The 66,214-nt window shown below is 28.8% G+C and overlaps 2 protein-coding genes across 6 annotated transcripts in view; both read right to left on the bottom strand.

The window, feature by feature from the left end:
* Nucleotides 1-6,504: 6,504 nt before the first annotated feature.
* Nucleotides 6,505-34,430, bottom strand: LOC100163314 (low density lipoprotein receptor adapter protein 1-like). Its single transcript, NM_001162446.1, is given in 8 exon segments — nucleotides 6,505-7,000; nucleotides 9,089-9,138; nucleotides 9,536-9,624; nucleotides 13,451-13,580; nucleotides 13,684-13,795; nucleotides 14,743-14,858; nucleotides 23,767-23,933; nucleotides 34,126-34,430. Coding segments are annotated over 8 exon segments (774 nt in total). The 5' UTR covers nucleotides 34,175-34,430; the 3' UTR covers nucleotides 6,505-6,939.
* A 12,852-nt stretch (nucleotides 34,431-47,282) lies between these two features.
* Nucleotides 47,283-66,214, bottom strand: part of LOC100162869 (dual 3',5'-cyclic-AMP and -GMP phosphodiesterase 11) — an 85,787-nt gene continuing 66,855 nt past the window's right edge. For 2 of the 5 annotated variants that reach the window (XM_029488137.1, XM_029488139.1), the window contains 20 exons: nucleotides 59,604-59,811; nucleotides 58,039-58,444; nucleotides 54,410-55,249; nucleotides 52,969-53,076; nucleotides 52,757-52,894; nucleotides 52,530-52,640; nucleotides 51,845-51,939; nucleotides 51,641-51,704; nucleotides 50,687-50,821; nucleotides 50,269-50,369; nucleotides 50,069-50,180; nucleotides 49,917-50,003; nucleotides 49,680-49,847; nucleotides 49,502-49,611; nucleotides 49,327-49,414; nucleotides 49,162-49,262; nucleotides 48,771-48,912; nucleotides 48,561-48,635; nucleotides 48,395-48,478; nucleotides 47,283-48,188 (listed from right to left, as the gene is read on the bottom strand). In XM_029488137.1, the coding sequence (XP_029343997.1) occupies nucleotides 48,075-48,188; nucleotides 48,395-48,478; nucleotides 48,561-48,635; nucleotides 48,771-48,912; nucleotides 49,162-49,262; nucleotides 49,327-49,414; nucleotides 49,502-49,611; nucleotides 49,680-49,847; nucleotides 49,917-50,003; nucleotides 50,069-50,180; nucleotides 50,269-50,369; nucleotides 50,687-50,821; nucleotides 51,641-51,704; nucleotides 51,845-51,939; nucleotides 52,530-52,640; nucleotides 52,757-52,894; nucleotides 52,969-53,076; nucleotides 54,410-55,249; nucleotides 58,039-58,444; nucleotides 59,604-59,811 (3,287 nt within the window). In that variant the 3' untranslated portion in view covers nucleotides 47,283-48,074. Of the gene's footprint in view, nucleotides 48,189-48,394; nucleotides 48,479-48,560; nucleotides 48,636-48,770; nucleotides 48,913-49,161; nucleotides 49,263-49,326; nucleotides 49,415-49,501; nucleotides 49,612-49,679; nucleotides 49,848-49,916; nucleotides 50,004-50,068; nucleotides 50,181-50,268; nucleotides 50,370-50,686; nucleotides 50,822-51,640; nucleotides 51,705-51,844; nucleotides 51,940-52,529; nucleotides 52,641-52,756; nucleotides 52,895-52,968; nucleotides 53,077-54,409; nucleotides 55,250-58,038; nucleotides 58,445-59,603; nucleotides 59,812-60,928; nucleotides 61,069-61,124; nucleotides 61,363-66,214 lie in introns of those variants that run through there. The other 3 variants (XM_029488138.1, XM_029488140.1, XM_003247251.4) reach the window with 3 other exon arrangements.

Here is a 66,214-nt window from a genome sequence, read left to right as displayed (position 1 = left end):
ACTCGATTTCTTACGTAACGATTTTATTATTTTGTTGTAATTAAAACAGTGACTGTAGAAAATTGAAAATTTCACTGAATGTTTATATTAGCATTCTCTATATACGATACAATTTTGAAAATAATTTGACTCTTTTTGAGCTGTGTACAGACATGGTCAGTTTTCAATTATTTTAGTTTTTTTTTCTATAAATATCAATAAAGTTTTATCTATTGGGCCAAAATGTGTAAAAATTTAATTCAGGGCTCCTAATATATTGTTACATATCAGTGAAAAATATAAAAATACATAGGCACAATTTTTTTTATAAGCATTTAAAGATCAAATTTTTGACAAAATTTATCAAATTTTAATTTGAAAAATTATTTTGTAGTTAAAAATTTATAAAATGTTCAATTTTTGTATCTAAGAATTGAAAATTTAAAACAAGATTCCACGTAAGTAATTAATTCTGTTACCAAAAAATCTAAAAAATATGTTTACACAGTTTATTTTTATAGTCATTTTAAGTACAAATTTGGACGAAATTACATATTAAAAACCTAGGATAACTATTTTAGTTAATTTGTTGTGATTGTATAATATTATTCGTGGGTACTTGAAACTTCTAAAGTATACTATTATATATCTATGATAGTACCACGGTTTGTTGTTGATGTATAACGCGTTATAAGTACCTAATAGATATTATGATATGATTAATTTGGAATTTATTATAGGTACCTATTATAGGTCAATTTTTTTTAAATACTATAGACTATAATATAATATTATGTCTTATACCTAGACTGACATACCGTCTCCGCTCAGAATCGTTTTTCTTATACAATGATATTATATCATTGAATTCAAATTTAATACCATCCATTATACAGTGACCCACTTGTAACTTACTGTACAGCAGAGCGAAATCCACTTACTCAACTTTTTTTTTTTAATTAGTATGTAAATCACATAAAGAGTGAATGTGTCTTTTTAGTTTCTAATTTATAAATTATAAAAAACAATTTTATTGAACTTTTATCATAATACAGACTTATATTATACAGTGTATACCCTTTTACTTTTACTTTACTATTATTTACTAATTTAAACTATAAACTCATCTCAAATTAATAATTTAACAAATATATTGTTTTACATAATATAGCAATTGAATAATAGAAGGTACCTATATAACATTAAAACATAACAATTGTCAATTTTTAATTTAAAATGATACATTTTTTAAAAACATTTATGATTGCAACTCGCATAATAGATAATTTACAACTTAATAAAATATATGAATATACACAAAATTATGTTATATCAAGAAAAAGAACAGAAATGTTTATGTTTTTATATTGGATTATTTTTATTTTATACTGACATAGTAATATTTACGTATAAACGAAAAATTCAAAATGTTTTTAACTTGATGGATTTTTTTAAAATCAACTGAGAAAAGCTAAGTTATTTCAACTGTAAATTAAACTAGTTAAGTTCATAAGTTGATTAGAATATAAACTAACTAGTTAAGTTGAAAAGTTTAAAAAAAAATTAACTTTTGAACTAGTTAATGCCCACCTTTGATGATTTGTTAAAAGATTATCCTCATTAATAAAAAATGAGAACAATAATACATTATATGTATGGTATAGAGCACAATTAGCTTCAGCCCTACTTTTTTTTTGGTAAGAAAATTAAGTGTGAGGGCTCCACCCCCACACCACCCAAACACGTTACATTAATTGTTTCTAAATTTACAATAAAAAAATATTTTATTTTATTATTATTGTGTGTGTATAATACGAATATGGTAAATTGAGGCGGCTGAACGATGGGTTACCCAAAGGGCTCGCTTCAATCTTGTTCATGCAGTCTATATTATAGTCTGGGTCACGAAAACTGGCGGCTGATTTTAGCATTCCCAGTGGTGTATTTTTGTTAGGGCTATCTCCTACTAAAACCGAACACAATATCGCTGAAATGTATTTACGCTGATGATGTTACACTGACTGTGTCAAACAATAAATTCGAAATCACTGAGGAAGTACTAACCAAAAACCTAGGTGGCTCTATAAGCTGGTATAATCTCAGCGTATCTAAATAGATGGCTACTCAAACCCAACGTATACATAAAATTGTAGTTACAACCTTCCATTTAAACAATCATCTGGCCAAAATTGTGTTTTGTGGTATGACTCTCAAATATGACCATACCCTCAAATATCTAGGAGTGACGCAAGAGGCTAGACAGACAGCTTACGTACAGTGGTGTAATTATGAGGGGGGGGGGTGTCGTATCCCCCCATGACTATTTTTTTTAAATAGAAAACCATATTTATGTACCTACTAATTATTTATTGGTACTAATATAGTATATTTTATAGAAACAACAAATAAAAACCCAAATACCCTATGGTAGCTGTAACTAAGATAATATTACTTTGTATTTTGTAATAAACTTTAATCACTATTGAAAATTGCACAAATATATTGAAATAATATAGTTTAGCACGATTTTTATGAATTTTTTTCGAAAACCTATAGCCCGTATAGGTAAAAGCCTACTTCAATGAGTTAAGTACAAATGGTGCAATCAGAATTTAATGGTCGGACTTAGTTCCAATGTTATAACCGTTTTAAGATTGCAATTTTGAGTATTTTACGTTTACGCAAATTATTCCACGAATCTATTCTAAAAAGTACATTTAAAACTTTATTAAATAGTATGTAATTATTTATTTTCATGTATGCAAGCATTTATACATGTACGATGTACCCAACTTACATTATACAGATTACAGATCACAATAGTTGGACTGAGAGGTTTGTATGATATAAACCAAATTTTTTTTTTGGTTAGGTTTTGGTGGGGAGTTTAGGGGTAAATGTACATGACCAAATTACGCCACTGCTTACGTACTAAAGACAACTAGAAAATACTGCAGCTAAGGTTAAAACTAGAAATAATATAATACACTAACTAGCAGGCTCATCCTGAGGAGCATCTACTTTCCTACTAAGAACGTCTGCTCTAGTCTTAGTGTACAATGCAGGAACTTCATGATGAAATTAATTGGATTAAATCACTAGACATTAAAATTTAAAGAAAAACGCACCACTATTTTTTATAAATTTTACTGTTACCAAAAATCTAATTATTTTTAACTTTTTTTATCATATTAATTGTATTTGCTTGCTTATACTTTAATTTAATCTATACGATAATAATAATAACAATAATAAGTTAATATAGTTCAAATTTAAATATAATTCAGTACCAAATATTCACTTATCAGTGGCGGAGTCAGGGAGGCTAAAGAGGCAGCATCCTTCCCTGAAATATCCCCGTGTATATACTACTAGCTAGCTGATCCAGTGCACTTCGTTGCCCGTTAAATGTACCAAATCTTTATGACTCAAACTTTGTTCAATTCGTTATTTAATATTCGGTGTATGGTGTTCAAAACTTATCTTAACTTTTCCGTTGCCCGAAATAAAAATTCTGATTCGCAGCAGTATTTTATCAGGTAGGCAATCTCCCTGCGGTAGATCGCGGACCCTGTGCTGTTTGCCTGTTTATACGTAAGTGTATGATTTAAAGTATCAAAGACCAAAGTTATACCAAGTTTATCGTTTTTACTTAATTCCACCTTCTGCGGATTAATATAATCAATTAATACAAAATCCTAACCCAACCGTACTAAAATCTGATAAATAAAAAAAAAACAAATTTAACCCTTTTTAAATTAGCCTATCTTCTACCCAGAGATCTAATCTACACACAAACATTCATTTTTATATATAAAAAGAAGAATGGGCTGAGACAATGGTCAAACGACTGATATTAGCCACGTCTATTTCGGTAACGATGGCGTTACGCAAGTGGATGTACTCGTCTGATCGTAATTTCGACTGATTGAAACGAATGAGATTGAGACGCTCTATTAATATTCAATTTAAAAAAAAAAAATAATAAATAAATATTATTCTCAACTCCTATAACTCATAGCAACCATTAATAAACAAAAATTTCTATCGTAAATCTCAAAATTCCTGTTTTAGCACCAACCGGGGGTGATCAATTCTCTTTTTAAATTACCCTATGACACTCGCAAAAAACGTGGCTTTTTATTGGGGAAAGAATTTTCGAAATCGGTTCAGTAGTTCCAGAGATTACTTTCGACAACGGTAACTAACGAGTCCTCTGTATATAGTATATATAAATATTAAATAATAAATATAATATATTCTCTTATTTTTTTTGTAATAAAATAATATTTATAAATTTTTAACATTTCGCCGTACCTACCAAAAATCTTAATACAACGAATAACAATAATACTCATCTGTAATCCATTCTACATTTCTACGTGGTTTTAATATATAACACCATGTTTAAAAAATATTATTAATTTTTAGTTAGATTTATTTTTTTTATAAAACTATTATAAATATACAGAAAAAATACTTATGACCGACTACTTTTATGACCAAAATAATTAATTTATAGAAGTGGTTATATTACTATTTACTAGTGTTGGGCAACGATATTATTTTCTGTATCGATATCGTATCATAAATATAATTTTATGTTTACCTAAACAATTAAAAAAAAACTTTTCGTATTCATTTAACTAAATATATATCACACTAAGGAATTTACTTTATTAAGCTAATTAATATTTATTATTTATTATTGGTACACCGACATCGTATACTTATACACCGACACCGACATACTTATTAGTTATTTTTATTTATAATAAATTTGTTATACATTTTGTTACATTTGTTTTACATTTTTATATTTTATGTTAACCCTTTTTGACTTCTCCTTAAATGTGTTCAACCCCGATAGCTGTTTCCTAGAAAATAAATTCATAATTATTTTAATATTGTCTTGAATTCAAATTTGAAAAATTAAAATGTTTATTCTTACCAAAGTGTGGTCTGACGTCCTATAGTGGATTTATAATAAGAGTTCAAAAAGAGAAGATTGTTAACTCGATCTGGAGATAGTTTACTTCTTTTCTTTGAAGTTATATTGCCAGCCTCACAGACGTTCACATGGGACACTAGTTGCGACTATCGACAAGTATTTTTTTGCCAATTTTGAGACTTCTGGATATAAATTTGAATTTTCTTTCCACCATTTAAGTGGATCTTCATCACGATGGCTATTATTATTTATTAATTTATTATAGCTTAAAACCTACAAATGTCAATACCATGTATTTTTCTTAAAAATTTCTTTTTCGATATCACGATATATCATACAATACAAAACGATATCGATGTCGGAAATTTGTCACGATATCGATATCGTATCGAATTATCGATATCGTTGCCCATCACTACTATTTACTACTAGGTATATTTAGTATAATATTTAAATTTAATATTTCTTTTAAATCTTAATAAAAAATTGTTTAAGAAATTTAACATCTATAACTAAACTTGTAACCGAAACCATAATTTGTCACAGTTAATAAGAATTAAAATATCGTAATGCATTTCAACTATACAATAGTCAATTATAATAACACGGCGTTGTGGATAGACTTTTTATGTACATTTCTATGTTGTGGTTGTATACCGGTATTACAGAATAGATTAAATGGTGGTGTATTCTATGTAGTATAATATTAATGTACTAAAATACACTATACACTTCTTATGTCGGTTTATATTATTTATATATATAAAACAACTAAGTACAATGTTAGGTAATTAAGAATATAATAATTAACAACACCTTTAGATTTCGAATGATAAAATTGTAATCCAAATTATAATTTATGAATAAATAAACATTAATAAAAGGTTTTTATTAAAATGTTTTCTGTATCTAATTAATATATTTTGCTATGCAATAATTAGCAATAACTATAGATAAATAAATTATAATAAATTATAAGCAGCAAAATATTTCAAAATAAAAATAAAAATTTTAAATACGATTTAAGAATTAACAAAGTAACTTCAAAATTAATGAATTACGTCAGGTTATCAATTTAGGTTATCGTTAAGACCAGATTCATATACGCACAAAAAATCCACAAAATATGCTTCTAAAAATGCTGTAATATGCTACAAAATATGCACTTAAAATTGAATCGAAAATATTTTATTTAAAACGATGTAAACAAATATGTATTAATGAATAAAGGTGAGGAAAGGTTTTAGAAGTATCAAAGTATTTCGTCGTCTTCACTAAGTTCTTTGATATTTTTAATATTCTTTATCTTCAATCCATAAAATATTAGCCCACATTAATAAAAAGTGAAAACTAAGATTTTACCTTATTTCACTGGATGATCAGAAGTTGCAAACGAATTTATCTATATATATATATATACCATGCTGCATATGAGCATTTCATCTCATTTTTGACAATGAATACTGGTCGTAATTTTATCGATATTATGCGGCTGTGAACGTGAAAATACGACGAAAAACAAATATATGCACTATAAAACTACAAATATTCATTTAATAGGTAAAAAGTTTAAATGTGCAAAATACAATCAGCTTTATTTTAATAAGAACGATCTAAATCGGAGACAATTCCCATCAGATTACAAAAAGCTTATTTCAATACATATATGCAATACTGTCCCTAGTTATCATTATGACTACCATATATTTTTTTTTGTATTTTATAGTTATTTTTGTACCAAAAACAAAATAAAATAGACATAAAATAACAAAAAGTACTTTATACTCAGGGCCACTGGCTGAATATGAATATATATTTTATTAAATTACATGTAAACTATATATAACAAAATAATCATAATATAATAAAATTTATAAAGTAAAATTGAAAGTTGATTGAAGCTACAGGACAACCACGAGTATAGATATATGTATATTTTTATTAGTAATAATATAATAGATATATATCAATATATGTATAAATTTATAGAATCACAAGATAGGATATTTTTAGCAACACATCTGGCGATCTTGTTTGAAATGATTTGAGAAATTTGCAAATCCTTCAGGTCTGTAAAAAAAAGTAAAAATCATCATAATTTACAAACGATGAAATATAGCATGTAAGTATATAAACATTATACAAGATACACAAGTAACCAGAAATATTTTAGTATAATATTTATTATTTAGTTTCAACAATAAGCAAAAAGATAGTACCTACCTAACTGTGACTAACATGCAAGTGTCTATAAATAATATACTAATTTATAAATTATATTTCATTTGGACTATACAATTTTACACAAAAAAAGACAAATAATTTATAATTTTTTTAATTTTTAAAGGACTGTTTTGATTATAAATTGTAATCATTTCTTTTATTATTTTTTTTTTTTATTGAACTTAATTAGGTGTTTTTTGTTGTTTTGTATAGGGGGGACGGTTGGAACGGTTGGTTGGAACACGTGTGTTTTTTTAGGTTTGGCAGAATTTCAATTGGGCACCCGTATGTTTCTGCCATGCCCGGTCGAGGGATGGCGGCCTCACTCTTTAGACAGTTGCTTGCCCAGAGAGAGGACCCGAAACCGAAACCGTAGTCAGCTTGGCCACTCCGTCCGCCAAATTGTAATTACTTAGATACTATGATGTAGAATATTAATTTCCGAAGACGTATGAAGATGTCATAAATAACAAACATGAACCTAGGGATAACTTTATTTATAATATTTTTTATTTATTTTTACCGTTGTTTTAAGTTATAATATTATTTTAGTCAATGAAGTTCAGTGATTTAAGTACTGATTACCGAATTTGGCTTAAGCAATTAGTTATAAGTAATAACTAATAACTAGTACAATTTATACTGAAATGGTATTTACTTATTTATATTTGAATAAGAGACTAGTAGATATAATAAAACTTTTACGTAATTACCTAGGTACTTTTAATTTAACAGTGAACTAGGTAATATTTTAGATTTTGAGCGAAGCGATGAATGTATTGATTTTTCAATTATGTGTTTTTTTATTTATTTTTTCGTTTTTTATTTGTGTCTGTCATTACCTTTTACTACAGTAAAAATTCTTAGATTTTCTTCAACGGTATCTTTTCTGATTGGAAGTTGGTACTTTGGGGGGGGGGGGGGGAGTCAAAAGTAAGAAATTCCTAATAGTTTTCAAAAGCGCAGAGAAAAACAAAATAAAAATTAAGGAAAAATGATAATTTTTACGCAAAGTCGGATTCGACAAAATTGATTTTGGTTTTTAGTGTAACTCAACAAATGACCGTAGATATATGAAATTTCCACTGGTTGTGTATATAAGCATTTTATATACACGATAAAATTTTCAAAATATTCTGATTAATTTTTAACTGTATAATATGGACATTTGCAGTTTCCAATTTTTTTCATTTTTTGTTTTCTATGAATGTCAATAAAATTTTAATTGTTGGGTAAAAAAGCCTGAAAATTTAATACAAGGCTTTTTATATATTGCTACAATGAAATTTGAAAAATATTAAAAATCCATACACACAATTTTTATAAGCATTCAAAGTTCGATTTTTGACAAAATTAAAAAATTATTTTGTAGTTAAAAATGTATAAAATGTTCAACTTTTATAGCTAAAGATTGAAAATTTAAAACATATCATTGAATTCAAATGTGGGCGACACTCACTTGCTCACATTTTATTTTATTAATTATAGTATAAAATTCTCTATAGTTTATAACTTTTCTTGTTCTTTCATTTAGAAACATTCAAAACTAACTAGACTAAATAGGAACCATTTTTCCAATGCAATTTTTAAAAAATTAATAATTTGAATTAAATATATAAAATTATTAAAGTAAAAATGTTTTTAACAAACTATATATAATATATTTCAAATGTGGTATTTACATATTAAGCAAGTTCACTATTAATTGAATAATTTATTAAAATGGATAGATCATTTTTCAAATAACAAACGTGCAACGATAAGTTTTTGATTTATAATTTATAAGAAAAATAACACTGTTTAAATATAATTATTTTTATTTAAATGAACGCACAGTTGATAATGTATACCTTTATGGCTTTATCTAAAGGTATACGATTAAAAAAAAACGTGATCAATAATGAAAAATTATTATTATTTTTCAAATCTGTTTACCTTTGGTGTAATAATTCCACATCCAACTTAGAATCGTCTTCGAACAACACCTGTAAAAAATAAGTTATAGATCTAGTTATAATTGGTATTGAATATAATATATTTATTTATGTTATAATAAATGGAATATATTATTAGCAAAAAATAAATACATTTATGGATACAAATTAGTACAGGTAAATAAATAAAGGAAAAATTAAATTGTCCATAATGTGTTTTTATTCAAACAACATTTCATTAAATTTAAAATATTATAATAGTTGTACTGTTACATAGAAATTATAAGAATAATCAACAATTTGATTAGGATAATTATATAACATTATATAGTAAATTATCATCTTTTCTACAGAAACAACAGATAAAACAAATTTCTAAAATATTTCGTGGAAGTATAATAATAGTCAATAGAGTAATTCAATAAATAATAATGAACGACACGCTTACCCATCTGGATGTATCGTATTGCTGTCTGGGCAGAGGTTCTCCTGACAAGTCGATTAATTTCGCTTCTCTGACCTCTTGAGTCACATCATCTGCAAAAATTATCATCGTTATACCTACTTGAATTACTATAAAACTTGTGCTGTACCTATCTGCCTTTAGAATAATCTCTTATTAGTTATTATTATTATTACTATTTTATTATTATTCAATGAGCATCGGACGTGTGTGAAAAGTGAAATTTTGTAGTTCATACACAATGGCTGCAAGACAACGCTTTTGTACGTTATATTATGTATGCTTTCGCTTTTCATCTGTTACTTATATAAAATTACCGCAACATGTCCCGAAATTGTGACTTGTATTACATATTATCATAATATATCATAAATTCATAAATGATGGGCTACATCTACACTTATATTGCTTACATGCTTATTTATTTTTTCTCTCGTATTTGAATAGAGAAAAATGGGATTCGTACACAATACTGGGTGTAGGAACATTCTAAATATTCTTCAATGTAACTATACTCTTTTTTTTAGAAAATACGAATTGAGATAGATAATATAGGTAGTATAATTTAGTACGTATACATTATAATAGTATGCAGTTATCGACTACCTAATAATTGTCAAACATAACTTTATACTTTGACGATTTCAATGTTTTGTCTATAGTTTATTGTTCAAGATTAAAATTAACGATTATCACATGTATAACTTCTCAAACACTAAAACTGTGTACTTTATTTCGGTTCGTCACACAGTAAAATAGTAAACAAAATTAAAAAATAACAAGAAGTTATCATATAAAAAGTCTCATATAGTACCCATCACAGACATTGTCTTTGAAAACATAAACACGGTTTTATTTTAATTTTGTAGTCTTTGTGTAGACCAGACTTAATGTAGTAAATGGACGGTTTAGTTCCTATTGAGTGCAAATCATCGAAACTATATAACCATAGACTGTACTCTAAAGTCTAAATACAATAAAGTTATTACATATTATTATGTATAGTACCCAGACCCTATGTAAGTATATTCAAACTAGCCACCAGCCACCGTGGACATTTTATAAGCTTATGGGTATTGGCCATTACAAATAATCTATCAAATTAAAGCATAATTTAGAGGTAATATAACTATTTTGAAAAAGACAAAATACAACACGTTAACATATTATTATGTTTGTAGCATGAAATTCACTTCATACCCGGTTAATACCAAATAACCGTTTAACAGAGTAATATAAAGTTTTTAATAACGAACTGGCGATAGTGTTAGGTCAAATGGATGTTGCACATAATTACATAATATTATATTGTTATAGTATTTTTAAGCACGGATGTTTGTCTTTTAATTTTTTTTTTGAAAAACAATTTCCATCGGGTCAACCATCCACAATAATACAATTTTCTAAAACGAGTCATAAAACATTTTAATTTGTTTTTAATGAACATATTTACATTTGTATGATATGAATAGTAAATTTTTTTTAGATTGTGAAGCCAGAAATATTGCATTTTACTGGCCCAATTAACTTCGACCACTACAACAATAACAATAATAATAGTTAAATAGCCGATAGGTATAGTCTTTAACGTACGCATTAAAAAACTAAGCACCGAACACTGACAGTTATGTAAACATTGCGAGTAATAAGTAAGCTAATATTTGGATTTTGGGTAGTAAAATAATTTAATTATGGTTCTCAATATCCTCACATTCGTCCAGATGGCAGAAGACTGTTTTGAATAAATAACGTTCATTATACCTATTATGTACGAAACCAAAGCTGCATACCTATTTGGATTGAACGGGTGGGTATGTGCGATAGGAGTATGGCCGTATAGGACTATAATATTATAGCTTTTGTCTATTATCTACTAAAAGGTAAAAATAAAATTATATTGCTACATAATATGTTACATGGTATCATCGCTTTACGCAGTTCCTACCACCGAGAACGAATAATCTGTACCAACTTAATACCTTTATAATAATACCAAATAATATTAGAGGTGAGTATGAATTGTTGTTTACAATTTGTATCGTGTAAGTAGTAATTAATGCAACCTTATTCATTTTCTCAATTTACACTATAAGATATTCAACTAGGTATTATATAAAAATAATTTAAAAGTGCTTTGAAACAATGTTTTTGATTTATGTGTTTGAAAATACCTAGCTACCTAAGTACCAAATTATCAAGAAATTAAATAAAGTTATTCGCATTATGATTAAACAAACTACTTATATTTAAATTATAGTGTAAGAAAATGTGCAATTGAGTGTTAATAATTGTATTATACTAATATATATATTATGGGTATCTGGTATATATAGATTTACTTCAACGCTTAACTTTTTAAGTTGATAAATAACGTTGTGCAAGTATTACAAGTCGAGCATAGAAATTAACTGCTTTAAAGTGTCTATAGAAAAATATGTATGAACCTATCAAGAATCTATCATATATAATATATATAATACCATAATCATGATTTATTCTTTTCTTTTGTTCAAATTACAATAAGCAAAATAATTTAGTTTCACAAAAGCTTTATTTTTTTTTTTTAATCAGAATATGGTTGACAAATATAGACATTTTATCATAATATATATAGTATTATGCAGTATTTATGTGGAGATACGTCGGTTATATTGTCAAGGTTCCGCAAACATTTAATCATTGTAAAATTATTGTATCTTTATTTACATGTCCAAGATTTTTATTACGCAAAAAAATGGAATACATTTTTTTAAATATAATAATAACAAAATCATTATATAAAATTAACCTTAATCTAACAGTCACGTAACTATATTGTTTTTAATTTTCTCTTTGAAAATGCATGACCGAGTAGGTAATTTTAATTTATTTGATATGATCAAGTCTATAAATACATCACATGCATAAACATATTAATTTTCCAAAGAACTACGTCATCCAAACGGTGCCTGCTGAATTACCAGAGGCAAAATGAAATCAAATTCGATGATTGAAGATCGAAAATAAGCTTTCACTCTTCGATAAAATGTGAAAAATATTTGATAATATTATCTTCACTAATTTAAATACTATTTAAAATATACAAACATAGGTCTTGTATACATTCAAATTTAAAATGAACGTAAATTATTTTTTTCCGAACTTAAAAACAGTTATAATTATTAGGTATAGGTACATAAACATTCATAATAAGTATATTCAAGACTAATTTTAGTATAAATGATTAATATAGCCAATATAGGTACTAACTACTTATTTTAAGATAACACTTCACTCACGTGTCTTGTCTCTGTCTTACACATATAAATATATAGATACGTAATGTTTATTTATAGTTAAAACTAGATCAAATTTACACAATTTACATAATCGAATTTGTGGAGGAGAATATAAACAAGGTCCGTGCAGCTTTTTTTCATATTTTTATTTATAATGAGTTAAAAGTACTTAAATAGGTAGTTATTATTTTTAAATTCATGTTACTTGTTTTAAAAGAAATAAATGAAAAAACCGGCTTCAGCCCAGTTAAAAATATTCTCTACAAATTCAATAATATGTTAATTTCCTGTAATATTAATTATAATTAGCTATATAAAGATAACATAGTATGAATACGGTACTTAGGTTTCGCATGTTGCGTGTGTGAAAGACAGAGACAACATATTTGAGTGTAGCGTCCTCAAATATACTGATCTCCAATTAAAACGTTTTATAATATGGATATGCTTCTCCTAGGAGTAAGACGTAGGTACTCATTATTTTGACTGATTTTTTCCAACCAATTATTCTTATCGATTTAGATTTTATGTTAAAATGTAATACCTTAGATTTCCTTGACTATCGTTCGTGCAAAAGATAAAACGGAATATAGGTAAGTAACACATAATATGTATTATTTACCTGGGACGGCGTCTGCAGGAATAACGTCTGGTGTTTTCAAGTCAGCGTCTGGTTTCGGTTTGTTAATCTCCTTCCAGACGTCCGGCACAGAGCTGATCGATTGGCCGATAGTGACGGACATGTTTTGTGCCTATATAAACGGTAGATGACAGATAACAGGTATCAAAACAAAAACGGTGACGAGGTCGCATACGGACTGCGATATACCGGCGAACGGATAAACTTGACCTTACCATTTTCCGTTTGGCGCACATGAAAGCGTGACATTCCGACATGGTTAGGCCGCTGGCTGTGACGAAGGCGAACACATTGCTGTGGGCCGAGTCGGTAAAACAATGAGACACCCTGTGGCCGACGAAAAAAAAATAAAACAAAACAAAATTTAGCATTGTGTTTGAGATCAGAAAATGCGTTTAGACATTGCATGGAGGGAGGGTGGGTCGTGCATAATTTATTTATCAATGTACCTAGTAATATTAGTAATGTACCTAGTATATATTATACAACTATAATAACTACAAGATATCTATCTGTTTTTATTTTTTCATCGTCCGTGGTTAATGAAATTAGATTTTTCAACCGTACAAATATTATACTTCGACAGGTTTTTCGGTCTGCTGCAGTTTGCGGAAAAACAAATAATCAGCAAATACGATGTTACTATGTACTATATTTTCCAGACGCGTGCAATTGAATTAATATTATAATAATTATCAAGCATAAAGTATAAGAGTATATAATAGGTATAAGAGTTTCAAGTATAAAACGAGTATAACTCTTCTTAGGGAATAAACAAATTATAACTTGTGTTCAAAATATTATACATTTATAATAAAGATGATTTTCGACGTATTTGATCCAATTTTATTTATTGATTACCCACAGCTGTTTCGTTAAGATGAAAAATTGATAAAAGAAACATCGCGACGTGTAAATATACATTTTTTAAATTTAATCTGTGCTCATATGACATATACCTACTGGCTCTTACTATTATAAATTATAATATAACATATTATGAAGCTTATAGCAATAACTAATAATAAGTAATAACAGCCCGTTGTTGTGGGCTCATACTCATCCGTACCGACAGATTTAAAACGGGTTCAAAATATGAATTTCGTACACAGTCAAAACCTGACTAAACGTCTCTATATTGACAATAGTGATAAGACTCAGCTTATAGGATTCAAAATTACGTTCACGTCAAACGATAGGGACAATATATAATGTTAGATAATTAAAGTATTAAACATTCTACGGGTGTATTATATTATTACGATTACAATCACCTTTCTATCGGTGTTTCCAGCACTGTCTTCTTTTCGTCACTGGTCTCTATCACTTTGATACCTTGTCCATTTAACGTAACCGTTACGTTCTGTGGTTTTCTTTTGCTAGCTTTAGCCTGGAATATATAAAAAACAAATAAATAAATAAACATACTTTTATTTGGAAATAATTTAGGTTTGATTCAAAAGGAAAAAATATGAAATTGGTCTATGTATAAACGAGTAACTGCGCAAAGTGCAGGTTAAATAAAATACTTATATATATATTAATACAATAATTAAATAAAATCTTCTAAATAATATCTTTAGCCAAAATATCTTATACCAAAATTATATTTGAAAAAAAGATCTTGTAACCCGATTTTTATACTAGGTAATAGTATTATTGTTAAATTAACCTAATCACGAATTATTATTGAATAGATACTGAATAGTGAATGTTGTATGATAAATCTCTCAAACATTGAACTATTGGTATTTCAGAGCGATTTTCTACAAGTTTCGTGTGTTTGGACTTGATTTTTCTTTAAAAAAGTGTTTTTGTACTGACTTAAAATTATGCAAATTGAATATTTTCAAAGTTAATACATTTATAAATAAATACCTATATTATATTCGGAATAATGCATTGTTGGGCAGATGAGGTAAAATCCGACGCCGTACCTTAAAACTTTTTATAGATGAGTATCCAGAAACAAATACTTTTAATAAATCAAGGTGATCTAATAAATAATAATTATTATATTAATAATGATAGTGATTTAAAGGCAATCTTTACCTGTGATTAAAAAAAAAAAGTTAAAACACAAAAAAACTGCACAACGCGAAGTTGAGTTATTCAGCTAAATAGTCTAATATCAATAAAAAAAAAAAATATTTTAATTTACTTTTAACGTTAAGCATTAAATGTGTTTGCTAACACCTATGATGAAGTAATATCACTTCAAAAAAAATTGCATATATCAAAACTTTTTACTTTTTAGCGCATATTAATATATGGTATGATTACCTATAATATTATATAATATATTAATAATTAGGTATGTTTTTACATGTTTCATTTTTAAAATCAAAAAGTCGTGTTTATAATTCTGTATTTTGTATTATGTATTTTTTTTGAAATTTGTTTTACTAATGCCTATTATGGAGTACATATAAATATGAATATAAATTATTAAATATTATATTATACGTTAAGTATATAGTATACATTTATATAAGATCATAATATTTTATAAAATTTTTTAATAATGTGTAATACACATAAGCACAACTATGGGGGCTTAGCCCTCCTAAAACTTGTAATAGCTCCCTCAAAATAAATTATTCAATTCTTTCCTAAAATATTAACAAATCTTTAAAAATTAAACTGTATTTCTTATTTTTTTTTTTTGGAAAAAAATGTAATTATTTAATTTTTTTTAATTTTTATTTAAACTTTTTTTTTATATTGGACAACTTATATATGGGCTATGATAAATATGGTAAATACCATAAGCTGAATGCTTGTATTCGTTTTAAGGAAACACGTTATGTCGGTATGATATAAATTATTTTGTAGTTACTAGTTAGTAAGATTATTACACATAATTTTACAGTATACCTATGCACTGAACTATTACATAGAGATAGGTAATAGCGGAATAAAAATCTCCTGAAAAAAATCCCTGACCCTAGGAAAAATAACCCCCGGACTACAATATTACTGACAACCACATGGCAATTTAAAATTAGTGTAATTATTACATTATTAATATTTAATTACAAATATATTATTATTTATTATACTTAGGTATATAATATAGGTATACTTTTCATTAAAAAAAATTAATATATAATAAGTAATATTCAAAAATTAACAATAATATTGTTTTGTTTTATATCACGATGTGAAACAACATATTATGTTAATAGCTCTTTTAAAAGATTACTGATTAGGTACCTACATTCATTAACTATTTGTTTAATAACTATTTATTTTATTTGATGTAGGTATCGATCATTCGAAATATTTTTATTTTATAATATTTTAAATATTGTACCTATCTACCTATATTAAGTAAAACTTGTAAAATTTACTTCTAATAATAATTATTATTATTTATATATCGTTAAAATATTATTAGGAAAGGTAATATTTTATTTCGAGGATATATTATAATATATAATATAAAGATATTAAGCAAAAAATATTATTTTTGATGTTTGAAAATTATAATATAAGTATTTAAAAAAAGGTATAATTAAATACCTGAGTAAATAAATAATTGATTTTGTCTGTATGATTTTTTTATATTTTTAAGTGAACAAAAATGGGGGTGTGGGGGCATCACCCCACGGGTTACTTTTCATATAATGTCAGGTGGGGGCTACAGCCCCCCCAACATTTCAGCCCTAGTTGCGCCACTGGTAATACAATTTAATTTTAATGCATTTAAACTTAACACAAGTAGGTAGTTTTTGAAATTATAATTAGGTATACCTAAAAACAAAACTAATGAACTGGAATAAATATTGTACCAACATGAAAAACTTATCGATATCCAGTTAAATTTTTAAATCGCAGAGTTGTATAATATCGTATATTATCGTAAATCGTTGTTTGCCATTACAACGTGTAAAGCATGTTAAGTATATCTAATAGGTATAAAAGAACATCGATTTATTTATCTTAGTGTACATTAACTCTTCTCTGTAATTATTTTAAGTCGCTGACATTTTATTCACAACTAAGATTGTATGGTGGAGGAGATATTTTATATGGTGGGTTATTGATTTAGTTTGTTTTAAATAAAATACCAGATTTATGGCAATAGTTTTAAATCTCTAGACCCATCATTTTTAATAGTCTATTAAAAAGGTTTTCTAGGAAATATGTTCGTCTTTTTCAACTTTTAATATTTTGTCTGTAATTCAATATAATATACAACATTTAGTATTGAGTATCCTATAAATTACAAGTTAATTAAACATATTACGATTTATAAAAAAATCTAGTAATAAAAAAACATAATGTACCTAACCTACGTCTTACTGCAGAATACAGATTTAAATTAATTATTTAAACATCCTTTTCTGTAGCTTTTTGTAAGCTTAAGCGATTTATCATTTTATCTAATAAATAATCAATGGTATTAAGAGGAAATTCTGTAATGGAGAAATTCGGAAAGTCCGTTTGCTCAACTATAAGCTGTAAACGTTTGCAAACATTTCAAACACCTTGATCCAGCGTTTGGTCTGTTTAGTTCTAGTAACCAGAACTGTGGTTGACTTTGTTTATACTTTTGTCGATCGTTATCACTATTTATTGTGTTACTATCACGGATATAGTTACTTATGGTTGCACGACGGCCCACATTGGATCACAGTGCTGAGCGGCGCCGAATGTTCTTATCAATCCTGACAAAAAGTCGCGTTTTACTAGCACCCTCTACAACTACTACTAAGTTACGGTAACCAAATCGGGTTACCTAGCCACGGTGGAGCGCTAGTATGTCGCGACTTTTTTTCTATGGATACTGTGTATGTATTTATGTAACTTGATAAGAACATTTGGCACCGTCATATTATTGCAATTGCTCGTTGTTCAACCATAGTATCTATATATTATGGGTATGCTATACCACCATTTTGCGACTCATTTATCAATGATAAAATAATAAAATAAAGGGGGAGAAATTCATAATCACATAACATTATTAGTCGCAAAATGGCGGAGTAGCATACCTGTATCTATAGTGCCCTACTATTACGACTTATCACAATTTACTTTTTATGTCATACACCACGACCACGGTTAAACAAAATACCGCACTAAGCCAAGCGCTCTCGAATTTCTACCTTTCAACCACGATTAAAGATATACAGGTTACTCAACGAAAATTATTTTTTGGTGCGCTTAAAGTTAACGATCTTGTCATAGCAAGAATAACAGTTAGCGCTTTTGCATTATAGTGATTTCTCTTGGTACTACAAAATATATCAATATAGATATTATACAATATTATGTATTGGAGTGCTAGTAGTTATTCTCACATAGTTCATCAGCTGTTAAAAATCAACGTGAAAATATCAAATTTTCCAACATTAAGCGCACCACTTTTGTTGTGTATGTACATAGGGTTGTTGAGAAACCTGTATATCTTTAATCGTGCTTTCAACGTTTCAAACGTTGGCGTTAGTTCTGCAAAACGTTTCCGCTATAGAATTGCCTCTAAGTAATCCATTCGCCATTGCTAATAATTTAAAGGCATTCAACCATCCCTCTAACATGACGAATCGTATTTAATTTTATTACCTATAATCAGTAGGTATAAATAAATTAAATTTATGTATTATAAATTATGAATAATTGTATATGATAAATTATATCTGATAATTGATAACCACGATATACTATAATATACCTTATTACCTTCTATTTAAATTTTAAACCATATTTACATAGCTATATGAATATGTTAATATTATTATTTATAATAAGAAAAAAAGTCACTTCCATTACCTAGCCTTTGAAACGTATCTGACTTTAATTTAGAGCCGCAGGGCTAAGAACGATCGACTCAATTGTCAGTTATAAGTTATAACAAAGAAACTGTGGGTTTGGATAAGCAAAAACTTTCCTATACCGACCGCAATAGTCAAGGGTTTTGCATTTGGATGTCAGATTCCATCTGCTTTTGACAAAGTCAAACACAACAAAATATTATGATGCACACAACTATACCTACTAGCTAGTCTAAAACCAACGGAAAAACCCTTTATGATGACTTAACGCTGCAGGATGAGTCCGATAAGGCCACACACTCACACCAAAAGAGTTAATTATAATTTACTATTTTATTATTTAACGTTCAAATCGTGAACCTAAGTACGAACATGTAAGTATAACATTTATAATATAAGCTTTATGGTTGAGGCCGTTGTATGATGGGTTGTGAATACTGTTGTGCATATATAAAATTAGTTAAGATACATATGTATTATGTAGGTACTAGGTGGGTATGCATAGATAAATTATAAGAAATCGAAAGTATAGTTTCGCTCCGATTGCAATGATAATTTACAAAAAGATTATCCTAAATAGTAAATTGCATTATGTTCGATATGCGTTTCTTATCCGATTATTCAAAGAAAATACTTCGTCCACAACGTGCATTAACGGAAAAATAGTATATATTTACATACCTAGGCCAGTCCGTAACACTAATTCGATAGACTGCAGATTTAATTTTCACAACCGACAAAACATTTTCTGATTCGACTTCTATAAGCGCTTGCCATAATCGTTGCGCACCGATGCTAATCAATAATCATGCTGGTCTCTATTGCGACATTTATTACAGATAATATATTCGAGCAGTAGGTACTCCGTGATTGCTTGCTTTGGCTAAAATGTTGGACAAATATTTTAAACGGAGTTCGATGTTTGATGTAATGCAATATGACATTGGAGAAAATTTGCTTTTGTGTTCACACAATATATTATACATTATACATCGATACACTTGGTTTAATTTATCGCGTAAACATCGCGTCGAATATTCCAGGATAACTCGAACAAAACTATTTAATATTATGCATATATATAAAATAATAACAATATAATATTTATAGTTAAGTAAAACTACTTAGTTAAAGACAGAATTAAGTCTAGGTACCTTAAAAGTTAACTCGTAACGGGAAAGTTTCGATCAGCCGCTCCACTTTATATCCTACCCAGCAAAAAAAATATTTTGAAAGATCATAATATTATGTAAAATATCATAGGCTAATAGGTATACGACACCCAAAGTTTTCAAATATTTTCAAACCTAAATACAAAATTTAGAAAAATGTATTAACATTTAGCTCTTACACCGCGAGTACACTACAAATGAAATAGGTACATAGTGAAACATGCAAATTAATGTTTTATCTCGGAGGCTTGGAATACTTTTAAGGCAGTACGAACTTATTTTAATTAGTGCTTTTAAATCGAAATCTATATTAAATGTATACAAAATACCCACATTTGAGTATAAAATCTAAACAATAAAACATTCATCATTTTATATACACTTTGATTTCACTTCAATACTAATACATAATATGACATTTTATTTTCTCAATACAACTTAAACATACCTATTTATTTGGTTGTATATTATTATGAAAACTGATCATGTCATTATAAAATATATACTAAGTATAGGATCAAGGTTATAAAATCTAGAATTGAAAAATTAACTTATACGCATTTAAAACTTGTTTAACAATAATTACCATACTGAGTACCTACATTGGGTCATTAAATATTTAAATAATATCGGGAAATATTGTACTATCAATGAGTATATGATTTCTAATTTTTCATTACCCGTATTATACAATATTATTCATGTTTTGAACAATGTATTTACATTACAAACAGTATCATTAAATTAAATATTAATTAAATGTTATCCTGTTTATTTGACACCAATATTAAATATTTCAAACTAGAAATATTGATTAATTATTATTAGATGAATTGTTCAATTATTAATTAATAATTATAGTATTGTACGATAATATGAGTACCTATGTGACAGAGTATAGATGACAGTATATAATTTATTTTATAAAATAAATTGAAGATAGGTACATAGAATATAGTACCTAATATTAGTAATATTATACACTGATTGATATTTTCTCTTGACTAGTTTTATCAACTGTAATTTTATATTTTCCTTTTATACCAAAACTACTAAAAAAAATAACTATCAATATTAGAATGATACCAATATTTTTACTTTGTCAAGCCTATTCTTTTTATTGTAAACTCAAATATTTTCCATACAATGATTTTCTTTATAATGTAATGAATACATCTATGCCTTTAATTTAAATGCAGCATTTATCCTACATAATATATTAAATGCTTATCAAATTCTATGATAAAACAACGTATTTGACATGTGCTTAGAGCAATTGATTGACAGTATAATATACATAGTACCTATCTATCTACGTCATAGTATCAATCGCCTGAATAGAAAGAAAAAATGAATACCACATTTATTTTATTTTGTCATAGTATTGTCATAATAGAGTAGTTACTACACTCTATGGTTCAATGTCAATGTCAGTTAATATTTTATTAATTCGTCCATAGATTATAGAATATGACAAATCAAAACTGATTGTAAATTTAAACTACCGATTTAGTGAAACTATAATAATTAAATATTATAATAATGAACCAAACCAAAAATAAAATTAACATTAATAGGTAAATTAAAATACAATTAAAAATAAAACATAAATGAAATAATTGTTATAGTTTATTTGTTGGTAAACTAGTATATCTATGGTTAACAATATAACAAAACGAAAAAAACAACTAAAATAAATTATACCTACCATGAAGATAGAGTAATAGACTCAGTGGCGCCCAAGATATATTTTTCAGGTGTAGCAAGAAATAATTTTACTCGCCCACCCACCCCCTCACAAACTCAAAATTATATTATTTTATACATTTTATCATATTTTAGTTGATAATATTAGTAAATATTAAAGTATAAACCAATATAATCTGTGATTAATAATGAACATATTTCAAATTAACTATTTTATGTTATTATACCCAACAACCGCTTATTTTCAAGGTGTAGCGACCGCTACACCAAGTAATAAGGTTGGGCGCCACTGAATAGACTGTTACCAATTTACCAACGTTACTCTAAAAATTTTGGTATAAAAATATTGAATAATTATTATTTATTACTCAATATCGTAAAAAATTAACTTCACCGATTTACAACATATCGTGGTTTGCATAACCATATTTTGTATAATACATGTATATATAGTAACACATTTTTCGCATACTTATTTAGGCATATGTTTATTCAGCTGTATTAAGTCGACCGAGTGTAGTACGTTTACAACAAAATAAGCAAAAAACAATAACGGCAGAACTACCTACGTGTTACGTATAAACTTATATTCATAAGCACAAATTGTGGTGTTAGAGGGACTATTACCCCACGAGATGACTAACAAATAAAATATTTTACTGTCACATAATAATATTATATTATTATTTATAGTTCATGACATTTTTAAAACGGATAAGAGTTTTATCATCACTGCTATAACCTAACAAATTGCAACCATAGGCCACAGCTGCTGAAAACTGAATTTATTGATACGAGTATAACGATCTGATTTTGTGAAATATTATATACGTCAGTATAGTTTACCTATGCTTTATACTATAATATACCATACATAGTCAGTGTCAGCCTGGAATCTAAAGGGCTAAATTCTCGAATTATTACAAAAGCACAATAAATACAATTTCTGCATTTATTACATTCAGATTTATTTGTTACATCATCTTCACACTCAGCATCATTAGATGATTCAGTTAAATAATTTGTGTCATTTTTGTAATTAATATCACTAAAAGATAAATTTGGTAGGACATTTTTGAATTGAGAAGCAAATTGTTTTAGCTTCAAGCATATTGCTTGTCTGTCTACTCCTGCCAATTCACAAACAGTTTTTAATGCATCACTATGCTTCATTGACTCAATGTTGAACAATTATTTTGGATCTAACCAGTTACAGTCTATGAGTAAATTTTCATTTGAAACAAATCTGTTTTCAATACTATTAAGTATTTAAAGTATGGTAATCAAAATGTTAAAAGAATTTAGTTTGAATTTTTCAAGATCGCCTCCTAGCCGTCTGGGCCAAGCCGACACTGTCTATAGTCATCACGTATCAGTCATCATCCACAAGTCGCCGTTGTACTTTGATCACCTATGAATTCGTAGACATATGTTAAATTAATATTATTATTATAATTCGATTCCCAGCTATCCCAAACATAACTCCAAGGACAGAACCTATATATACTGCAGCAGACTGCACTGCCCTTAAATCAAGTTCAACAGTGCATTAATTGTACATAAATACATAAGTACCAGACATAAGGATCTATGTGAATAATATTTATTAAGTATACCAAACGAAAATTAATTTACTAACCATAACCAAAATGGTTTTAACCGCTTCGACGATGGCGCCAGCCGTAGAATCCACGGGAGTGTTACCTAGATATTTAACTTCAAACGTTGTCTGGTCGTCTTCAACAGCGATTGCGGTCCCGTCTTCCGCGTTTTGTCCAATCGCCAACGATTTGTCTTCTGACAGTTCTAAATAACATTTGAAGCAAATCATAAATTAATGGGTTATTACTTATTAATAAATAATTAGTTTTAATACAAATGTATATTTAACTGGGTATTGAAATTTTTGTTTTTCGTGTAAAATCATATTAAATATAAAAACAATTTAAAATTCGCAGTAGGTAGAAAAGTCGACATGACAGACCAATAATTATAAAATAAGTCAAATTTAGATTTTTTATCCGGTTCTTTCATTAAGACAATTAAATACAAGACGGTAACCTACCGCAGCAATTTCGTATAGTTAAAAATTATACCAATTAGCTTCAATAACAATTCTTCTGAAATAATAAACGTTAAATGTGTACTTGTAGGGCATAGACGCCTGATCTCATTTAATCATATTACAAATAATGACTTACAATGAGTCAAAACCATTATACCTATTCGATGTTGGTAAACTCAAACGTGTCAATAAACCGTTAAATAAGCGTAACAAAACATTATAATAATGATTGTATCTTTTATTCATGAATCACAAATATAATTTTGTTAATATAGCACCATAAATTATTATACCCACGAATAGGGAAGAACATTACAGTTATGACAAATATGTAAACACAAATTAACAAGCGTTTCTACATTTGCATGTTGAATTTTTGGTCACAAATAGTTTTGAATAAGTAACCCACAATTAATAAGAATAATATTATCGTTTTGAAACGAGTTTTTGAGTGATATGAATATATTTAAAGCTTAATGTTAAAATTGTTATGTTTAATTTATAAAAACCGTAAGTTATTGGTTATAACTTATAACTAATAATTACAGTTTATTCGAATAACCTTAACACTTTACCTATACATTATGAAGACACACATTGATTTCATATAGGTAGGTATAATAGATAGGTCGTACTATTCAAATAAAAACTGTTTGCATTTGTTATATCATTATGTAACTTGTAACTTGTAAGACCCAAGTGCAAACAAATTTTACATTCAGTGTTTGGTAATAATTTGCACAATGCAGGTGAAATATTTGAACAAAACCACGAACGAATAAGCTACTCACGTCTTAATTATATAGGTAGCCAAGTAGGTACGAGTACATGCCGACACCTAGCCTAATTTAAATTCTGTTCATTGTCTACTACTTTACTGAAATAATGTGGTGTATGGATATAATATAACAAATATATTAAGACTAATTAAAAAATTTAAAACATGGAAATATTTTATTTTACCAATAAAATTACTTAATATAACAAGTATTATCATAATTTCTATGTGCTCGTCTATAATATTTTTGTATAATATGTAAAACAAATTGTTTATTATTATTTAAAAATGCATTGAAGTAGGTACGCAGTAAAAAATAATTAGTGTAAAGTACACAATTTTACAGTTTTATTTTATTCAACAATTAGAGAAACGAATTTGAATCGTTCATTTAAGGTTTGTAACCACTAAACCAGAAAGTTAAAAATTGTGCTAAAAAAATCTCAACTGATTCATTGGCATTCATATCTACAGATCTAGAATTCATCAAATTATTTAAGATATTAATTGTTTTTTCTAGAAAAACATTTAGTTAAATTAAACGGATTTCTAAGAAACTATACGCTGTTTTATGTTGATAAGTTGCAACTATTTAATTTATAACATTATATTTACAAGTCCAGATAAGTTTTAATAGTAATAAAACTCATAACCATAATAAGCCATGCTAATAAAATGTGAATTAATATCAAACACAATATTATTATACTTTTGTGCACACGCATAATTTATCGAATTAAACTAATGGTGGTTTTAAAAGTTAGAGATAAGTACTATAGTACTATTTACTATCAATATCGCGATTAAAATAATCAGGAATTACCGATATTCATGTACAATCAATTATGCGCATTTGTATAAATAAAATGACATAAATTAATTTGTTTAATACTTAATTAAAGAAAAATAAAACATTAATTTTTTTTTTTTAAGTTAATTTTTATTTTTGGGACTTCAAACATTTGTTATAGCTTCATTGACAACAATGAAAAACTTGTTTTAGATTCTGAGCTGATTTTTCATAATTTCTATAAAAAAAATTTAATATACCTAAAATATTATGATAAAAATAATTACATTATAAGCTATAATTCAGTTTTCCTTATCCAGAAATTTAATTTCTTAATTGTAGTGCGTAACTAAAGTTACTGAAAATTTAAGAAATATTATCATAATAAACAATAATAATTTATTGCATTAAATAAAAGCATCTATAACTACTAGCAAACAATATGTAATAACTCTGATGTCAGTAAAATTTTAGTTTAAAGTATTTTAACTCAATTTCACCTATACCTATGTCACTATTTTGAGTTTTAATAACAATTAAATGTAATGTTTATGTTGTCGTACGTCTATTGGGCTTAACCAAACATTTTAAATATGAATATGTATATTTTTTTATATTACGTTATACTATGTACCTATTGTTGTTCATTAAAAATCCATTTACATTCTCCAAGGATTATATTTATAAATAATTTATATACATATTATATAATACTACAAGTATATACAACAAATATTAAAAAGATAAATTATGAATTTACACAGCCAATTAAATGGCTTGTTTCGTATATTTTATAAGTATGTATAAAGTCCAAAACAATAAACTTACTAAACGTGGCACAATGCATATTAGTACAATATATTATACAAATATATATGTATTATCATAATGGTGCCAATACCTATATCGTAGCTGTTTGTTATTTAATATTTATAATTGGTATATTTCATTTTTTGTGAAATAATTTTGTATCCATAAATTAAAATCTAAATATACCAGATACCTACTTACATTATTTACATTGCAAATTTATTTTACTTAAAAAGATATTGTCAGAAATTGAATTAGGCAGTTACTGAATACGAGTTTGAGTGTTTTTATATTCAATAATTATATTTATGATAGTCTAACAGTAAATTTAATTATTTGTCTAATGTTTAATGACTTATCTTGTATAAAATATTTTTTCAAACAAATCTTATCAGAAAAACATACAATTTGGTATATCGTATAAGATATTAATATTGTATAACATTTAATACAAATTTAAACCTTATAATAAAAATATCAAACATAATATTCGAAACAAACGGACATCCTACCATAGTTTGTTTGTGAAAATATAATGTTGTGTTATAATCTATTCACTATTGTCGTACTTTAGTCTTGCTGTGTATTATTTAAATACACGGAATAAATATAGGTTTTCTTTTATTTCATAAATGTATTAAAAAAAAAATATTTGTTTGGAATACGAATGAACAAAAATATAATTCTCATTGAACAACAATATTTAGAATTATTTCAATTATACCATATGACTATATATATATTTATATACTATATAGCACAATATATATACCTATAATCAATGATTATATTTATTGTTATAATTTTATAAATATAAGACGAACATATTTTATGCAAGTAAAAACATTGTAAATTTTAAACTATTCAATTATTAATTATTTTGTTTTAATTACTTTAATACGTATACTTCCTATACATTATATTATTTGAAAAAAAAAATATATTTTTCTTAAAATATAGTTGTATCTTATGTAATATTGTCAAATGTAAGTTTTTTCCTACGTTAAAAAGATAACAATATAATATACGTCAATACATCATATATAATATTATATCTTTAAGAATATTGCATTATTGCAATTTCATGTTTTGTACCTACCGAACATAACCTGTATGGACAAAATATAATTTATACTCATTTATTATACATTTAATAACTCTGGAACTACTGCTTCGAATTTTGATTTAGATCCATTAACTGTTAATGATTAACATTTTCAAAAAAAATCTTCTGCTTAATAATTATTTACCTATAGTGAAAAAGTTTGTTTTTTATTTAAAAAAAATAATTTCTATCGTCACAGGACATTTATTAAAATTGTATAAAATACGTTATTCTAAATAATTGAAAATATGGATGGTCCTTAATATACTTAACAATTGAAAATAACAGAATTTGAATAAATTCATTATTAAAAAAAAAATTATTGGTTGTGAGCATACTTGGTGAATCACTCTGTATAATTATCATCGGTGTTTTCAATTTTAAAGTTTAACAAACATAATACTTTGATTAGTCGATATTATGATTGTCAAATATAACAAAAATACAGGCTAGTTATATATTTATATCTATTAATTTTCGTGGGATACATTTATTTTCATTGATATTAAATAATCATAAACCATAATAATGTCATAAAACATATCGATCATTTATTTTACATTGCTTAAACAATTCAGTTGTATTCAGTTAAGATCCTTAAAAATTCTGACCAGTGACCAATATAAACAAAAAAGTATTGAACCAAAAAATTTCTTTACTAGTATAGTAGTATTTACACAAGAAATAAAACGAAATAATTCACGACGCCATAGTTCCGCACTCATTATAATATTATAAATTTGAACTTCATGTTTTCTACAAAATGCATTCAAGGTAATCTAGTGATTTAATTTGCATAGGTATTATATTAAACATTTTAAAGATGCTGCTAACGCATCATAAAAATTTTTCTAACATTACTGATACAGGCCAAAGTGAGTTGATGCATAATTTATAAAAAAAATGAATTATTTTAATGATTATTAGATACATTTATCTAAAATAAATGTTGTTTATTTTTGAAATCAAACTTATTACCTACTGTAGAGGTGGGTTCAATCTATAGGTAACCTATGATCAATCCACACAATATTTAGATGAAAGCGAAAACCCTTATGAGAAATTATAAATTATGCATAAATAGCATTGAATATTCACATATTTAGTGATAGTCTATACTACGTACACCAAGGCGATACCTATGTATTGAAATATTATGAAAAATATATCCTATTTATATTAATAGTAATATGTAAGTACCTAATGCTTTGCTTATCACGTTTGAAAACAAAATATCACAGTGTTTATTACTCGAATTGTAACTAGCTAAACAAAAAAGTTTTTTTTAATGAATACTAACTAAAATAAAACTAACTTCAGGAAAATTAAATTATGGTTTATTTCCTCACCTTCTAATAAATAATAAATAATCAACAAACTCGTTTAATATCAATGACTTTTTCTAAAATAAATGCAATTCGTAAGTATTTTAGGTAAATAATTAATAAATCGTTTGAAAATACAAATTTATATCATAATATATAAGTACCTAATAAGTGGGTACTATACAGTATAAATATAAGTATATAACAGTAGAAAAATTATTCTTTATACATTTAATTTCATAAACCAGTGCGGATAAAATAAATTATATTTATATTAATTGTATACTTTATATACTATATAGTATATATAGGTACATAAACATATTATATAAGTATAAATAGTACTATGTATACATTATATATGAACTACTGAAGGATTTCACTGAGTTAGCTCATCATGGATTGTTTCTGAACCATAGCCAGTGATATTTTTTATAAAATAAAAAAATGTTTGGGTGTACCTATAATTTTGTATAATTTTTTTTTAAACTTATAGGAAAAAATTATTCTGTTGACGTCGTACCACTCGAAAAACCGGTTTTGAGTCACATGAGTAGTACCTACTATCATAAAAAACGTCTCATCTGACCCATACGCCTTTATTTCAACTATATCACGCAGTTTTTTCCAGTAATGGGTATAATAAACATATACCTAATAATATTATTAAGTCGTATATAACACTGACCCAGATAACATTTCCTCTTTCGTACAAACATATTATACATTATAGTATAATATAATTTATAGTTATTAATTTATTCACCCGTAATTGAAAAGTCGTTTGTGCATTCTTTTTTCTCAAAACAGACAATTTCCTCCGATATTAAACTTACTTTTATGATATATCCATTACCCACTTAAATCTTTTTTTTACTCAAACACTAAATCCAACAGGCTATTTTAATGATTAAAAAATTTATACTCATACATAACTAATATAATATGTATAGTGTAGTTCAAAAAATAAAGTTTATTATCGTTGAATGCAGGACAAAAAAAAACGTTAAAACGTCGAATGGATATGATGATATTTATATTATTATTGTTTATTTGCCCTACCGCTGAGGCATCACTCTCGTTTGTTTATTTCCGCTGCCAAAAATCGCTCCAAATAATAAAGGTTTCGAAAGGACAGTGTATTTTAATAAAGAATAATACTGTACGAAAAATGGTTTATATTTTACTAACGATAATATTCAATAATTGTGTATACATTGGGCATGGCTACAGTTAAATCAGTTATCGTCGGTAGTTACTATACATAAATATTTAGTTGTTACGAAGTACATCAAAGTGGTTATGGTTTTCAGACGATTCGTAGTCAGGAACGTCAATGATAAGAGTCAACTCCCATAAACATATTATCATTATTGTGTGACGTCGACAACGATGACATCCGGCTTGAAATAATCAGCCCGTGTTTTCCCAGACGGCAATAAAATGAAAATGTTCTAGTGAGAAATCAGAAGTTTTTCTTGTATTTCTCATACAGGCGTGGCTTAAAAAACGTTTGGACGCAATCTGTTGTAACTTATTTTCATTTTATTGCTGACCGGGCTATCGCTAGTTTTTTTTTTTAATACGAAAATGTTGGAATACACTCACGTTACACATACATATCGGTACACTAACATAAACATAAATACTTACAATTGATGGTTATCAACGTTTTTCCATTAAACGGTAAAGTAATAGCAGGTATAGGTACTGTGATATACTGAGTGTCAAGAAGCGCCCACAAATCGAATTTTCGTAATATCTTTATAATATACAAAAATGTTCTATTTTTTGACATTAAACCAGTAGCTATAATAATGACTCGTCGTTATATCACGAGTATAATAAAAATACATTTAGAATAATGTGAAGAGAAAACAACGTTTCAGAATAAGATTCTTGAAAAATAAAATACCTTCATAAAATAATATTACTATTATTAGGTACTTTAGCTATTATAGGTACAAAGGAAATTGCAGCTAGTGATATTTTATTGATTAGTTAAAAGTCACAGCGGCGCCACTTAGTACGCGTCATTTGAGTTATCACGATTTCGAAATAATGTAAGTTTGACACGACTACCAAACGCATATAGTTTGAACTCTGTGGGCCTATAGATCGATTTTTGTATGGCCATTCGTATAATATATAGTATTTCGTATTCGTGTCACCAATAACTGTAAGTACCTACCTACCCATTGATATGGTGATATATAATGGTACATTTTTTTTCAAATAATCAATGTTTTTGTTGGTTTATGTATACTTTATAAATATGATATGAAAACGTGAATGCTTATTGTCCATATTATAATATTATAATCTGTGAATGGATACAATGGTACAAGTCAATAATGCTATTATGTTGCACTGCCATCAAATAGATACGTAATACTTATAAATGCTTCGTGATTAACATGTCAATAATACATTGGTCGCATGGATGGTAGCCATCTGAATTTTTTTTAAATTATTAAATTACGTAGGTACAGTGGTACACGTTTGAAGGTAGTCTCACTAGTCTCAGGGTTCAAACTATAAAATGATAGTGTTAAAACCTATTATTTTAAATATAGTATCAATCATATTATATAGACTATATTTCACGTGCAATTGCACACGAATTAAATACTTTTTCTTATAGAACAAATAATATTGTTCACAACGTATTGAAGAAACTAAAAAATATCCATTCAACCGAGACACATTCTATAAATCGTAATAACACAATAATTTCTCCTCCGAACGCGTGATGATGGTTACTCCAACAATTTAATTGCAATTTTGTATCAGCCTATGTCTATAACTATATCAAATTAAACTTATTAAAAATTATACATCTTGCAATGTAACGAGAAATATCCCTTTTCGCGTTTTTATTACCACGTCTGGCGCAGCTGAACCTTACAATAAAACAAAACCACGACCTACATAGATTTGTGTTCACTGACAGCGCGTACATTTTTAAAAAAATGGATAATTTTTTTCCTGTGTTCCTATATTAAGTTATTTTTTTGTTTCATTACAACGAGAATCATGGTTTCTCTCCGATTGTTTTCCGAGAAGTTAAATGATATCATTGTTCAATTGTTTGATTAGATATCGATAAAAAGGTGCCAACATTTTTCTCGTTTTTTTAAAAAAATGTAGTGATAGAAATAATTCCAACAAATTAGTTAAAACTTATTTATGATTTGTAAAAAAAAATTGAATTTTATTACAAAAAAAATCCATAGGTACAGTAGGTACAATATATTATTACGTTAATTCCAATTTAACACTAATTATTGCACCTCACGGTCCTAACAGAATAATCAAAATATAATTTTTTTTTCAACGTCTCGTAGTTGAACAATAATAATATGTCTTCATAAGACTCCTGAAAAGGCAAAAACTAAAGGAAATTGAAAAAGTGTTCCTCTTGTTCCTTAATTATACTTGTTCATAAGTAGAATATCATAACTAGGTACTGACTATACCTACCTACCTACTATACCTACGTGACATGTCATATCAATGCTTAATATTAAAAACGTATGCATAGCATGATAAACTTAAACATGTAATTTCCTAAACAAACAATTCCTAATTATTTCTAAAATGTCTAATGAAATTTAAGACTATCAATGTTTCATAGTTCATAGGTACTGTTCTCGCGATCGTAGTCATTAATATTAAAAGATATTAAAAATAAGTAGGTATACATGATTATTTAATCTGATTAGTTTTCCAAAAAGGATATTATTTAAAATACATTGTGTATTCAAACCATTTAATATAAATATATAATGTTTATTTAATAGTAATAATTTTATTGCAAGAGTCTTAGAGTTTAGGTCTAACTAACTCTAGCTTAGGTAAAAACGTGTATACTGTATTTTATTATTATTATCAAAAATAATTTTTTTTTTTAATTTCGTGCTCTATCTTTATAGGTATCTTGAATTCATATTAGATATACTCAGATGTCTATAAGATAAGTAAGTTATGTCTTATGTGATTAGTATATGTAATACATACATATCTATTAGCGTACATTACCTAAACAGCATTGTTGCTCAAAACAAAATATTTTTTTAAAACAATTTGGATTTTATATGTATGTTTAAATGAAAAGTAGATACCCGTGGGTGATAAATATTTGCAAAAATAAACCAAACAAGTGTCACTATACATAAATTGTTCGTATAGTAACAATAGTCAATTATTTAAGGCTCTATAATACGACCTACTATTATAATAATTACTATGCGAAACTATGAGCACGAAAATTAATGCCATCGTAGTCCTCTAATGTGGCTAAAAAAACGAATTACGACACCATAACTAATTTTCTTGTTTTGGTAGTTTAGAGTAGCGGATCACCCATATTTTTCACTAATTATAAGTAGGTAGCAAATTTTTGTTGTTGAAATATGTTTCAAAAATATTATATTTCGTGGTATGAGTGATGTGACGTTATGGCGTTATGGTTGTTGAGTGTTGACGTCAAGTTCGACAGACCTTTGAGTCACAAAAGATTTCTTACCACCGTGTTGTTGTATATTGTATTACATGAAATACAATAGCAGACGAATATAGACACAAAACGTGTCCATTATATAAGACAGACCAGTTCCTAGTAGCATGATCGTCCAATTTTTGATGATCAGTAACTACTAGGAATATCATTTAACTGTTGTTATTTTTTTTAACACTTGTGATGCATTTAATTTAAACTCATCTGCAGCAGATGACGCGAATACTTTAACTATCAGCTAAATCGGTAATTAGAAATGGTATGGTATAGATAAGTGATTTAATTCCCTCTGAAAAAAATGTCATATGAATGTAAAATCGCAAACAGTAAAATGTAATAACTTATGTTATGTACATTTTAATGCTCAATATCTCCCTTTCTAAACACAAAAAAATGTCTTTAAATCATTTCAGCTATTTTATTAGTAGAGAAATTATTCTCAAATATAACGTATATAATTACTGGAATAAAGCGATTTTAACAAAACAACAAAGGTAATGATAAACACACCATTGACGATTTTTTGTTCGAAAACGTGGATATTATATACTTTTACTAAAGAAAATATTATTCACTCGCATAATGCGTTACAATAATTTCACTTACTTTTATGTTTTGAGTTTCCTTTCCATATAGATTTAAGTGACAGTGGCATTCTGGCAGAGGATAGTCCGTCTATTTTTCTTCACTTTATTCTATTTTAATATTTATATTATTTCGTTCAAAACACTATACTATACTCTTAAGTCTATATTATTTGAATATAATGCAATGGCGTAGTATTACGACTACAATAATAGAGACATACAAAGTCCTAGGCTGTTTGTCGTGTCCTCACGGATTAATGACTATCGTTAACGGAACTCTCACCGCACACGGTGTGTAGTGTGTACAGTGTACATAAAACGACTGACGAACAGTGGCGTGCGCGTGGTGTCTCTCTTTCACTCTCGCGCTCACCCCCTCTCTCTCTCATTCACACGCACATACACCCTCTCCCTTCCACTCTCACTCATACCAATTCCCTTGGATGTGTGTCCCGTGTGCAGCCGAACAGCTGTGTAAAAGTTCTTCTCTATCACAATAATAAGCAATACAATATAAGAGTTAAACACGCACACTCACACACACACACACACACACACACACACACACACATATCGTATTTGATTTGCATTTGACGCGACATAATAATTATATTAATTAAATGTACATGAAACTTCAAAAAGATCTAAAAAATTAATACTTAATTGATTTCATTTTCAGGAATTTCTTAGGTTTTCTGTCTGACTACATTATAATATACAGTACTATATGACGTAAAGACGTTCTCAATAAGTTCTACAAATTTGTTTCTAATTCAGCATGCGTCATTAACTAAATGATGGGCTATCTGAAAATGTTTAGCTTAATGTTCAACATCTGTATAATATATTATATGTTGCACTTCAGCCAGTTAAACTGTTGTTTAAACCGGTGAATTTATTATAATATATAACCAGACGTTATGCATGTGCAATGGTTATTAATTATTCGGTAATCGGTATACATTTTTATATTATATTATATTATATTTTATTTTATTATATTGAAATATAATTAAAAATGTTTCCGTAGCTTAACTATATAGGCGCATACGTTACTATTATTAAACAATATCAATAAGTATTATATATTTTTAATGTTTACCCTTTTAATCAGTAATATATATAAAATAATTTATAGGTAATACAAAATTACATTTTTAAATACTAACTAGTAAGCCTTTGAAAAGTGTCACTAATGTTTGTATCCCCTACATCACATCATCACATATACTTCATGTGCTTAATTGTATAGATTGTATATTTTAAATGTAAATAAAAAAAATTCTAAACCTTAAAATTATTTACATTAAATTAAACATCTTATTAAGTATACATTCTAGTTATTGTTTGACATTTTGAACTTTTGACCATCATATAAGTATTAAAAATAATAATTTTTTATAAACCGTGAAGCAATATTTTTGTAACGAGTACCTTCCCATATTATTATTAACACGTTGTGTGCTACTTATTGGTCCATGAAACGATCTCTATGTCTACAGATTCGAAGAGAAAAATACGGAACAAAAGTAATTTTAGCTGAATAATACAAAATTACTAATGATAGGATTATTATAGGAATTGCTACAATGTGAAGCATTTAAAAATGAGAGCAAAAAACGTTGTTGACGTGCAATGATACTTTATGATAGCAACAAATGCTAGAATTGATAAAACATTTAATGACTACTGACTTAGAAAATATGGAATACATTTAATTGTTTAATGAACAAATTTTAAGAGTACCTATAAGCACTACACAACAAATTATTATAATAATACTTGTAATATATTAATTAAACTGACATCCCGCTGTCCCGTTCATGTACACGCTTTCTTTTTATTTACAAAAAAAAACTATATTATTTCAAATTAAATAATGCTCTAAACAGATCATATTTTATTTTCCAGTCTGGAAAGGTTAGATTAATGATTATGACATACATTTATGGTAGTTAAACCCTTGTATCGTAACGTTTTCAAGCAAAGGAGAAAACATATTATTATTGAATATAATTTATCATAGATACATAGTACATTTTTATTTTATATGAATAGAATGAATAATTTTTTATTAGCAAATTAAAAATATGATTATAACATTATGTATTGTTTTAAAAAAAAAGTTATAAAGAAATTTAAAATACCGCTTAATCATGCAAATTTAAATAAGTAACAAGAATATTTTTTGTTGTGAAGTTGTTTTGTTACTATTATTAATTAACGGAGGTATTTTACTATTATTATAAAAATAATTATGTGGTGATAATAATTATGTGCTCGTATTTTTAAAATAGTAAGTTTATATAATATATTATAGTGTATTTCCATTATTTTATCTCTTCAGTTTTCTTTATTAACCATTTAGTAATGATCTCAATAGTCAATACTTATCTCATACAAACGTGTTTTGTTATATGATGGTTTAAACAAGTACCAGAACACATATTATTATAAGTAATAGTCAGTAACTAGTAAGTTGGAGATAACTAGGTGGTAATATATTATGATATTCTAAATAAAATTGTATCCATACAATAGAACCTAACTACGTATTTTAATTTTCTGTAAATACTTGTCAACAAGTATGGTACATATTAATAATTAATACCAAAATTATTTTATCAACAGTTTCACCAAAATATACAACATACAGAAATATTATAATTAAGTGTCTACAAAACTATAACTCTGCAAATATGAAAAATTACATCATGTGTCTATGGTAATGTAAAATAAATATTATAATATTGATTAATAATTAATAATAAGTATTGGAGAAATTCAACAAAAACATACAATAGATAACAAGGTTATGTTAAGTTATTTTTTTATTAATATAGGAAAAACAAATTACAAATAGTATTAAATTATCATGAAATACTTTAAATATGTAAATAATATGAACCAGATAAAATAAAGTTGCTATTTGTATTGAGAAAATATAACTACCTATTTTATATTTAATTTTTTAACCATAACATGCGTTTATTAAATTGAAAATTATAGGTAGGTACATATTTTGTTTTATTATTCTTGTCATCGTATTCACTTTTGATATTTTATAGACGTGACGGTAACAATAGTTAACACACATTTAAAAATATAAATACGTATAAATATATTATAATATAAATGATTATTCGGATAACTGCAGTACACAGCGTATTTGGAAATTTTAACATTTAGTGTAATATACTAATATATACCTACTATTGCTAAATAACAGCTATTTTGTTAAGCCATGAGTTACCTAAATAATACCTAAATGCATGCCACTTACGACTTACAAGCGACTATATTGTATTCTAGATATAGAAACATATCTCCGAAACGGCTTCACCGATTTTTATGAAATTTTATATGCATACTCAGTAGGTCTGAGAATCGGCTACTATCTATTTTTCATACTCATAAGTGATAAGGGTTATCCAGCAAAAAAAAAAAAAAAATAATATTATTATTAAAACAATAATATTATATTATATTATATTGGTTGCTATAATGCTATTGGTTAATCGGGCATATTTGTTGATTTGTATTATTATTTAAGTTAAAATATATATATATTAATGAATGTTTGTGTGTATATTAGACCTCTGGAATAAGATAGGCTAATTTAAAAAGGTTAAATTTGGTTTTTTTTTATTAATCGGATTTTAGCACGGTTAGGTTAGGTTAGGATTTTGTATTAATTGATAATATGAATCCACCGTTGGTGGAATTAAGTAAAAACGACAAACTTGGTATAACTTTCATACTTTAGAGTTAATTCTTACACTTATGTACAAACAGCAAGGGGTCCGCGATCTACCGCAGGTAGATTGCCTACCTGATAATATACTGAGCAGAATCAGAATTTTTATTCCGGGCGACAGGAAATTTAAGATAAATCTATAACATCATACACCGAATATTAAATAACGCAGTTTGAGTCATATACAGTTTGTACATTTAACGGGTAACGAAGTGCACGGGCTCAGCTGTATTATTATATATTTAATATAATTATTTACAATTTTTACTTATTGAACAACTAAATTATTTTGTACTCACCTCGTTATACTTTTAACTATTTTTCTTACATCATTCATTTACTTGAATCATAGACCCATAGACCTATAAACTATAATAGACAGCGCTTAGAGAGAGAAGTCAGGGGTACGATATAGAGTGAGCGAGAAAAGAAACAAAGTGGTGAATTACAGTGTAACTACAAATAAACAAACAAACAAATAAAAAATTGTGTTATATTAAAATCTGCCAATTGTGGTTACCAAACTGTGGGTCTATGGAAAATGACGATTTTCTCATCTCTGTTTAACATACGTGCAACATTGGAATTTGGTCGTGTTTTCATTTCTACGTTCCAATTAATCTGATTTGGTGAAGCGATAATTATTCAGATGACAGAATTGAATTTTTCGTTAAGTCTTGATTTTTTTGATTTTTACATCAATTTTTTAAGAGCACTTGAACTTAAAATGTTTACAATATTGGATTTTTGGATTAAAATTTCAGGGGGGTGGCTGAGTGTTACGTTAGATGAGCAAACAAAGTTTGAAGTTTCGATTTAATATAGTAACTACCTAGCTTTCGTTACCCGGGATTTAGTTTGTCCGCGGGTAAGAAGTAAAATGTACGCAAATAATATTTAAAAACATGTCAGAATACCAGGTTGAAAGTTGTAATTAATCAAATACTAATTTACTGATTTACAAAATACAGGTAGGTATATTAACATAATTACATAGTTATAGCTTTCATCATCCAGCGTTGTCTAACATATTCTATTAATTTGTATTTGTTGTATATTTCTTAAGAAAGAGATTTACTTATATTTATATATCATCAAATATTACCCTTTGTGCCAAAAGATATATATTTATATATATAAAAATCTCGTGTCACGTGTTTGTCCGAGATAAACTCCGAAACTACTGGACCGATCTTGATGAAATTTTTACACTGTGCAGTGTAATTTGGTCCAACTTAAAATATAGGCTAATTTAAAAAGGGAGAGGACCAACCCAGGGAGGTGCTCAAACGGGAATTTTGAGATTTCAGATGGACATTTTTGTTTATAAATGGTTGCCACGAGTGACGTCGTATAAAATGATTCGTTCTAGAAATTTCAATCCAGAATATTATAGTGAATCGTTTCAATTCATTGCCACGAGAACTAACAAACCATTTATTATATACATCAACGATTTGTTATTGTACATATACATATTCAATCAGTATTATTATTCGTCTATAATCAATGATGCGTTTTTAAGATATATAATAAAAATAAAATAAATAAATAAATCTATTTGCCTTTACTTTTTAAATATAAATTATAGTATAATATCTAACTATAAAAATGTGAAATGAAAATCTCTGTACAGGCTAAACTCTGGAACTACTTATCAGATCTTCTTGATTTTTTTTTTAAACGAAAGAGTATTTCACGGGGAAGGTTTATGTGAAAGAAAATTTTGGGTAAATCCACCGGTGTATAATAATATATTGGTTACTATTGGTTAATCGGGCATGATTTGTATTATTATCTTTTGTCAATATACATCTATATAATATATACAAGAAGATCTGATAAGTACCTAGTTCTAGAGTTTAGTCTGTATAGTTATAGTCTGTGTATTTATATAGTTATATATATATATATATATATACTAGCTGATCCCGTGCACTTCGTTAAATGTAAAGTGTATGATTTAACTTTAAAGTATCAAAGTTATACCAAGTTTGTCGTTTTTACTTAATTCCACCTACAGTGGATTAATATAATCAATTAGTACAAAATCCTAACCTAACCTAACCGTACTAAAATCCGATGAATAAAAAAAAAACAAATTTAACCCTTTTTAAATTAGCCTATCTTCTTCCCAGAGGTATAATCTATACACAAACATTCATTTTTATATAATATATATATTGACAAAAATAATAATACAAATCAACAAATATGCCCGATTAACCAATAGCAACCAATATATAATACACTATTATTATTTTAATAATAATATTATTTTTATTTTTATTTTTTTCTGGACAACCTTATCACTTAGGGGTATGAAAAATAGATAGTAGCCGATTCTCAGACCTACTGAATATGCATATAAAATTTCATAAAAATCTGTCAAGCCGTTTCGGAGGAGTATGGTAACTAACATTGTGACATGAGAATTTTATATTTTTATATATTAGATATATTAGATATAACCTACCTAAATTAATGTTTGTGGGTAGATTAGACCTCTGGGAAGAATATAGGTTAATTTACAAAGGGTTAAATTTGTTAAACAGCACGGGGTCGGCGATCTACCTAGATTGCCTACCTGATAATGTACTGCTGCGAATCAGAATTTTTATTCGGGACAACGGAAAAGTTAAGATAAATGTTGAGCACCATACACAGAATATTAAATAATGAATTGAACAAAGTTTGATACATTTAACGGGCAATGAAGTGCACGGGATCAGCTAGTGTATAATTTATATATTTACAATATATTAAAAACGGGTAGTGTGCCATGAAAAATGAGTATTTGTGCACTCTGAAAAATAAATATTACGTAAACACCACGGCGAGTGGCGACGGATATTCCGTATGGACTTTGTGATGGTGCACACTCAATAAATGGTCGATGGACCGGAATCGGGTATATAGGCAGTAGACACATAGAATACTATAGAATATAGATTATAGAAGCGACAGCCTACCCAGAATGACGTTCTTTGGAAATTCCGATTTTCATACTATCGTATATTATATTTTCCTATCGTTTGTACTTAGTACTCTGTAGTCTGTAATCGCCGTCTGCCGGTATCTGTAGTTGGCGGTTGTGTATTTATAGGCGATTGCTGCCCCCCCCCCCCCCCATGCACTTTTTAGTTACATATTTAGCAATATTTTATTGACTTTATATCAATTATATCAATTTATTAATATAAGATGTGTTTGGCTTTATATAGTTATGATATATTATATTCATATATTGTTGTTCGTAATTCATGATAATATTTACAGTTTACATTTGCCCCTTATAATGTAGTTAATGTAGTAAATTTTAGAAGTATAATACGCGTATAGTGCATGACAAACAATTTTTATGCACATATTATATCTTTTTTACTAAAGAGTTATAGGAACTTGATTTTTGTTAAATTTTCATATTACTATTAATTTGTTGATGCGTAATTATGTTATTATTTGCGTATTACGTTATTATTAATGTCGGCAATTTTTTTTTGAATTTTATTACCTAACTTAAATTTGTTTTTTGTGTTGTTTTTTCAAATAAAAAATGTGCAATTCCGGTCACCAATTAAATCAGAATCTTTAGAGGAAAAAAATTAAATTCGAAAACCCTGTTACTACCTTAAAGGATGAATTTTAAAATACGCTTTAGGGGTGAATTTTGGATAACCAACATTTTGGTGTTCGCCTACGTTGTATAAGACTATAAGAGTAAAATGTCAGGTCTCTAGGCCCAGTGGTTTATGCTGTGCTTTGATCGATATATCAATATTTGAACCCTTTTTAACACATTTAGGGGTTGAATTTCGAAAAATCATCTCTTAGTGGTTGCCTACATTGTATAAGGAACATCTGAGCATAATTTCAAATCTTTAGACCCAGTGGTTTAGGCTGTACGTTGATACCTCAGTCAGTCAGTTTATGCTTTTATATATAATATTATATAGATAACAGTATTCAGTCAATACCTAAGCAAAATTGAAAGCACGGATAATATGGTTTAAAAAATAATGCATTCCATCACAATTTTATTGTTTACAGGATCATTACTTTAACACTGTTCAGTTTATATTATATTACTATTACATATTATTACATAAGTATCTAAACTTTAAATTCTAATAAATAAAATTATATGTAGGTACCACTTTATTTATGTACATATAAATTAAAAATTATTAACTTGTCAGTCATTACATAGTGTGTATTTTATATCAAATCATAATTGATAAGCATTGTTTTAGCTGTAAAATATAATTTTAAAATCTTGAAAATAAAATATCTTTGTGGTATATAAATAGGTATATACATTTTTTTAATCAAACGATTATTTAAACACCAGTACTTACATTTATTTTTGAAAACAACAATTGAATAAATTAACATAACAATAAATACCTGAAAGAACTAAAAGACAATCTTAGTCTGTGTCGATTAAAATATATATACATATATTAAAAAGGATATATAATACACAAATGACAAGGAACATATTTAAATTTGCAAGAGACAAAATAATAACGCCTATAACAACACAATAGCGTACCTTACGTCGTTACCTATTGAATACAGGCAGGTACGTGTACCCACTATAATATCTACAGTATTTCGGACAATATAGTATAATATAGTTAATTAATTCGATGTGTTAACAATTAATAACGACGACGATCGATGTTGATGACGTGACGAGCAGGTCTGATTAAATAATAACGTTATAGACATGGTGCAAGGTCGTCAACAGCTGTCGGTTTGCTTGTAGGGAAAATGACTTAGGTGGAATTCATCTTTATGCATTGTATTGTTTGTTCGAGCCGAATATCACATGTGATTACGACACCGAATACCACCGAGAATCTTTTGTTGTCGAGGAAAATCAACAGTTATCGGTTTCGAAATGTTATCATCGTTTATTCGAAACCGCACTATCCTACGCTGCAGATACTGAAATACCTACCTACTCTGTACTATAATCTATTCTACATTTTCACGTACATGAACAGACATTGTGTTTTATATCATATTAATAAATTATGCTTCCTAGTTCCTCTTAACTAGGTATATTGTTGTATAATTTGTTAAGATTGCGAGTGGTTTTCTTTTATGTAACAAGATTACGGTATTTTATGAAATTATAATTTGCTAGTACCTGCTTACAAAATGTGTGACATTACATTCTCAGCGTTCGTCCTACGATTGTATTGCACTCACGCAATAGGTCGTCGCCAATATAGTTAATATTATATTATATCCTAATATGTCTAAATGTATTATTATAATATTAATAAATAATAATTTCTAAAATGCTTGTTATAATAATGTTATTCGTCCGACATTCAACAGCATAATATAGGTATTATTATTCTGCTGGCACTGTGATATTTTACAATACTGTATGTGGGTATGTATTATTGGTAACAACTGGTGTTTAACTTAAAAGAATATAAGCTATAATCGATTTTAGGTCTACTTTCTTATTGGTAATTTATTAATTTCTAAGAACATGATGTCAATAGATGAATACCTACATATTATATATTATATGCTGAACCAAGCAATCAAGCTCTATTTTCTCTTTTAATAGTAATCATGATGCTTAAATTTTTGCTGTTTTTCGAAAAAGGTAATACTTTTTATGTAATATACTTACCATAGAAATAGCATCTAATTAAAATTGTATCTATTTTTTTCACCTAATTTAAGCTAGAATATTTTTCTTTAACGCTATAATTGACTCGGATATTATTATGTTAATTTATTATAGTGTTGTTTAAAACATGTTTTCATAAAAAATTATAATTATTATAGAACAATACAAACATTATTTCATCTGTTTTCAAAAATATTTCATCACTAACAAACCAAGTGAAACTGGGCTGACCGCCTATGTATCAACTCTTATAACATATTACAATACATTATATTATTTATTATGTAGAATTTATATATTATCCATTTACATTTCACTATGAATTTAATTACCTAGTTATTATTGTCATATCATATAGACAATTACTTATATTCTATGTGAGTAAGCGCCAAAATATAGTTCCCAAAATATGAGCTCATTGCTCATTCACATCTTATCTGGTCGTGGGATAAGTTCATACTGCGCGGGAAACGTAGGTATATTATGTTATATTAGGTGTGGTGTAAATAAATAACTAAATAATAGACTTTAAATTATTATTACCATCAATAAGCGAAACATTAAAAAAAAACAATAATGAATAAATCCTCAAATACAAACTTAGAAATATACCTCTAGGTTTTCGATTTCCGGGCATGACGCGTAGTGTGTTCTGCAGACGGCCGACTGGACTGTTGCCTGTAAGTTGTTCGTTAGTTACGTCTCGTCATCAATTTTTTAACAGTTGAAATCACTGCTGGTTGGTTGCCAGTAAAAAATATTGGACACCAATATAATATATTAACTTAACAAAGTGTTATATAAAATGTATATAAGGGCCTACGAGGCTACTCGTTAAGTATTTATTTATTTTATTTTATTTTAAGTTATTCTTCAAGACGAAAACAGGCCCCACATGTTCATGAGTATACACTCGTTTTGCTTAGGTTTTGCTAGAGGATATTATTATAATATAACTAATTATGAATCTAGAATATCATACAATATAAATATTTAATAATATATTGGGGCTTGGTGTGACGTGATAGTTGACCACAGTCGCCAATGTGTGCGCGTATCCAAGCACCGTCCGTCGTCGCTGGCTCCCGTGTGGGTGACCACTCGGGTTCTTGGCGACGAATCCTCGCTTTACATATAAACAGGTATACAGGAGGGAGGTTATAGTTGGTTAAAGAATATAGTCTTTGACCAACTATAACCTCCCTCCTGAAATGTACCTATTTTAACCTGTTGTTAGTCATTATTTCTTATAAATAATAATTATGCTGTAATACTGTAAGCCGTAAAATATCATTAGTGTAAATAAGTAAAATAAATAAATAAAATTGTAAATATAAATTGTTTTATTTTACCAATCTATATGTAGGTCACTGATCAGTATAGCGTACTGAGATCTGAATTTTGTTTTTGAGTGGGTAATTATATTTTATTTTCCGTTATTATTGACCAAAAAAATACATCTCATAAGAACATAATTTTCTCTAAAAATGTTGAGGGGGGAGTTCCTCTCCGTTAGTACGCTACTAACAACTAATAACTATCTTTTATAATAACTAATATGTAATACCATGAAATTTAAATGCGTTATTGAAAAAAATATAATATAAATATATTTTTTGATTGAACCAAAAAAACCCTAGTTACATCATTACAGCATAATATATTTATATATTATTACCTTGTAATTACTATAATATTGAAAACAATGTTATTTAAAAATGTTTATCGTGATTCGCAGTGTATAAACTATAGTTGTCTATGTTGTACCTTGTACCTATACATATATATAGATAATGAAGTTTTGAGTGCAAGACGGAAGACACGACATTATTTAAATTTGGCTATTTTGTAAAAATCTGACAATTCGTTGAAACTGGTTCTTAAAAAGACCGTGACCCTTATTTTTTTAAAGGCCAATATTTCTAATTTCCTATAGGTCTTTGTCCGATCAGAAACCTCTCCAATCGCCATGGTTAACAAACCGTAACGTTCCGGTATGATTATAAACGGTTCCATGGCGTATAAATATATCATGGGCAGATTTGGTTCTTTTAGTTCAAACGCGTAGCTCTGCAGATGACAAAACAATAATCTTTTTTTTAAGATAGGTAACATTTTAATTGCATCATTTAAAATAATTACTTTTTAGCAATTTATTATTATCACAAGTACCTACTTATAGCTTTTTTTTTATTAAGAGCTTAATTACATTACCGTTATGCGAAACATTTGTAAAATATTTTGTAAAGAAAATATTATATTGGAATCATCTGTAGAATTGATATAAATAAAAACAAAACCTCAGATAAAATAATAGTAATATAAATTTATATAATTAATTGAATGTAATATCAAAATAACATTGTAGGTATACTTAACCGGGAGTTTGTAATTTGTGCCAAAATAGTATCTATGTAGGTATTCGATTATTTGATATTCATTATGTTGACCATTTGACTGAGAGTTATTGCTTATTATTTATGATATTAAGACTTTATTTGAAGCATAAAAGTACCTACTTGTACATTTATTAGCATATATTTAGCTCGTAGCTACAAAAATCTCTAAAAGCACAGCTTATTTGGAGAGTTAATTTCTAAACAGAAACGGGGTTTATATAATAATAATAATAATATAATCTAGGGATTTTTCAGTGTTTTCTACCTATTTTACAAATAAAAAACAAGCTAATGTAGTTATGTTAAGATTATACCTAGACAATCTTTATCAAAATCTGAATTGTATAGTGTATACAAATCATTTAAAGGTATTGGAAGCAGAGCGCTTTATTTAGCATTAATTTTAAAATCACTAAGTGCTTTAAGGGGACTGGAATCGCTCTGTTTCTAAGGAATAAACGATAGGCAATTAGTTTATCAGTTGAAGTCGCGTGGTGCTGTTGTGTACTTGTGCGAGTAGTAAATCAACATTTATGCGAGTGTCCAGCCCGCCACCATTACCACCCGCAACTGATAAACTAATTGCCTATCGTTTACTCCTTAAAAACAGAGCGCTTCTAGTTACAAAAATTAAAAACTGAAAATTGATTTTAAACTCCGTGTTGATTAAGTAAGCGAATAAACGAATTTATTATAATTAATATAATATCTACGTAGATGCTTAATAATTATTACTTTGTATGAATGTAATTTATTTTCAATGCATTTTAAAGATAAAATTATATGAATTACGATTGCGCGGCATTGTAGATAGGCAACAACGCCTCTACTGAATAGTGTCGTTTTTTTTTTATCAAAATTGGATAATTTAAAACAGCTTTAGTGTAAAATTTGGTTATACATTTGGAAATGATACTGAAAAATATAGGTAATAAAAATAATTATGTAAATTATATGTATGATAAAATATATCTATTGACTATAAAATCAATTTTTCCTCACTAAATTGAGTAAGTGACTAGTAATTACTAAGCATTTAAAATATCATCAATGCAATTTGTACTATTTGTAATAGTAAAGGTCAGCGAACACTGAACAGTAACTACTAACTATATAGTATAGAATATGGGATAGAGTATCCACTAATAATAAGTGACAATAATAAATAATATAATTATAGTATATTGTATATAAATACAAAATACATAAATATCCAATACTTTCTCAGTACCTACTCTCGCAGTCTCGCGCCACCACTGTTATATTTTTAAGTGTTGAATTTATCTTGTTCTTTCTAGTATCTAAATTGACAAAATGAAACATCAATATTGGATCAAATTAACCATAAAGAAGACAATTACTGAATACATAATACAATATAGCATATACTAAGTGGATATAATTTTACATGGCAGAATTTTACAAAATAAAAAATAATAATTTAGATAGTATGAAACTATGAATTCAACTGAAAGAATTATTAGATAATTCCCTTTAAAAAATTACAATCACTGTGCAGATTTAAAATACCATTTGTATACATAGGTTTTGTTGTTCAGGTAATGTTTATTTCTTTAATAAAATAATAATTTAATAAAAAAAAAATATATATAATAATAATAATAATAATTCACAACTTAAGTAACAGATACACAAACTTGTCACATAAAGTTGCAATGGGTGTACACGTGTTCAATAAATAAAAATTAATAAAGCATATTTTTTTTTATCAACTCAAGGTCTTTTAAGAATACATTGCATTGGTATATACTTAAAATATATTGTATAATAATACATATTTAGTGTATATTCTAATATCTACTTATTTATTTATTAAAAGGTAGGTGGTACAAAATAAAAGAAAAAACATTGATGTCACTCTTAACAATAATATAACCTTAATTTATACAAGTCTATAGCACAGAAAATACTATTTTGTTTATAACTAAAAACATATAAGGTAAAATAATATTTATGTTCTTTTTAAGTCTTATATTCTAATGAGAAGGAAGTTAGGTAGATTGGTTTTATCAATAGTGTGGACATTGTCTAGTTTGGAAATACGGGGAACACACACACTCACACATAATCAAACATAGACACATACTAACACATACAAACACCAATGTATAATATATTATTGTATTACACATCTAATTGTGACGTTGTGGGTGATACGTCTGTTGGGATTCTTCTAGCCAATGTGTTTTGTTCTGCCGTACCCCTTCAATCAATGGTTCAAGTTTCTCCGACAGATCAGCAATTGCCTGTCAAAGAAGAATAAGGTTATACTTAATTAAAAGTGTATCATAAATAAACAAATGTTTATTATTTATTTATCTAATACCACCAAGTCATTTACTGACAAAAATTTTTTTTTTTATTATATTCTTCAAAATGTTATGGATTTAAGATATTTAAATTTAGATATTGAAAATTGAAATACATAAGAAAAACCAATAATTAAACTCACCTGATATATGGGTAAACAAATTGAGTCAATGAATCCAACTTGCATCATTGGTAGCTGATCTTCTTTTTCTCGATTCATTATGTCCTAATACAACAAAATTACATTTTAATATTGTGTGTGTAACAAATTACATTTTAAGTAAAATGTACGAATCAATTTTACTTACAATAGGCGTGATATTAAATTTTCTTCTTTCTATGTCACCTTGTTCAAAAAATTCATTAGTCACCAATTCAGCCACCTAAACATAACAAAAAATTAACAAAATTTGATAATGCATCACTAATACGTAGTAGAATAATCAATAGGTATGTGCTTAGGTAAGTGTATAACCATTGGTTATAAATACTAGTGTAGTAGACAGTGTAGCACATACTCGTTTTTCAATCTCCCATGGTTTGGTTATGGCAGCCAAATCACACACAGTCATTAACATGGCTCTAAACAGTTCTCTATCTTCTTCTCTGGTCCAGTCGTACATACCTGTACGGACTAGTTCTAGGAACTTCCCTCGTTTCCTATAAATAGTCAATTAAATATCGCACATTATTATCTGATAAATATAAGTGTATAGTACAATACACTATTTAAATTATACGATATTGAGATACGCACTTGATGTAAATTATATTGTTTCAAAAACTACATCAAATATCATGTTTTAAGTTAAAATATTAGTATAATAAATAATAATTATGCGTTTGCTAAATATAAATTTACCATGTTCAAACTAACAATTTTATTAAAATAATTTAATAACATCTAACCTGAAGTATACAGCTAAATCAGTGGCTAATATAGCATCTTCTAATACTTTTATAACGCGAGAATACTCATTTGGTGATAGATTACCTAAAATTTGATTACCCTAAAAAAATTCATTTTCATGTTAACAAAAAAACAATGAAAAAATATATAACTCAATCACATACTTGACTATTTAATATCATTAAACACTGGTCAAAATGATGATGTTCCATGGTAGAGGTTGAGTAGAGCTGTGCAAGTGGCGAGGAAACTCTAAAAGTAAATAATACAAATAAAATCATACAATATAATTGATGATATAGAGAAAAGAATACTTTATAAGCGACATGGGGGTCTTACTTTATTTGAAAGGAGTTGTTTGTCCCACGATGGTCCAAATCATGGCAGAGACAAGCAATAATGAGGGCAAGACATTCCAAGTCACCAAAAACTTGCCACCAACGCGTTGCCTAGAGCAAATATTCAATAAAATAATATAAAATACTTTATTTAAGTCTTAATAGTGTATATTACATACAGTAATAATAGAAAACATCATCTGAGCAACATTGAATGCATGCCTCCAATTATGGTATGTTACTGATCGGTAGTTCTTTTTGACACTTAACAGCCATCGACACAAGACCTGATAGTCAATATGAAAAGGTTCAACTAAATCCATATCCATAAACATTCGTATGCTTGCCTGAAAATTAAAATAATTTTGAATGTTTATATTATCTAAAGAGGAAATAATAATAGTATTTATACTAACTAGTAATGTGTCATCATCACTCATATAAATATCATCAAAAGAAAAATCATACAAATTGTATGTAACAGCCGATGGCACTTGCAAAGCCTAAAAACACAACAACATTAAAACTCTCAGAATACTTTTTTACTAGATAAAATAGATTGATTTACCCTCAATTTTTGCGCGTCTTCCAGTGAAGCTGAAGCGTGGTAACTAAGCACATCCAACGTAACATTTTGTTTTGCATTGGCAATAATGGCTTTCTCGAACCTACAAATTAAACTACCGAGTAACAAACGTAAAATCCTAATCATGGGCATAATAACATTATGCAAAGTGCATTTGGACTAGTGCACTTTTACTTACTTACATGTGTGTGTTATGTATTCCCATGCCACAGAATATGGCAAACGCTTCCACAAAGTTCTCATCGTTTTTGGTAAATAAGAGATCATCAAACTTGTTGACTAACTGCAACACAAACAATGTAGTGCTTAGTATAAATCGTTTATAAGCCACTAACAACACATAAGACATACAAAAGTACGAATTTAGATACTTTTTAATGATATAAATGAAAAAATGAACCTTGAGTTAAGTTTTTTGAAAAATGTATATCGAGTTACGCTTAAAGCTTAATAATAACTATAATATTATGTAATAACTTTGTACTAAAACACAATTTTAATAACCCGATCGGGCAAAAAATATTGTTAGCGCCTACCTGTATAATACAATCACGAACAATTTTACAATTGAATTCAACATAAATAACATTGTTTATTTACTTGTATCACTCCGATGATTTGACCGGACGAATTCTTGATCGGCATGCACAGCACGGTGGAGTGTTTGAAACCAGCGTCTTCGTCCACCGACTGATCGAAACGGCTGTCATCGTAAGCGTTGGCAATGTTTACCGTCTGAAAACGTTTGAGGCTCGCGATGAGTAAGGACAGTTAGGTTATAGATTTAAATTGTACAACCGTGGCCGTGGCTCGGTTTTATATTGAATTATTTACGTTTTACTCTGTTTTACTTGTATCATAATAATTAATAATATTAGGGACGATATTTATTATAATATAGTATATGGTTTCACGAATGCACAAAGTCCGATTAGGGATAGGGTATTATACAGACGTTATTATGTTAACGAGTTTGAAGAAAGCAGCTTTACGATAATACGGTTGTGTCGCATAATATTATAATAATTATGTAGACATTGAAGTAATAACGATTGTTTTTTTTTATTATTCTTTTTGTTGTTGGACAATCAGAGGAGGACGTTTCAATTTAAAAATAAATCGAAAAAGAAACTAATCATCACTGTAGTCCGGCATAATAGTCGACAATAATAGAAAAACATTCTAAAAAAAATAATATTATTCAAATTTATTTTGTTTATCAGCATAATACGGGATATGCGGTGTTAATAAGGAGTAAACAAATAAATACATATTTTAAATGTGTAACATCTTAACAGGATAATTTATCGTGACATAACCAGTTTATTTTTATTCTTTAGATGTATAAATAAAATAAAAATCGTATGCGTTTAATGTTTATATTTTATTTGGAGATAAAAACACGAAGAAACTTAAAATATAAAATATATTTTATAGGATGTTTATTATTATAAATGCATTAATTAACGTTTTAAGTGCATTAAATTCCTAGCCCTAGGCTTATTATTCACACCATTGCAGTATGAGTATATTGTGTATGTTTGTTACGCTTACCTCTCCGGTAGTGGCCACGTAACCGGTTATACCGATGTTGACGGGAAATCTGCTTTCGAAAGGGCTAAAAAATGACGGCACTGTTAATAGTTACCTAGGTCATAAAAAGGAGGCTAGGAATAAATCGTTTAATCTCTTACTAGTGTTGAGAATTTTTTATTTTCTCCTTCTCCGCAAAGAAGGAGAAATAGAAGGAGACTTTACCTAGTCCTCTCGTTGTCCTTTCCCTGCAAGTCGTTCGCTTCCAAGTCGAACACTCGCGAAAAGCTAGCTTTGGACGCCTCATGCAACAGTAATACCTGTTGAATACAATATCACTTATTAGATATATGCCTATATTAAAAACCAAATGATTTATATCGGACTATCGGAGCCGCGCCAATAACCATCCTGTGTATTAATTGTATACATTTTGTATGCACCCCCTAAAATAAATAGGCTTCAATACACGTTATATACTGTAATATTATAAATTATAATGCATACGTTCTGATTTATTTTAAGTTATCTTATAAGTTGGTTAAATACTATATGATAACCACTTAATTCCGAACAAAAACTACCTGAACAATTGATCAAATTAGAATTTTAGGAAAATCTAGTATATTGTGATGTTAAAAAAATGTGACCAAAATAGGCTATGATTTATGTGCTTTGAAAACAATTATATTTTTAATGTCAAAAAAAATCAACAAAATTCACGAAAAATAAGAATAGTTTTTATAATGATCGTTTATATTAAGTTGTAAGAAAAAGTCCTTCTTTACACCCCCTGAAAGATGACACATAGACACGATTCTGATTTACAATGTATAATATTATCATCATGGTATTAACATTTATAATCAATGGTACTAAGTATTAACACGGTATTAACATTTACAAGTACCTGGACCCTTTGACATTGTATAAGCGATTGAGTATGTGTGAGGATTCTAAAAACCATATGTTCTATTGTGCTCTGTTCTTCGAATATCATACGTGCGAGATCCAGTAGTACCTGATTAACAAACATAATAATAATTCATAAGCTCATTATGAGTATAATTATGTATACCAAACATATCAAATCAAGGTGACCTATATATCATAATTTGACCTGATTAAATTACGAACCTGATTCCTTTTCACTTCAAGTTGGCTTTTTTCGTAAAGCTGTGCGTTTCTGAGACCGATGCCACAGAATTGCAAGTAGTCTGAGAAAACTTTCTCGTCGTTTTGAGTGAAGCACGGTGCATTTTTTTTATTAATTACCTGAAAATTATCAAATAATACGATTAGTACCACACAATATAATGGTACAACGACGAATGTCTTTCAAAGCTCACTTGTGCTACACCCATTACTTCACCATTGAAGTCTTTGATTGGCATGCACAATAAACTGTGCGTTTTATAACCAGTACGGGCATCGATATCGTGGTTAAAACGGGTATCCTGAAAACAAAAATAGATTCTGTTTAAAAATGTATTATTATTGTGATATAGGAGCCTTGAAAACACCGCAATCTCAAGAAGACACTACACCGTGACCCAACATCGATTGGGGTATCACCGCATCGAGTTTATCAATGGAAATGTACTATTATTATTTTTATTTTTTTTGACAATTTATAAGTAGTTAGCATACGGAAAGACCTAAAATAGTGCTAGACACTAGGCTAGTGTAGTACATATAATATATGATTATCAAATCATACATTGTAAAAAAACTGACAACTAACAAAAAATATAAGATTTAAAGGCTACATGAAATACGATTAAATTTGATTCATCTTCTAATCTATGCCATTTTTTTTTTATTATTATTAAACTAGCATTAATCTTGTAATAATGTGTAGGCGTATAATACCGGTAAGGTATGGTTACGACTTATATTATAATAAATGTGATGATTAAGGCTTGAAAATCGTATAACTATTGTGTTCGTAGATTTGAGTTTCCGAATATCTAAATATTTAAATAAGGTAGTTATTTTTATGTTCAGAATGACAAGAAGATTTGTATTGCTTTAGTTTTAAGAAAAAACAGCTATTGAGCTATTTTAGTTTAAATATAGAATAGGGGCATTTGTTTGTAAAACCGGTTCTTCTAGTTAAAAATGTACGAGAGGTTAAAGCTGATCACTGATAAAACATTACATAACTACGATTAACACTAACGGGGTAATAACTTGGTATTCAGTTTTTTTTTGACAATAATTTGTGTAACCTCCATTTGCACGATGTATCTATTCGTAAAAAGATAATAGGCTGGATGGATAAAAATTAAAAACATTGTGTATCATTAAATCATTGGAACGACTAAAAGATATTAAGAAGTTTGCATTTTTCGTCGAAAACATTTAATGATGGACACTGTGTGAATTTTGAAATAACATTCCAATATTAATGGTACCTTAAACTGAACTATTGTAAACCTAAAACAATCATATTATACTTACGTCTTACATAATATTATAATAATATACTAATGTATTGAGTAAACTATATTTTAGATTGGTTTTAAGCTTAAATTTAAATTTAGGGTCAAAATAAAATGTATAATTTTGTTCTAACAGCTGTTAATTGAACGAAAAACAATAAGTCAAAACGTTTGTGGGACGTTTATTAACCCTCAAAAACTCGGCACGCCCGTTTGCGAACCTATACCGACCTATATGGTCATTGTTAGCTACTACAATAAGGTAGGTTACCTTATAATATAATCTATGTTATTATTTATTATCATGTACCTACATTATGTTAAGTATAAAATGTCGGTAATTCACCTTGTACGCGTCTGGTATGTTGACTGGCTCACCGCTTTCAGCTACGTATCCGACAATGCCCGTGCCCCACGGTATGTGTATTTCTTTTTTCTTTTCCATCTCCTGCAACGTGGACCGCGAGCACACGTCAAAAAGCTTGGACACCAAACACTTGGACTGGCAGCCATGGAAGTGGTGTGGGGTAGCCGCGTTCATCGGAGCCTGCAGCGAACCTACGTTGGTGGACCCTATCGGCGACCCAACGGTCAGGCCAACGACGGCCGCTTCTTCGACTGGCACCGCCACTTGCGGGGCCGACGCGTTGCATGACGCAATAGGAACACGTTCGTTGCACAACGATGATGACGACGGAGACGACAACTGACAGTGCAGGTTACGGTGGCTGTAGTTGTTGTTGTTATTGTTGCTGTTGTGGTGGTGGTGATGATGATGGAGGTGGTGGCTGCTGTTCGGGGGGATGTGGTGCAGATGGTTCTGTTGGGGATGAAGGACGGCGGGGCGGTCTTCTGGGTGGAGCGGTTCGTCATTCAAGGCCACGGTGGATGCAGTGGTGGCAGATATAGTAGAAGACGTGGTGGAGGCGATTGAGGTGGCAGTTGCGGTTGTAGTGGCGGAATGGTCGTCTTTGCTCAAGCAGCCGACGGTTATGCTAGCGTGCGGTCTCCGCGGGCTGCAAACGCGCTTCATGGGCCGGTGGTGGTGATCGTGTTGGCACGCCGATAGGCCACCGCCCTGGACCAGGAACAGCGAACCACGGTCGGCGTTCAAGAGTGTGCTGACGTTCTGCAGGATCTTGTGGCACAGCGACCGCACGTCCAGTTCATTGCATATGTCTTTCACCTGTAGAACACATTGATAACTGTAGAATATGAAGTTATGGTAATAATTTATCGTATCGATAGCTGCAGGCTGCAGCAATATGCGTCGAGCTAGTGCTTTCCTGAGAGGATGACTACATTTATTGGTAGAAAATGGTAGTATATTAAACATCAGTTAAAAACATCCAGTTAAAATATTTCAGATTATGCTCAAAAAGTTACTAAAAAGTACTAATCAATAGGCGCCTGCAGAAATTTGTCTATGGGGGCAAGTTTGTTCATAGATATAATAATTAATAATACATAAAATAAAACAATATATTTTTAACTTGGCTCAATAGGATTTTAGATAATGGTGACTTTTTTCCGAAAAACCAGGGGGAAAATACCCAAGCTTCCCCCTCCTCCAAGCACTTATGATTATATTTTATACATTAATAGGTACCATGATTTACAAAAAATGGTTTTATAAAAACCAATAGAATCTCTTAGCTGCAATATTAACTATAGGTAACAGTCAAAAATCTCATATTATTTTTAATGTTTTTATTTATCTTTGATTGATTGAACGTAATTGATTTAAGACACGATATAGATTTTAAGATATCACCCACTATTAATTGCTTATTTACTCTACGCTATAATTGTCAACGGCTGTGCAATTAACTTCAAAACATGACGTCGTCTCAAATAATATTATAATATTATATAAATAAACAATGTTTATTGTCATTTTATACTAGGAGTGCTTTAAATCGTTAGCACGTACTTTATAGGATTAAAAGTATTTCGTAATTTAGGAAATTAGTATTTTCTTATAACTAGAATCCTTAATTACTCGTGTTTTTATTATAAATGTATAATATTTCTGGCCAAATAAAAATTCAAAACGGCCACAGATGAGCGAAGGCGGCGAAGTATATTATTGTGTACGTGGGTGACACAGACGAAAAGGAATACCCTGTACAAGTTAATTACCATTTTATGTACGCGTGCATACATCGCAGTTCATTAGAATGCAGATCGTGTTGCGTTCCCGCAAACACCAATTGATTTGTATAAATTCCAATAGCAGCGAGACATTAATGAGCCCCGCTTGTCTAAGGTTTAAATATGTCCAATTAATGGCTGTTTGTATTTGTACGTATTATGTATAATATTATATTATGATATTTGTTTTCTCGGTGATGCAGGCGGCAGCGACGAGATGGTTTCTCGGTACCACACTATTTTGTAGTCTCACGCAAAATCGGTTATATTGTTTATAATTTTTCGTCACTGCAGACCAGTGGCGTATCTTTGGGGGGGGGGTCGTCATATGGAATTCATATCCCCCCCGGAGACCAAATTTTGTACACAATACAACATGTATATAAATATAATAATGTGAATATAATATGACATGTATACTGAATGTCTATTAAAAATTGTATATGCCCCCGCTTGAAAAATTCTAAATACACTACTGCTGCTGACGCCACCTCGATCGTCACTACGGATTGTGTGTCAACTTTCGGTTTTTTCCTACAGAGCGTGTCATTAGTATATACCTATCTAACATAATATACTTCGAGTATATGCATTCGCCACACGTTTCGTGGACTGTTGTCGGGTGAGAATATGAGATTTAACTCATCTAACCTGAGAAGGTACAATGTTCATGCATATTATGTATTACCTACATAAAAAGATTTCTTTTTCTTTTTTTTAACAGAAATGTAATTTTTCTTAGTATAGTATTATATTATAAACACGTCAAAGCGCATGTGGCATGTAATTTAGTAGATTCGGATATCTGCACCCACCGTTAGTAATCTAAAAATAAAAATATCTATGCCTAAATAGTATCATATACATAAGAGATTCTCAAACTGCTTTGATTCGTATCTCCCCTCGATAATTTAGATTAAATAAGTCAAAACTATAAATGTTAAAATGTGTTAAATGTTAAAAATTCTTCTTAACTCATCATATTAAAGAGCGCCGTCTATAAAGTATTATAATATTCAAGCCTCGCCAAGTTCAAGACTCATCGCGTCTTAGCATGATTGTAAAAATACACAATTTGTTACTCAGTTAGAAGTTACATTATTGTTTTATAGCATTCAACGCTTCTTGCATTTGAGGGATAATATAATATATTTTAATAGTTGTAACTTGTAAAAACAAACATTTTAGGTAAGATAAAAATTTGTTTTGTAAATTGGCATATAGTTACTTATTAAACTTATCTCAAATTTTCATTGAATTGCATAGGTATCTCATCTATACGTTTTAGAAAAAAAGCATATTTAACTAAATTATAATCACAATTTTAAATATTTCACTATGTATTAAGAAAATATTATACCTATTTATTTTATAAATTGTAAGCATTTTTGCATGTGTAATGATTTAATAAAAATTATATCGGAGTATGGTTATTATCTATTGATTATAAATTCTAATATATTTATATATATATAATACTATACTATAATACGTCTAAACATATACTAGCTAAAGTCTATACTACCTATGCCGTACGTGAGTTTATTATTGTGCTGGGTTTTGAAATTGGAAATAATGATTAAAAACTTAATGTCGTCTAAATTATTAAACGATGGAATAAATTGCTGTTACAGTTAGTTATTTATATAGTGTAGAGTGTATCGCGTTTTATTTGCTGTACCTATATATTATTTAAAAAAATACAAATCAACATTTTTTTTTTAGTATATTTTAAGAATTTTTCCACAATAAGTCCCAAACCCTATATAATATATGTATATATTATCGGCACGGTGATGGGGTGTCAATGTATAGTCTTACCAACTCGAAAATGAGCTGCTTTTCGTCTAGTTGTCGGAGCTCGTGTCTGGACCGTCTCCGGGACACCGGTGCTGTGGTCGTCTCATCCGGGTGTTCATAAGACGCGAGGAATGTGGGTGTGCCGTCCACAGTAGTCACCATGGGCTTGAGGCCGCCCCGTTCGAATTCGTGTGCCGATATCTTACGCACCGGTGTGGTGGTGCCACTATTACCACCACCTCCACCACTGCAGCCTGGCGTACCTATGGATTGCTGTCGTTCGATTCCCGTCGGCGTCATTGTCGCGTTTCCGCCGCTACTTCCTCCGCCACTTCCGCAGCCACCACCTCCACCGCCACTAGCACCACAGCTGCTGGCTGAAGCATGTGAAACAAGCCAGGCGTCCACGATGTTTCTGGTAGCTTTTCTGAACACATCATGATAAAACCAATTATGGTCAAAATTAACTACTCATAAGTCATAACATATAGCCTAACCTATGGGTATAATGTATGGGTACATGGATGGACGATTAAGCATCTACTGCAGCTGTTAGGGCCAGTTGCATCATCTCTGTTTAAAGTTAACCGGAGTTTAATCGGCCTAATTTGCCCGGTTAAATATCTGTTATCAGCTGATTAAGCTTAATCGAAGTTTAACCGTAGACGGTACAACTGGCCCTTAATGGACCGTATTTTATTACCTACATTGATATCGAGGGCTTGTGAATCTAAAATTGAATAAAAGTTTTAAAGGTACTTGTAGTATATTACAATTTATCATACATAATGTTTAAGTTGGCTTTAGGTTGAGTTGGTTAAGTGCAGGCAGGTACGTTGACTATATATACTTAAGTATAGTAACTACCAAGAAAAATATTTAAGGTCTAATGGTCAGTAAATTGTATAAGTAGTAATTTTATAACAGTAATGAAACATAATGTAACTATCAAAAAAATTGCAATGACATCAAAAATATTATGTTGTAACTATGTACATATATTTCACGTGTAAAAAAATGCATCGCATGGTCAGGTAATGCACTGGATTACTGAAACATTTACTCAAAGATGCTTTCTAATAGCTAATCTCGAATAAAGCGATGGGATCATATTTTCTCTTTTTTAATATCTTCCAAACATGATGCAATTGTGTACAGCAGTAGACACTAGATACAGATGAGTAATAATTGCAATTCAAAGGACTAGAAAAACAGGTGATAAATAAACAACCAGTAGTAGCAGATAGGAGTCTTGCTGCAGGGACGTTGGGATCCTATGGGTCAATAAACCGTTGAGTTTTTTCAACATTACAATTTACAACGGTTGTCATTATAATAGACAACTTTTACTGTACATAGGTATACTATACGAAGTGGATTTTTCTACAACAGTCGCTTTACGCGGTATTATTAGGATAAAAATACATAAGTTTTCTAAAAAGAGGTTTCATATTATAATCATTTTTTATTCAAACGCCAGTTTGATCGGTGATGGATGTTAAATGGCGTACAGCATGGTCTAATCAAGTCTCGTGCACTTAGTACTAAAATTGGTATCCATAAACATTACAAAATCGATTGTATACCTGAGAAAATAATCGTAAGCGAAGTCCCTGTGCTCGTCGAGCCACGCTTCGATTTTCGCATATTCCGGGTCATAGTGCTGGCTCCTGGCCGACGGACTTTGCGGTCCCGGCGACGGCAGGGTAGTGATCCGAAGCAGTTCTCCACCATCACCACAGGGCTCTACAGTCATTCGCAGGTCCTCCCCACCACTTCCTCTGGTTTGCAACCCTGTAACGAAAGGACACAACAACGTAGGTATAATATACGAATGATGTACACGTAAGTTTCTTATGCCAAGAAGTGGCGATATCAGAACTGTATATTTCACGCACGATATTTGTATCTGTATAATATAATATTATATAATCACATTAAGCACAGTACCTACACGTATTATAGGTAGGTACGTTTATAATTTATATGGGTAAAAATATTAATGGACGTCTTATATTATAACGATAGTGATTATGGTTCAACCGATGCCAAAATGCCAAATAGCATACAAATATAATATTAACATCTACGATTTGGTATTATTTTTTTAACACTAATATGTAGGCACCTACCGACTACGAAACCAATGTCATCGTAATAACAAACACAGCCAGACAGGACACACTCGCACCATCACACATAAAATGTTTGAATAAATTGTATCCATACAAAGATCATGTATTAAGTATATATACTAATAAAACCACTCGTAACATATAAAAATCCATATACATAATATTAAATAAAACATACACCAGTTTGAGTTCTGAGCATAGTGCAGCGGTGAAAACAAAATTTAATAGCAAGCCGGTAAAATAAGGTATGCGCGAAAAAAAACATTATATACGATGATTAATAACCTTCGATCAGAATCCACATAAATTATACATATTATACGTAATATACGTATGCGTATAAAATATGTACCATCGTCTGATCGGGACCGAATTAATTTGTGTGCAGCAGCCCGACATGGATATTTATTTATTATCATTTGTGTCATTAAAATATTGTTTTCTTTATCAATACCCTCGTGATTAAAGTGTACCGCCGGTGAGTATACCGCATTGATGTTCGCATACCTACCTATATAATAATATACACGTTTTCCAATAATTATGCAAAACCAATACAAAGCACGATTATTTTATACATATACAAATGAGAGACTGGGAGAGAGAGAGATAGAGAATATATTAATATATGTAGCGGTCGACTGATTCTCAATTTCACTGATTTCCATCGAGTCGATTCGTTTTAAAAAGTTGTGACAGGCAACAGCCATATTATGAGTGTAAGGAGTATTTGTGGAAACATCATAAAAAGTGTATAATAATAACGCTATGCTTACAAATAATAACAGGTTATAATAATGACTTTCGGTGATTGTCGGTGCGAACAACAAAATTCAGTCGAAAAAGCCAACCACAGACGTACACGTCGCCGTCGCACCGGTTGCATAGGCCATGCAATATTATAAATGAGACACATCTTAAATAATTGTAAATTAAATTAATATTTTTTTTTTTTGAAACGTGTTCAGGTACCTGCATCCTCGTTGTTGTTGTTGGCGTTTTTGTTGTTGTTGTTGTGGCGATATTTGGTTCGACGATACCGATGGTGACCCATACCAAAAGTTTGGCCCATTGAACAATGCACCATCACGCGGTGTGCTTATTGCTGCACCGCCATTAAATTTCGACCGTTCCTCAGGACGTTACAAGGTGACCTTGTCATTGTTGTACGCGTAAATTGTCAGCGAGTTAAAGCCAGACGCCACGTCCTCTGCACACGCAATGCCACAACATAATGTAAGAGGGTTTTGTTATTTCTTTAAAAAAACCAACACTCGGGTCGTAACTAACAGAATGCCAGCTCGGAAAATAAACGTAAATTATAATATTATGACGAGTTCAAAAATTAAAAGATAAATGTCATCAAGTCTCCGCCCATTTATACAATTTGTACATTAACAAACCATTCATAAAAAAATCATACAAATTCAATTTTATAAAAATGTGAGTTTTCATAAATTGCCAACATTATACTTTCAATAACTAAATAAAAGTGAATAGTCAAAAACAAGGCATACCTACACAATAATAATTCATACAATTTTTTATTTCCATAGGTCTGACCTATTTTTAGTAACGTGAGCCTGTGTACACTGTACACGCATATACATCTAAATAGATTATAATAGAATTGGCCGCACCTGTAGACTGTAGTAGTTAGCCATTGAACTTAAATTATGTAACTTTTACTCGGTTGGGTATATGCGTACACCTATACTCTTTATTGATACAAAGATTCCCAAACATAATGACTCCTTGAATTCTCCGGATTCCGGTGGTAGGCAAACAAATAACATGGTAAATACTAAATGGTAATAAATGACTGTATATAGCCAAACGCACAGACAATAATATGACGTGGAGGTCGAGAATCTCGTACGACAACTCAGTTGAAAACCCCAATTAGGTACTTCTTTCGTAATATTGTTCAAAACTCGTATGTATATAATATTATAATAATATATAATATGCGTGTAATAATAACGTGTCTTCCTGCTCCGCTGACAACTAATTCACCGCTAACCTAGTTTTGTCGTCACCCATTTAACTTAACTCAAATTCGCTAAGATATAACTATAGGAAATTATTATTTTTGATTTTCAGCAAACCAAGAAATGTATTGGTTTTACAGTCAAGTGTTCTTTTTTATATAATATATAATACTATATACACATAGTTAAATAGCCACCTAAAGGAAAAAAATAGTAAAATTACGAAATATATTGCATAGTGCCATATAGTCCATAATACACGTTTTTACCGAAATCATAATTTAAAATAATAATTCTGTAGGCTTACAATGCCTATTTAATATTTATCATTTATCTATTTATTATCTATTTTATCATAGACACTACTTTGTACCAGTTTTTTTTAACTATTATTTTATTGCACAGTAATACACTAATAGGTATGTCGATTTCTTCGATGGATTGGACATGAATTAATAATTAATAATAACAGTGTTTTCAACTATTACTCAAGCCCCCAACACATCTCAAGACCACATACAAAATTCCTGGACAGTCTGGAAGGACGTATAAACCGGAATAATTGGCCCATGTAAAAAGTTATGTAAATTGAACAAACGTTGTTTTAATTGTGATCAATACCACTATAATTTTAACAAATATACTTATTGTACAAAAAACCTTCGTGAAAAACTCATTAGTAAGCTTTTTTAAACACCATATTATTCAGAAATATAATGTACTAACTACACACTAGTTCCCAGTTCCTACATATTTAATATACCTACTCTGTAGTTTGGGATAAAATATTTTAACAATAATTTTCCAATAAACACAAAAAATAAAATATTTATGTACCTACCAGTGCTTTATTCAGACATGACAATTATATACAAAAGAAATAAATGACAAATGTCACAATCGGACTATTGGAGTCATACTTGAATAATAATTAAAGCAATTATTCGGTAATTAACGTTGACAACAATACACCCATTGATATTACTTTAATATTAACAATTCCTATTTAAAAAAATCGGGGATTTGATCCCACCACGATCCCACTCGATTGCATCCAAGCAGAGAACATTTTTCTGAGTATACAATGTAAATCAAATATTGGACAAACATTTGAGCAATCAGTATTTTTTATTTAAGAGCGGAAAAATTGATTTCAATAAAACGCAGTTCTGAAAACGGTAAATAAAAATCTAAAGAAAAACACCATCTGCAGCTTTATTTGATTCTGGTATTAATTTTCTTTTTATAACAAATAGATAAACGCAAGAGTGAAGACTTACGAAGAATTTTTTTTCATTTTTTATAACCTTTTGGGGTTCAATGATCCGTATTCCTCCTTTCTCCATTTTATCAGCTTTCACATGTAAAAACTCTTTCACCAATTATCCCGGTCCCACAATATGTGTATATATACCTATAACGCAAGTATATATGGTCTGTACAATATACATACATGTATGGTTGTTAATGTATACAAAGTATGGCTTACACATGAACAACGACATCGACGAACCACCCTTTAAAGGCTGTTTAGTGGATAGAATATATGGACGCCGCACACATAAAATAAAATTCACCTTATTGTTACCCACTGCATATTATGTGAAATACTTTCAAGGACCTCGCAAACTGCACCCGACGAGAGTTAGACGGACAATGTACATTATGTAGATTGTTGAACATAATATATTATAGATAAACATAAATACATATATACATGTATATAATTTACGTATTAACTGACAGTAGGTAACAATAATTATAACAACGGCACATCGAACACGCATATTAGATGATATCGAATACGAAGAGACATAAACAATAATAAATGTTAGACGTTCTAATCTAGTGAATGAAGAGTTTTCTGATGGAGGTTATCACTTTTCCGACCGGAAATACTAAAGTGCAAAATGTTACAAAACGAAATGCGCACCTTTCGAACAGGCGCGGCGCTTACGACAAACATGCGATATACGCATATAGTTACGTATGTGGTAACGGTACCCAACCCTACATATTTAAAAATTAAACTTTTAGGCTATATATGATTGGTATATAACACTTATTAATGATTTACTGGGTAAAACATTTTGATTAACATCTTGATCCATAAGTACTGAACCAATATAGGTAGTTTAATGTTTACTCAAAATTGTTTTAGAATATGGATAATGGATGTTATAAATAATAATATTGGTTCTTATAAAAAATTCATCATAACTCTGCAAAAATTATAATTATATAATAATTTTGGTTTTATTCGATCGTTATAGAATTTATTGCTGGTGGTAATAAATTCCTTAATGATGTATATGCAATATGCGCAATGTGCTTAGAATATTGCATGTGCAGTGTGCACTCAAAATTAATTACTGTAGTAGTGTAGTCTATATATATAACTAGTGCGTATCGTGGGCGTATTTTGCAGTATACCGGACTACTGCAGGACAAGAACATTTTCGGAATTGATGGTCGATTCGATTTGCGCAAACAAAATGTTGATCCGATAGTTCGTATATAATGGGATATGTATTATCGTACGCAGGCGAAACGTATAGTATTATGAATGACGCAAAATTATTAATCTAGTAGGTAATAAATTCCATAACGATCGAATAAAACCGAAATTAAATCTATTGATGATATATTATAGGAATTTATGGCATAAGATAGTTACTTTTTCACTTGAAAACATAATTTTGCGTCATTCACAATATTGGGTATACGTTTCGTTTGCGTACAAAACATAATGATCTGTCAAATCAATATTATGTTCGCGTTAATCGACCATCAATTCAGAAAATCATCTTGTTCAGTTCCTAATCCGACATATACGATATACCACACCTACGATACGTTTCAGTCGGTATAGAGTATAGTCATTATTTTTGACAGCAAAATAGTACACATGCTATATTTGATGCGCATAACAATTATTGTTATGCAGTATGCACCTCTATAGACTATAATAATATCACGACGAATATTTTAAGCACTTTACCCATGTTATAATAATATATTAACCATTATAACCATTATATGATAGAGTTTATTTTTGAGAGTCTATAATACAAGAAACCTCAAACCTCACACCACATCGTGAAACGAACACATACAATATCATAAAATATATAAGATCATTTTTGGCCCAGCGCCAAATAATTTTAGGGGTCCATAAACATATTCAAAATATTGGTAGGTACCTAACTCCCATAAATAAATATATAATTCAGAAAAAAAAATATATTTAAATACTTTTTAAATACAAAAAACGTTCTTTTTACAAATAATTTTTCTTGCTTTTTTGGAAGCAAACTCTTCAATTATTTCATTGGTATTTATTATATCAAAAATATCACTTTCAGAACACCAAACCATTAAATTGGTTAAATTTATCTACGTAAACTGCTTGTTCTGCACTTATTTCTTTTATTATTATATTATTGGAAACATATACTAACCACCAGGAGCCCACTATTGTTCGATATCCGTGGTGGGCCCAGATCGGTACCCCCTATCTGCCCCCCTTAATCCTGGCCCAAATCATCCATGGGAGTAGAACCTTTGGATTCTGTTAATGTATTTGTAATTTATTGTTTCTATAATGATGAAATAGTCATATTAATATTATTATAATATGAAAACATATATTATATTATATTGGGAAGGAAATGTTAAAAATATTGCAAGAAGTTTGAGTAATAATGGACATGTAGAGGGAGCCCGCCTCCGTATCAACAGCTGTATTAAATAAAATAAGTCCCTTGCTCGAACTTCAGATACGAATATAATATAATATATACCAACTTGTAAAGTTAATCATTTTTGTTTACAGGTTTACAACAAAGTATAGGTACAGAATAGGCCAAAAATGATACATGAAAACGAGGATTTAATGTCAATACATACGTAAGTGTTTACTACTATAATAATATAGTTGCTGCAGTAAAACGCTACGCATGCCGACTGGCACGTAGGCTGTTGTAGTAGCGCAATGTTTGTGAAAGGGGTTGGGAGGGGAGAAATGGTGATACGCTATATGTATATAATAAATGTGATTGATAAATCGCG

Source organism: Acyrthosiphon pisum, chromosome A1, assembly GCF_005508785.2.
Source record: "Acyrthosiphon pisum isolate AL4f chromosome A1, pea_aphid_22Mar2018_4r6ur, whole genome shotgun sequence".
NCBI classification, from domain to species: domain Eukaryota; kingdom Metazoa; phylum Arthropoda; class Insecta; order Hemiptera; family Aphididae; genus Acyrthosiphon; species Acyrthosiphon pisum.
This window is presented reverse-complemented; position numbering and strand designations above follow the sequence as displayed.